Raw genomic sequence first — 72,089 nt, 5'->3', positions numbered from 1 at the left:
TGTTTGTTCTTGAGCTGGGTAGTAATCCAATTCTGCATAAATCAGATCATTTCTAGTTTGAGATGGTGTGAAGTTTTTAGGATAAGGAATTCCCATGTAGTCCTTCAAACTTCTTCTATACGATTGAAAGAGTTTTTCTATCTCAATCAATGTTAAATTTTGTAATTGTGCATCACTTAGATGAAGATTTGGAAAGCAGTCTTACTAGATTAATTATCAAAGCTAAAAGGAAACATGAATACAACATTTGTTTTGTAGTAGTGCCTATATTTCTTGTTATCCTTCTTTCATTGTACAAAATACCATCACAAAGCCATTGTCAAGTATTGTTCCAGATATTTTGAGGGTTGTTGACACTGTTGTTGATCACAATGGTTACAAACAATTTTCTTAAGTAGTGTCTAGAACCCCAGGCGTTGGCCCTCCTTAATAGCTTCTATGAATTCAGAATCATCAGCTAGAAATCTTGATGCAAAGTAGGCTTCCCTGAAAGTTGGATATACTATGTTCTGAATAGTTCTGATATCTGTAAATCATAATGGCCCTTTTTACTACTATTAACATTCTTCTTAAGTAGGAAAGTTCTCTTGTACTTGGTGATATCTACAAAAGTCTTCCAATAGTGTTTCCCTTTTTCCGTGGTTTCCAACACCTATCTTTTGTTACATAAACAAACTTAGATACAAATTGAATGTAGGTTAGTTGCCTTGCCTCTGGAAATTTCTTGTTACATTCCATCCAACTTGTGAAAATTGACTTAGTAATGCTTGGTTTCACAATGAGTTGGTCAATGATATCTCCATCTCTGAAATATATTTGATGTTCACCTGGTAAGTGAAAAAAATAGTCTTTCAACAACTGGATTTCTTCCATGGATTGGAAATGCAAAAATTCTCCAACATGTTTCACATGGAGAGACATACCTACAATCCACATATTGCTTTATCTATTCCACAGATTCAGTTGTTGACGGATCAATATGGTTAGCAACTATTGCAGTTGTTATCCTGTCATATCCTTTGTTAATATACTTGAATAAATACTTAATCAAAGTACTTCGATTACATCATTCCACATTGATATGAACTTGGTATCTAATACTATTACAATTGTGAACTAACAAATGGAAAGTTCTTCAATTTTTTAATATTTTTGGACCACTTGCATTCAAATTTTTTTTTCTACAACAGGAAATAATGGATACGTGTCAATCTCTCATAATTTTGAACATTAAAAATTAAATCAAAAACCAAACACTCTCTCACTATTCCATTCTGACCCTACGTTTCCCACACATAATTCCTCTTTCTCAGCCTCTTTCAAACCTCTTCAGCTTCTTCGCTTTCTTTCTCAAACCTCTTCAACTTCTTCTCTCTCCTTCTCAAACCTATTCATTTCCTTCTCTCTTTTTATCAAACCCCTTCAGCTTCTTGTCTCTTTTTTCTCAAACCTCTTCACCTTCACGAGATTTAAAAAAGGTAATCGTTTCTCATTTTATTGTTCTTCTACCTTAGATCTACTTTTCTTTTGGTACGAGATGTGTTGCATTTAGGTTTTTTCTCAAATCTATTTCTCTTTTAAATGGTTTCTTTGCTCTCAGATTTGTTTTTCGATGTATACTGTTCGATTTATTTTTTCTTCTCAAATCTACCTTTCTTTTGGTTGATGTTTTATTTCGAGAGCCTTGAGCGACTTGACGAAGAAAAAAGGTAACAAGAATTTTGTTTTCTTTTTCGTTCTTCATCCATCTTTTCAGATCTACTTTGTTTTCTATTATTTTTGTTTTTCATGGTAATTTTTCTCTAAGATCTACTTATGTTTGTTCAGTGTATTTTTTCAGATTTTGTTTTCTTTGTTGACGAAATGTGTTGGATCGAGGTTTTTTTCTCATGTCTACTTTTGTTTTGGTTGATTCTTTCCTCTGATATTCTTTAACACCTTCACGAGACTTAAAAAAGGTAATCACTTCTCATTTTGTTGTTCTTCTACCATCTTCTCAGATATACTTTTCTTTTGGTACGAAATGTGTTGGATTTAGGTTTTTTTTCTCAGATCTATTTCTCTTTTGAATGGTTTCTTTGCTCTCAGATTTGTTTTTCCATGTATACTATTCGATGGATATTTTCTTCTCAGATCTACCTTTCTTTTGGTTGATGTTTTGCTCTGAGAGCCTTGAGCAACTTGACGAATAGAAAAAGGTAACAAGAATTATGTTTTTTTTCGTTCTTCATCCATCTTCTCATATCTGCTTTGTTTTCTATTATTTTTGTTTTTCATGGTAATTTTTCTCTAAGATCTACTTATTTTTGTTCGGTGTATTTTTTTAGATTTTGTTTTCTTTGTTGACAAAATGTGTTGGATCGAGGTTTTTTTCTCAGATCTACTTTTGTTTTGGTTGATTTTTTCCTCTGATATTCTTCAACGCCTTCACGAGACTTAAAAGAAGGTAACCACTTCTCATTTTGTTGTTCTTCTACCATCTTCTCATATCTACTTTTCTTTTGGTACGAGATGTGTTGAATTTAGGTTTTTCTCTCATATCTATTTCTCTTTTGAATGGTTTCTTTGCTCTCAGATTTGCTCTTCCATGTATATTGTTCGATGGTATGTATTTTTTTTTCATTTTTTTTTTGTTTTCTTATCAAAGTTTCGATTTTTACTCTTAGTTGTTTCTCCTCTCTCACTGAACAAACTCATGTTATTTTTTTTTAATTTCATTTTTGTTTAGGTCTATGAAATGGTGGACAAATCAAAGATTTAAGAGGTCTTGAAGATCAAAGACAATAAGGTATTTTTTTTTATCATTTTTTTGATTCATTGGGTTAAAGTTTTGGTTTTTATTGATTTAGGTCAATAGTTCCTTCACTTAGCATTTGCAAGGACATTTTTTCTTCTTTTTTTTCATCTTCTTTCGGTTCTTTGATTTTTTTTTGATTCTTTTTTGTTTAACATCATCTTGGTGCAAAGTTCATTATTGAAGAGTAAAGTGCATAAGCTATGATTTCTTGCTCCACTCTCTCGCTCTCTAATGGTATATGGTGGTATATATTTTATTTTATTTTATTGTTTTCATCGTCTTCTGATGTTTTTTAATTTTGTATTTTTTTTATTTTGTTGTGTGTTTATGTCTCCTTAAAGCGTATTCTCATCTTTTGAATAAATTGAAAGGAAAGAAAGCATAAAGAGAGTAAAATGAACAATAATACATTGTGAATTTAAGGAGTTTTATTTGTTTTTCCTTTTCTTGAAACTCCAGGCTATTCACATTCAAACATAATTATAGCGAGATTTAACCATTGCCATCTTCTGCAATAATCAATTCAACACGCTGAATCACTCCAACTTGGTAAGCTTTAGTTTCTTTACATTCTCTTTCTTTTTAACTATAATTTCAGAAAAGGACCAACTATTAATATTGCTTTATTCTTACTTCATTTATATATATATATATATATATATATATATATATATATATATATATATATATATATATATATATATCCCAATTGCTATGATGAAGTGTTTTTTATATCCCAATTGTAATTTGATATGAGTGGATCTTAATCATTGTAGATGAATATGAGTGGAAATGCATATGGTGTCGTGATAAAGTAACTATGACTTAGGAATTGATACTGGCAGTCTAATGGTAAGTATGTGTAATGAGATCTTTAGTTTGATTACATTTTTGATACCCAAAGTGTAGTTTGCTAATTTGATCTTATTTATTGCATATAAGTTTGAGTGGCACTGCAGAACACAATCTTGATATTGAGTTATATTCCGTACCTTGAAAACAATTATCACCACACAATAGCTTTGAATGATATGGTTTCGAAGATATCCCTTAACATCAAAGACACAAAAAAAAATTAAAAAGAGAAGTTGTAAACTTTGTACATTTTATTTTTTTGGATACTTAATAATTGTCTTTTTTATATTTGAGTGTATTTTTTTTTTCAGTATCCCAAACTTGCAGACTTCAAGTTTGTTGATTTGTAAATATGATATGACATATATTGATTTATATATACACTTTACAGGATTCTTCTTTTTCTTTATTTATGAATTTCATTTATGTGGTGAACCCAAGATGTAGTGAAGATTATAATCTCAAAGTAATGATTTTCATGTAAATAATAAGGTTCTGATACCATAAATATTGATAAGTTAATTCTAAAAGTAATAGTGAATTCAAAAATGAACAATTTATTTAAGAAATTAATTAACATACACAATCCATAAATTAAAATTTACATATACGATTGATAACTTACAAATTAATCATGTTATTTATTCAACGATCACATATATTATACAATAAAGTAATAATTATCAGATATTGGGTTCAAATCTTTTTTATCCTTAAAACAGTTATCATAAAAAAAAAACTTTATACTTATTCACACAGTTTCCATCAATTATGTTGAATCAAATCCAAAGAAAAAAAGAAAGATGAAATATTTATTGCAAGTTATCAAAGTTTAACTAATTACCAAAAAAGTAGTTGATTCAAATTGTTTATTTAACTTATAAGGTTAAGCCATAGAAAAATAAACCCTTTAAATTATTAGTCATATTATTACACGTCACTAATAAATTATTATGTCAATTTTATAATTTAGCACAAATTAATTCATATCCAAATACTACTTTTTAACCTTAATAAAAAAATTTATTAAATTTTAATTCAATACTAATTGATTTGCCAATAAAAGTTATAGATGGAATTGCTAATAAGTTTTTTTATTAAATTATAATTGATTTGTTTCTTTCAACACGGCATCATCATTAATTATGAAAAGATTAATAATTTTCTTTTTGTGTGTCTCAATGCAATACCAAGTATGTACAAAACCTCTAATTTGATATTTTGAATATGTTATCTGAATATATCATAATTAATTTATTGTAGTAAAAATAATCAAAGAATAAAGACTTTGATAACAAAATAAATAATTAATAAAAATAAAGTTTGAAAGAAAAATATTTATAACAAAATAAATACTTAAAAAAATAAATATCGGAGGAATGTTTATCATAATAGATTCATATTTGTCGATATCCTTTACAAAATTTAAACTTGATGAGTAAAATTCATTGATTTTCGAAAGTTATAGAAATAAACTCAGTAAGGATATCATAATTATTTATCCATTTTGATTAGTCTTTTTCTATTTCATTTCTTCTTCATTTTAAGTTTTTTTTAAAGACTTTTTATGTTTACAATGTTTAATGTTTTCTATTTTATATTTTAAGACAAAATGGGTAAAGACTTTTAAAGAACTTTTTAAAATATTGTTCAACTTTTAAAGATATCACGTTAATATGAATTTTTGTATCACATTATATTCTTTATTAATATGAACTAAAAATCTCTATATGAAATTAATAGATAAAATTAATTATTATAAAATAAATAAATAAATTTAAATTAAATTGAATAAATATTACAATTTAAATTAAATTAAATTAATATTAGAAATTAATTGTTTTACCGTCATTAATACTTTTCATATTCTGAGATTATAATTACATTTGATGAAAACGTATTTCAAGATAATTTAAAGTTTTGCACTGCTCAAGAAATACTGTAAAATCTCTTTATATTACAAAATCTTTGCTAATTCCAATTTTTGAAAACACATCTTCCCATGAATAAGTTTTTTAATGTATTCCTAATTTATAATAATATATATTTTTTAAATAATAGTGTATAAATTCTTTAAAAGTATGTATCAATTGCTTTTACTAAATAGTATTATTATTTACTTAATAAAGAGAGTTTAAAATCCACAATTATGTACATCTTTCAACAAATATCTTTGGACTCTCTCACTCCTCTCATATCAACACTATTATACCACCAACTCATGTCCTTTTCCCCTCAATCTCATTGAAAGAATAAATTCAAAAAACGTATGAATAAAAAACTGAAAGAATCTTGAATTACAAAAACATCTTATGGAATACAAGACATTCAAAAATTTTAACTGATAATAGGTACACAAAGTTGTAACTCTCAACTTTTTAAAAAATAATGTTTTTAAATATATAAATTATATATATATATATATATATATATATATAATAATTCAATATATAATTAAATATTTCGTTGTACACTTTTGAAGTAAATATTTTAGAAAGGGTGTATCTTTTGTAGTATTTGATAGTTTACTATTTAACTTTTTTCATGTCTAATATTTTTAGTTTTTCAAAATCTATTATTTACATTTATTTCATATTTTTGTGTCATCTAACTTTTATATTTTTAAATAATCAACAATTTTTATATTGTTCATCTTTTTTATTATTTGGGAATCTACTATTTATATTTTTCTACATCGTCTAATAAATATTTTATTTAAAATTAAATTTTATTTCTTAGTTTTGATTAACTCAACCTTACTCTATTGTTTAAAATAATTATATATAACATATTTTATTAAAAAATATAAATAACATTATTACTTTTTTATAATAAAAATAATTAAGATATTATTACTTAATTTTATAAAATAAATTACTTATATTAAATTTAATTATAGTTTTATACAATACAAATACAAATAATTATATATAATACATTTTTGTTAAAAATATATATAAATAACTTAAATATATTTTTATTATAAAACAAATTAAAAGATTATTATTTACTTTTATAAAATATAATATTTAAATTTAATTTAATTATATTTAAAATTTAAAATTATTTTAATAAATATATCATAAATTTTAAAACATGTGTGTTGCACGGGTATAAATACTAGTTTTATTAACAATTTGGGATTGTATGTATCACAACCTAAATCGCGACGGGACGGCGAACTAAAACAAATTGTTTTGAAAATAGAGATTTAAAGTCATTACCATAATTTATTTTGAAAAACTATGGAAAACCATAAAAATAATATAAAGTTTGCGAAAATCAAATTTAGGGCCCGGGAGTCGGTTATGCATAGGGAATGTATTAGCACCCTACTGCTTCTGCCCAAAAGTGGTACCTTTAATTAAATTTGCAAAAAGATATGTGCTTATTTTATAATATTTATTTTTCCCAAAAAATAAGAAAATAAATTGAAATAATATATATTTTGAGTTGAAGGACCCGACAAGGGTTAAAACTTTGGCCCTACGTATTCTCATTGAAAATGAGAAATCAAGACTACGTAGTTCTTTATAAAAATTTAATTTTAATTTTTAAAGTTGTCTTTTGACATTTTTGAAAATAATTATCATGCAACGCGTGCGTTTGATTAGACACTAGAACTATTTTTATATTTTTTGTATTTTAAAAAAGAGTGTCATGCAACGCAAGCGGTCGATTAAACACCAAAATATTATTATAATTTTTATATTTTAAAAAGAAAGTGGCATGCGACGCAGACGGTCGATTAGACACTAAAAAATTATTATAATTTTTGTATTTTAAAAACAAAGTGTCATGCGACGCGAACGATCGATTAGACACAAAAAGATTATTATAAATTTTTGTATTTTAAAAATAAAGTGTCATGCGATGTGAACGGTCGATTAGACACTAAAAGATAAAATAAAAAAGTTTAAAATTTTTATTTATCCTGATTTTATCCTTTTTAATTTTTATTTCAATTTAAAATACTTTTATTATTTTAAAAAATTATGTGATTGAAATATGATATTTAATTAGAAAATGATAAAATTGGAAATAGAAAATGGGAGTGTATAACTGAATATGTGGGTGCAATGAGAAAAATTACACACATGGGAATGAGGGTGCATAAGAGAAACACATGGTGCATAAAGTGACATATGGCATTGCCACAACCGCATCACACTGTCTTTGCCATGTGGCACAATGTCAGATTGACACGTGGTACAATGTCAGATTGACACGTGACATAATGTCAGATTGACATGTGGCAATTTTTTTTTAATTTTTTTTTAAATTATAAAAATATTTAAAAACAATTTGAAAAAATAAAAAAAAAACCACGTGCTAACTCGTGACACATAGTTAACACAGTTAGTGTATTACTAACAGAAATGATCTAATGCAACGAATTTTCCAAAATAGAAACCCAATTGAGTCAAATAAAAGACTTACTTGAAATTTCGTTTAAAAAATGGAAACTTTTGAAATGATTTAACCAAAAATAAAAACTAAATAGTTAAATGACACCTAGCAATTTACTTATTTTTTTATATGGAATTTATAGTATATTTGAATTAGTATTTTCTACATTATGATATTTTAATTAATTGCATTTTTTCTATGAATCTTATTATTATTTAAATTAATATTAAATTTAGTTATATTATATTAGTATTATTAGTATAGTATTAATATTATTATTAGTAATAATAATAATATTATTATTAACATTTACATTAATAATTATAATAATAATAATAATAATATTATTATTATTATTATTAACCGATCATTCCTATATCATAAATCTATAAACAAATAAACAAATGAACAAGACCAATTAGACAAACTAACACATTTTATTTAATATAATATTTAATTAAAATGTCTAATAAGAAATTTTAGTCATATAACTACACATCACTAATAAATTATTATGTCAATTTTATAGTTTAGTACAAATAAATTCATATCTACATGTTATTTTTTTTTTATCTTAGTATTTATCATATAAAAGAAACACTAATACCTTTGATTCATCATATTTAGTTTTGTGTGATTGTTTATTTTCTTATATCGATATCTGCATATGTTTCTATTCATAAATTTTAACATCAACTTCACGTTTTTATCTTCTACGAGATCATTCATATTTTACGATATATCTACACTTTACTTTTATTTTGTAAATACATTTCACATTTATTTTTCACATTTCACCTCATACTTGTTGTTTAAATTAACATTAGCACTAATAGTAGTAATATTAGTTATAATAATAGAATTGATATTATTATTATTAGTAATGTTATTATTATTATTATTAACAAATAATTCTTATACCATATATTCACAAACAACACCAACAAAAGACAACTTAAAATATTTCATTTAATATAATATCTAATTATATATATATATATATATATCACTAATTATTTATTATGTCGATCTTATAATTTAGTTCAACTAAATTCATATCCAAGTGTTATTTTTTAATTTTAACATTTGTCATGTAAAAAAAAATCTTTGATTTCATATGTCATTATCTTTCGATATATCTTTATCTGTCTATATTTGCATGTACTTCTATTTACAAATTTTAACATTAGTTCATATTGTTTTTATTTTGTACGGGATCATTTATCTCTGAAAATATGTCTACACTTTACTTTTATTTTGTACAAACATTTCACTTTTATTTTCTATGAAATCATATTTCAATAACTTGCATATTTTCTAGGTGATCATATTATTATTTATAATAATATTAGCATTAGTATTAGTAATATTAGTATTAATAGTATGATTGATATGTGTGCTTAATTATTATCTACAACACCTTATATAGATTTTACATAATTAAAACTATTTCTAATTATTTACTTATGTCATATCAAACATGACCGATTACACATCATAATGAATTCAAAACTTCTTTGTGTTACATAAAATGAAAATTTCATATAAACTAATTAGATTTAGGTTAAAAATATTGTTATTTTATTATAAAACATATTGTTATTATAAGTAAATACAACTCCGTACTTTTTGAATACATGATGATAATAAATCAATTTTCCTTACTAATACACACGTTAAACTAACAAATGTAATAAAAAAAGAGAAAAATATAACGACACGTGCGTACGCACGGGTCTAAGACTAGTATATATATAAAAAATTTACTATTACTTATATAAAATTGTGAAAGAGTTGTAATACGACATAAGTGAAAGTAGACTTCATGTAGAATTCATTGGATCTATAATATCATATAAGTAAAAGTAGTCCATTAATATGAAAGAATTTAATTTAAGGAATTACTAAAGAAAGACTAATATAGAATTATTAAATATTTAAAAAAACATGTAATCTTTACTTATAATAAAACTGTGAAAGACTTTTAATATCATAAGAGAAGTAGACAAATTGGTTCGGTGTGACTTTACAGCACCATCTATTTTAGGAAATTATATAATATATATGCAGAAGTACCAAAAATATCAGCACAACTCAAAGCAAAAGGGCTGAAAACAAATCTTCTCATATCACAATTCAAATATGTATAAAACCATGTATTACTTAGCTTTCCATCTTTTTTGTAGAGTAATCTCAAAACAAATCTAGAAATCTAGTATTACTTCTTCTAATGTTGCGTATATAAAATAATAGCTGTCCATGTATTTACTGCTTCAAATGTTGTGAGTATAAAGCAATGATATATGGACATAAATAAAAGAACCATCTACAAACATTACAATAAATTGGCATTAGTATGTATCACAACTTATACAGAAAGGTCCACATAAGTACTGAACTATACATAAAGATTAACATTAAGGGTGACAAAACGGGTTGGGCCCAACGGGCCAGCCCGTTAGCCCGTGCTAAAAGGAACGGGCTGGGTTGAAGATTTCAACCCGTCAGCCCGTTCTGACCCGTCCCGTCCAATCCGTCAACTTGACGGGCCAAAGTACGGGCCAGCCCGTCCTGGCCCGTTGGCCCTTTTTAAAAAAATAAAATAAAAATAATTAAAAAGATTAATTTTTTAGATTATATATTTTAAATGTATAAATATATAATAGTATTGTAATTTAAATCATTAACACCTACAAATTAAGTTTGAATTATTAGTTATAATTGAATAATTTAATATGTAAATTTAATAATTATTTTAACTTGTCTAATTAAAAACATTAACTAATCAATTAAAAGTTAAAATAATATTTTATTTGATTAAATATGACTTTAATAATAATTTATATGTATATATAAACAAATTTAAAAAATAAAACAAATTAAAAAATTTGAAAACTAATTAAAAAAATTAAAAAAAATAGACGGGCCAGCCCGGCCCAACCCTTTAGCCCGTCCTATACGGGACAAATTGTGACTATTGACCCGTTTCTGTTTGACGGGCCAGCCCGGCTCAGCCCATTTTTTGACGGGCCACATACGGGCCGGGCCAAAACGGGCCGGGCTAGCCCGTTTGCCACCCCTAATTAACATTAGTACTTCACTACTTATATAATTTAAAGCTTCCAAAATGGAAAATCCTAGTACGCAAGTACTTATATACTAGAGTTGTCAAAGTGGGTCGCTCGGCCCAACTCGACCCGACCCACTACAGGTTGGTCACTTAGTGGGCCAACCCAACCCGGCTCACTTATAAGCGAGCTGAAAAAACTTCGAACCCGACCCGGCCACCACAGGTTGGTGGGTTAAACGGGTTGACTCACTAGCCCACTTAATTAAAATAAAATATAATTTTTTTTCTTAAGTCATAAATTAAAATTCGGATTAAAATTTAAATAAACTTCAATAATCTAAATACAATCCAAAATGATGTTAAACTCCAATACAAACCAAAAATAAAACATAAACAAATTACTATTTAATATCAAATCATTTTTGTCACTTATCTGACTATAATATTAGAGTCTTGAATGGATAAATCCACAACATTTTCATCTTTTGAAGCTTCTTCTTTATCCCCATCTATTTGGAGTTGAAGCTAGGTTTTCATTTGCCAACCCACTAATGTATTTGGTAAAAAAAAAATAGCCCAACATTGCAAAACCCAACATAATGTGTGTGACCATACGGGTTGGTGGGCCAACCCGGCTCACCACGGGGTTCAATGTAACACCCTGTCAGGATATTACGAATTTTAAATAATAAATAAAGAAATGATAAACATTTTCATTTAATTATACCCCATTTCCTAAAACGCGGGAAATTTAAAACTTTATTAAATATATGAATAGTCCAAATTTCCATAATTTGTAAAACTCAAAATAATATAAAACAGCCATAGCGTTTAAAACTGGAATAATGACCAAAATGTCTCATGAGAGTTTACAATTTATTTCCAAAACATAACAAATAAAAAGACTCCCATGCTATCCCCGCTCCGTGGCTAAGTCTCACCAACACCACCTGCATCAACATCCTCTGCTCACGTGTATCGCACACACGATCATCACCAAACACAAGCAGATAGGGTGAGCTTAACAGATAAAGCATATAACTACATATATATATATATATATATATATATATATATATATATATATATATATATATATATATATATATATATATATATATATATATAAATCATTTATATATACATACACCATGCCACCACTAAATGATTTTCCCCAATTGATTCTATATGTCATGGCCACAACCATGACTTTCGTGTTCTACTTCTTCTAGTGATAACCTCTAGGTGACTTGCTACCATACCTATCGGCCACAACCGATAGAGCACGTGCGGGAAACCATTGCTATGGATCAAACACCACAACGTCAGGTGGAGTTCCCAAATACAAACATAGTTCGCAACGTCCAAGACTACCAAACTCGTCAGTTAACTACTGAAGAGGGTAATCTCTGGACCCATCCGTACTGGCCACAACCAGCACACTCACATCGGCAACACTTGCCAACCCAAGCTCAACTCAAGGGTTCCTCGTGTTCATCCGCCATCCCGAGCTCAACTCGAGGGATGTCATTCCGAGCTTAACTCGAGGAATGACACGTGCTTAACCCCTATCCCGAGCTCAACTCAAGGGATACGTTTTGAGCTCAACTCAAGGAACACCAGCCATCCTACCTTTGAAGCACTACCAAAAGGCTTGTAGATCACACCATCAGGAAAACCAGAACTCAATGCTGTAGTAGCTAAATCGCCTGGCTGCAGTAGCTAAATCGCCTAGCAGGGGACACATACCGTCAGGCGTTGCCAGCTTCCAGACCGCCTGGCGGGTGACGCGTACCGCCAGGCGCTAAGTGCCCTATTGCTCGTTGTTTCATCATCACCGCCTGGTGCATCATCCATTGTCGCCAGGCGCCACACTTTCTGCTGCTCACGGGAACTACAGTTATCGCCTGACGGTCTAAACCAACCACTAGGCGCTGTATCAGTACCTACACAGTTCTAGTATCTGAGTACTTCCGCACAAATTTAATCATTCACTCTAAGCATCAATCCTCACTTTGCCTTTCATCAATTCAGTTGAATTGTTCTCCTAGTGGCTAACTTACTATCCAGTTTCCTACTTATATCTAAGGCAAACTATCCAAGTGCACAAAATTGGTTGCCTTAAGAAAACCTCATTCATCACTCCATAACACAATGTGCCCATAGTACTTATTACTTACTATCACCATTGCCTCAATGTCAGATTCACTCCTGTAATTATTCAAAATCCTGATTCTCAATGCACCATACATTAGCCTGGCTAAGTCTTAAATCTCTAATATCAAACAGTGTACTTATTAATCATTTGTATTCCATTTAAAATGCATTCTTTATTCTCTCGAACTATTTTCCACCTGGTTATGCCCTTCATTACTCTAGTCATCAAATTTCCAATATATCATGGTTAGGCTTTCGTAATAGTTATACTAGATACTCTCACTTACACACATCTCCTCATCCATCCCTCATTCTCAAGACTATACACTACCAACCCCGATCAATTTCCAATATCCACTACACATCAAAACCTCCAAAACAGAACTACACCTCATAGCCACGCAGAGATGCTATCCCTGCATTGGCGCCTGGCGACAAGCCCCGTGCCGTCAGGCGGTGCATCAGTCTTTTGGGCAAATTCCAAGTATTTCCACACCTGCAAACCTCCAACCTTTCCCAGTTTTCCATTCCAGATTAATCTCCATTACATCTTGCGCAAACCCACTTATAATTATAATACTTCACAGTCTACACACACATCCATTAACAATTTTCCAAAGCATTTCAATCGCTGGTAATCCTCACGACATCAAAACCCCAATTGTTCAACCCTAAGACACTTTGTCACTATTCCATTCATTCATGCCTGCTAACGCTTATAATTATACATAATACGATATCAAAATCATTCATTTATAACTCAAGTTAGCTTTTCCACCGATCAGAAACCTTCCAGAACACGAAAACATAAAAATCGAGTCAATTCAACTCGCTTCGCCGGGCGGTTGTTCATCACCGCCAGACAGCTCATCCAAAAACCCAGAATTTTAGTACGAAGTCATGCGTCGCCTGGCGGTCGGGAATGTGCCGCCAGGCGGTTCCTCTCTAGGAACCCCAAACCATATAAAAGCGCATGTGTCGCCTGGCGACTATGAGCAGCCCGCCAAGCGGTTCCTGGAGATTTTCCAAAATTATGAAAAAATACAATCAAAGCAAGAACATGCATATAGTTCATACCATCATTCATATGATTCATACTCAAACATAAAAATATCGTGTAAAACTCCCCTAACCTGGATTCCTTAGCTTGAACTTTGGCAATTGAATTCACCCTACACCAAAGACCTCCTTAATCTCCTCTCTATTCAGCCCCAAAATGCCTCACTCAAACCTCACCAAGTCTCAATTTCGTGCTCTGTTTCTGAGTATAACTCCAGCCTTGCAAAACCCTCTCTGTTAACCCAATGTTGCTTTTTAAAGGGTGCCTAAAAGCTAGGTTAATTACCTAAAACGAAAAATGAGGCTAAATTGGTTGTTAATGAAATTCATTATCTCCTGTTTTTCAGCCACCTCTAGGCTGCCATACAACTAGGGTTTCCATCAACTTTTCATATTCAAGCCAAAGCCAAAAATACCAAAAATAAGGTTTAATTTAGGTTCTCTAAGTTTTGAACCCATGACCATACTAATGCCAACTCAATACACAACCATTTAACCAATTCATGTTTCTTGGTAACTAATACAATTCAAGCATTATATCATAAGAAACATGACTAAACATATTATCAAAACAATAATAATTAAATAACACCCAAATGGCACACATAGGACTTGAACCCAAGTCCTCTCACATAAATAAGTACTCTCAACCATTTGAGCTAGTACTTTTCCACGTCACACCAATCAAAATTTAATGTCATAAATGCTCTTCCCACTCGCATTTTCTAATTAATTATTTATTTAATTAATTAAATTCTACGGGTCTTACATTCAACCCGGGTGAGTCGGGTTCTTGGTGGGCCGTGTCAAAAATTGACTTGTACTAAAATTTGTAAAAAAATTTCAACCCAACCCGACCCAAACCTATGGTGGGCCAGGTTGGTCCACGAGTTTTGACCCACTTTGACGACTCTATTATATACACAACTAAAGCTTCCAAAAGGGTAAACATCAACAATGAAGTCCTTGTTTAAGTTAAAGCTTCAAAAATAGTACACTACTTATATACACACCTGATTCACAAATTCACAAATTTTCATTTCTCCTTCTTGATCACTTTAGTCATCTTAGTAGTTGATAATTGTCCTAATTACTCCTCTTGTGACATCTCATCATCACTGCTAGATTGAGTAGACAATCTTTTTGCAACTGTCCTATAACCTTGTGAATCAAGATCATGGTCTATTGTACCCGAGAGATTATGTTGCATAAGCACAAATGCACATATGAATATAAATATGACTCCTATACAATCTATAACTAAACTATTTTATGGTATATATTGCTTAATGTATAACTTTAGCTATTTCTATTCCACAATGTATAAATATGGTTACTGTGAAAAAAACAAAAGTAGTACTATTGCTTAGTTAACCAAATTGATTTATGCTAAATACTTACAATAAAGCTATTGTATCGGCACTTAAATCACAAATGCTTTTCGAGCTAAATTATGCAATCTGTATGAAATAGATACAGTCAATCAACAAAAATGGAACCCATATGAATACTTACGATTTAGTTGTCACTGGCAGCTGGTATATCACAATCAATTTTCTGACTTCCATCTACAACCTATTCAAGAACTACATCAAAATAGTTTTCTGACTTACATCTACAACATGTTACAAACACATACACTACAAATCAGCAAACATACTATATAACTAAAGAGTCCATTATTAACCATTTCCAGCCATTACCAATTATTACCTCACTATTCTGGAATTGATCTTTAATTAGTGTAATGATATCAGGATTTGCATAAGCTTTTACTACTGATGCATTTCTACTTCGTGGTTGTACTCTAACTTTAAATCATAAAGTGCATCCTAATACCATATCTAAGTCATCAGGAAAACATCCTGGATCATCCTCACCTGCCTATTGTCAATTTTATTATTTAAACTAAATTATAATTCCTTATATATCCATAGACAAAGGATACATTAAAAAAAAGGAATTAAATCTCAATTTAATCTATTAAACCATGACATGTATCATAGCCTTCCTCAAATCAGCAGCTGTCTTTCCAATTATGTTAGTACATATTGTCCAACATAACAAAATTAGCAAAAGAGCCTTCATAGCAAACTTGAACTTCCAACTTGTACCTAAAATTGTGCCAAGTAATTATTACTAATTCTTTCCAAATAACAATAACATTTGAGATAATATAATGACTTATAATAAAGGAAGGTTAGTATACTAACTTGATTGCAGCATTCAGATTATATCCATCACATGTAGTGCATTTGAAAGCACTGACTTGTTTAGTTATTCTGTTATAGCAATTGCAAGCTAGATAGCTCCATCCATCCTTGCCCAAAACAAACTTCATCGTTGTTGCAACAATCACACAAAATGCTTCTTATATTAAATTGTTCTGGTTCAGAAAAATACTAGATAATTCTTCGCCAAAACAAAAAGAAAGTGTTTGAGACTTATTTAGGTCAAAAACCTTCCATCCCTTGACCATGGGAGTAATCTTCTTATTTATAGAATAATCAGTTACAAATACTAGATTCTACGAATAATACAAAATAAAATATAATTATCTCTTTCTCCTAAAATATCTCTAAATATAATAACAACTTTTATTAATCCCTAAAATCCTGCCAAACACGAAATTAAATTCAGTTACTATTCTCCCCCTTGGTGATGCTCCGATCTACTACCCCCGATCTGCTATATGCCCAAAATCTGACCAACTTAACTATCATCTCGGCCCCAAACCGAGCCACCTTCTTTGGACCAGTACACAGCTCTCCAACTTCTGCACTTTCTCGTCTCCAGAACGAGGAGAGCAAAAGTTGTCTTGTCAATAACTGCTCTTCACCACTTCCCGTAAAATCATAATTATTCCCTGCATTTGCGCAACCACGTGTAACTCATCCAACGGTCCTATTTTACTCTCCTTTTTTTTTAATATCAAACGTCACTCATCTCCCTCTTTAACCTACGCAACCCAACCATCCCTTCATCTTCTCACACATTGCACTCACGCTCCTTCGACTCCCACCTATCCTTTCTCAACCGCCATTTCCTTCTTCCAGGTATTTCTTCCTTCTCCTTCAAATTTCATGCTTGTCCCCTTGCTCCCTTTGCTTGCTTCTTATGCTTTATCTCTATTTTTGTACTGTGTTTTAGCTTTGCAATTCTATTTTCCTTCTTCCCTAATTATCCATATCTTACTCTGAAAAAACCCTTACCACGCCGCCACTGTAATCGCCCTCCATGAATACCCATTATAATGTCCTCTATTCCTGGGCCCCCTAGCCTTACGCAGGGAAACCTCATCCATGACTACCCTTACTAGGATTAGGGCTTTCAGACGCCACCAAACCTTGTGTAAAAGCAATGAGACTGATGTAACCGTTATTGCCTGCGATGGTGATGAACCTATTTGCAGAGATGGAAATTTATTCCCCATTTCCCCTCAAAAATTTACTTATATGTATGTTACTTTATTCGGGAAGTTAGGTTTACGACTTCCTTTCAATACCTTCGAAAAAGAACTCCTCACCATTTTGAACGTTTCCCCATGCCAACTACACCTTAACAGCTGGGCTTTTATTCGCGCCTTCCAAATTCTATGCACTCATTTCGGTATTACCCCCTCAAGCAACATGTTTCTTTACTTTTTTGAATTACGGGCTCCCCATAAACAACTGTTAGCCTCCCTTAGTGGAGTTAGTAGCCGAGCTCTCCTAACCTTATACAACTCTTCTTACAAGGGTTTAAAGGGTATTTTCATAAAAATAGTCGCCCCCGACCACAGCCCTTCCCTCCTAGAAGGCTTCCCTTTATATTGGTGCCAATCGCCCAACCTTCAATCCCCTCGGCAATTAGAAGACCTGGACCCTTCTGAGAAAAAAGACTGCTTGATGCTGGAACAACTGGATGTTATTTTTGATACTCGAAAATTATTAGAGCTGGAGTTCCGAGTGGTGGATCTAAAATTCCACATCGGTACTTACTTTACTAATGTCCTTTTATTATTTTGTACTTAATATCACCTCCCTTTTAACCAATTCTACTTATTTTTGCAGAGAGCCTAATGGCAATGTCTCATGAAGATATGTTAAAACGAGCTCGTCAACTCAAAAAGATAAAAACCACAACATCTGGTGCGAGTCCTTCTGCACCCCCTCCTCGTATTGAACTTCATGAAGAGACATCGGAACCCGATCTTGAGCCCTTGACCAGAAAATTCAAATCCCGAGGCAAAAAGGTAATTGAAGCCACCTCGCAACACTCAACCTCACAAATTCAGTTGGCTCCTCATCAAACAGTGGACGACACTGAGATGAGCTTTTGGCACCCCCAGTTCCTTCATTCTTAGCATGGTCGAAAGCACAACTACCTCCGTCACGATATCAACCTGCTAAGGACCCAAGACCTCAAAACTCTGCACGAAAGTATCCTGGCAAATCTCCATAAAGCCGAAGCATCCAGTTTCATGCTTATGGACCAATTCAACCTCCAATCCACTCAGAAATCCCTCGACTTAGAACAAAAGAATCAAGCTTTGGCGCTTTCCCAAACCGAAACCTCTCGTCTGACCAGTGAAGTTGCCGAGCTAACAACCCAAATAAAGGAAAAGGACGAATTGCTTGCTGATTTACATAATCAGCTAAAAACTCTAGAAGCCGAGAAGAAAAGCTAGATTCTCAAAGAGAAAGATCTTCTTAACAGCTCAGAACTTCTCAAAGACCAAATCGGTTCCTCCCTAAACATGGGATTCCAACTTGCCCTTGATCAAGTCCGTGTTCTCTACCCCGATGTAGATTTATCTCCAGCGGACATCTCTAAATCCGTGGTCAACGGACAACTGGTGGATGCCGATGACTGAAACTCCCTACTTCGTTCTTAGGCTTATTTTCTTTGTATCACCTTTTGTACATGGCTTTTATACTTTGCTACTTCTCACTAGACTATCTTTTTAATATTGCGAACAAATATTCTCAGTATTTAGCCTTACTTCTCCATATCTTACTATTAAATCTCTCGCTTATTTCTCTCCTTTGAACTTTCCACTTGATAATAAAAAATTACTTACTTCTAAATCGTACAACCAATCTTAATTTAACCAACTCTTAAATAATCTCAATTTCTAACTGTTCTACACTACACCCTTAACCGATTTCAATGCCCTATAATCTTGATTACAAACCAAGCTCTCAATCACACGGATTTAGTCAGTCCCTTCTAGCGTTAACCTCGGTTATAAACCGAACTCTTAGCCACTTTCTTTTAATCTTCTACTACCTCTGACCCCGGTTATGAACCGAGCTCTCAGTCACCACCATTTAGGTAATTCTCTCTTAGCCAATACTTACACTTCTATCACCTCTAACCTCGGTTATAAACCGAGCTCTCAGCCACACCAGTTTAGCTAATCTCTCTTAGCCAATACCTACACTTCTACTACTTCTGACCTCGGTTATAAACCGAGCTCTCAGTCACACCAATTTAGCTAATCTCTCTTAGCCAATACCTACACTTCTACTACCTCTGACCTCGGTTATAAACCGAGCTCTCAGTCACACCAGTTTAGCTAATCTCTCTTAGCCAATACCTACACTACTACCACCTCTGACCTCGGTTATAAACCGAGCTCTCAGTCACAACAATTTAGCTAATCTCTCTTTTAAATCTCAAACAACTCAACTTGGAATAGAACATAAAAGCTCTTTTAAACCTCAAGCAAATCGGCTTGGAATAGAACACAAAGACTCTTTTAGACCTCAAGCAAATCGGCTTGGAATAGAACACAAAGGCTCTTTTAAACCTCAAGCAAATCGGCTTGGAATAGAACACAAAGGCTCTTTTAAACCTCAAGCAAATCAGCTTGGAATAGAACACAAAGGCTCTTTTAAACCTCAAGCAAATCGGCTTGGAATAGAACACAAAGGCTCTTTTAAACCTCAAGCAAATCGGCTTGGAATAGAACACAAAGGCTCTTTTAAACCTCAAGCAAATCGGCTTGGAATAGAACACAAATGACCATCGATCAGTGTATATCGACTTGAGTTTTTCTTTATTTTTTGCGCCTCATTCACATCCTCAGGTAACTTGTTATCCCCAAGATAGCTTCTTAAAGGTGTCATCCAAGATTCTTCAGCCATCAAAATCTCCAAGACCTGATGTTTCTCCCGCGTATCTACCTGAGGAGCCACCAACGTTTCTCTTATCACCAATTTATGCTGCCCTGGTTTCGAACAACTAGCTAACTTGGATAATAAATTAGCTCGACAATTTTGCTCTCTCGGAACATGCACAAATTCAAAGAGAACAAAATTTTTTGCAATAGATTGAACCACCTCTAAATATTTAGCTAACTGCGGATCACGAGCCTGGAACTCTCCAGTCACTTGCCCTGCTACTAATGCGGAATCGCTTTTGACTAATAACCTAGTGATACCCATTTCTTTAGCTAAAATCATCCCTGCTATCAAAGCTTCATATTCTGCTTGATTGTTACTAGCCTTGAAAGCAAATCTCAAAGATTGTTCAATCAAAACTCCCTCTGGTCCTTCTAATACTATACCAGCACCACTTCCTCTCAAATTAGAAGCCCCGTCCACTGATAAAATCCATGATATCTCTTTTACGTGTCGATCAGCAACAGGTGGTTCAGATAACTCTACTAAAAAATTAGCTAAAAACTGAGCTTTGATCGGCCCACGCGATTCATATTGTATTCCATACTCCGAGAGCTTTATTGCCCATTTAACCAACCGGCCTGATATATCAGGTTTTTGCAGTATGTACTTGATCGGTAAATCCGTCATCACCTTGACACTATGATTTTGGAAATAATGTCTTAAACGCCGAGTCGATACCACTATAGCCAATGCAGCCTTCTCGATAGTCGGGTATCTTACCTCAGCACCATGAAGTACCTTGCTTACGAAATACACAGGCTTCTGATCCCCACCAGACTCTCGTACCAATATTGAGCTAACTGCATGCTCGGTTACCGAGATATATAACGCTAGATCAGCGCCCTTCTCGGGTTTGCATAATACTGGTGGTTTACTTAGATATTCTTTTAGCTTTTGAAAGGCTTCCTCACATTGATCGGTCCATTGAAACTTTTCATTTTTCTTCAAGCATTGGAAGTAGGGAAAACCCCGATCCCCACTTTTAGCAAGAAAACGGGACAAAGCTGCCATTCTTCCTGTCAACCTCTGTACCTTTTTAACATTGCTTGGACTTCTCATATTTATGATAGCTGCACATTTATCCGGATTAGCTTCTATTCCCCTTTCGGTGAGTAAGAAACCCAGGAACTTCCCGGCCTTAACCCTAAAAACACACTTCTCGGGGTTAAGTTTGAGCCTGTATTTGTTAATCGTGACAAATAATTCCTCCAGATCTCCCTGATGCCTTTTTTCCTCTACCGAGGTGACTACCATATCATCAACATACGCATGCACATTCCTCCCTAACATGGACACCAAAATTCGATCCATTAGTCTTTGGTATGTAGCTCCTGCATTTTTTTAACCCAAAAGGCATTACCCGATAACAATAATTAGTTGTTCCTCCCATGATTGTTGTCTTATCCTCATCTGATGAATGCATTTTTATCTGATTATAGCCTGAATAAGCATCCAAGAAGCTTAACAAAGCACATCCTGATGCACTATCAACCAACACATCTATATTAGGCAAAGGATACAAATCCTTCGGGCATGCATTGTTTAGGTCAGTGAAATCAACACACATTCTCCACTTTCCATTAAACTTTTTTACCATCACCACATTTGCTAACCAAGTCGGATATTGTATTTCCCGGATGTGAGCTGCTTCTAATAGCTTACATACCTCCTCGGCAGCTGCCTGAGCACGATCCTCACTACCTCCGTTGTGCTGACTGAATACGCAACCTTCCTTCTTTACCTTAGGCTATCTTCATAACATTTGTGAGCCACTTCCTGATTTACTGATAAAGTGAGCACTTTTCCATCATCGGTAGGAAACTTCATTTTCAAATGAACTGTCGATATCACAGCTCCCAATTTATTGATAGAAGGCCTTCCTAGCAGCAAGTTGTATGATGAAGGTGCATTGACAACTATACAACGTATAAATATAGTTTTAGCATCTTATTTGTCTCTAAAAGTCGTTCGAAGATCGACATACCCTTTAACTTCCACCTGATCTCCTGAAAAACCAACAAGTACTCCATCAAAAGGCCTTAATTGGTATGCCGGTATTTGCAGCCCTACATAGGTGTTTCAGAACATCACATCTGTCGAACTTCTTTGATCAACTAGCACTCTATGAACATTCCTTCCCATCATGATAACAGATAAGACTATAGGATCATCTTCATGTGGAATTACTCCTTTTAGATCTTCGCTTGAAAACACAATGTCCGAAACTTTCTTCAGCCTTTCGATTTTGGCTGTGGTCATGACACTCCTTACATATCTTTTCCTACCGAGCTGGTCTATCCTTCTCCCGCGAAGCCTCCTGCTATCGTGTTGAAATCCCTCAGGACAGGTGTTTCATGCAAATCGGGGACCGAACGAGTTCCAGAAGGTTCCACATCTGTATTAGCTTTTATATATTTCCCCATGAGTCCCCTATCTGCCAACATGGAGAGTTGGTTATTTAAAGCATAACACGAATTTGTGTCATGACCTCTGGCCTGATGAAACTTACACCAAGCGTTTGGTCTGCTTTCGAGTGTTCTCCCTGTATTATTAGGATAGCGCAAATGTTTAGATATTTCCGCATCTTCTAATATTTCGGCTGGAGTCGATCTGAAATCAGGGATTCTTTGAGTTCGACGATACTCGGTCCTTTGTTGTGCTACATAAGGGACGAACCAGCGATCCGTCCTAGTCCGAGGGGGGTCCTTTCTCTTCGAAAAGTTTTAGTATCTCGTTCAATCTTGGTATGGGTTAATGCTCTCTTGTCTCCTGCTTTTTTATGACGCATGGCCTCTTCAGTCTCTATCTCCACTGCTGCTCTTTGTCTAATCTCCACTAAGGTCTTTGGGGGGATCTGATACAAGGATTCACCGAAAGAACTGGCTCGGAGCCCCTTCACAAGGGCTTTTACAAGTAAGCCTTCGTTAGGATCAACTACTCTCATGCTAGTATTGGTGAAGCGATTGAGAAATTGTTTCAATGATTCTTCAGCATACTGTCGTATGTCAAACATGTCTGCCATCTCCACTGGTTTGGCCCTATTAGCCGAAAATCTTTCCAGGAAAACACGTTTGAATTTGGCGAACGAGTTGATTGAGGAGCTCAGAATAGTGTTGAACCATTCAAGAGCGATTTCAGCTAACGTGTCCACGAACATTTTACAACGTATTGCGTCATTCCCCCTGATATCAACATCCTTTCCTGAAACGCTTTTAAATGTAACTCTGGATCAGAGTTCCCTGTGAAGGGTGCGATCTTTGGGATCACAAAATTCTATGGAATCGGCTCCTCCATGATTGTATTTGCCAGAGGGTTGGCGTCGCTAACCTCGGGATTCAACCGATTGGCATATCGGTAAGCAATCCTGGTGGTCTCCAGTCTGTTTTGCATCTCCTCGTTCGCCTTCCGTAGCTGTTCCTGTTGTCGAAGTGCATTTTCTAGGCGTCGGTGTGTTTCCTCGGCCTCTTTGCGTAGTCTTTCTCTCTCCCCCAGAGCATCTTCCCGAAGAGCCTGTAGATCTTCCTCTGCTTTCTTACGGGCTTCCGCCCTCTCCTTTTCTAACTGAATTTGGTCAGCCTCCGCTTTCAGTTTGATCTCCTCATTTTGTCGTTGCAGCTCCAAAATACTCTGCATTATCTCTTACCTAGTTGGCCCTTCACGTGCCGCACCTCTGCCTCTGTTCATCCTCAGTTCTCTCTCTTTCTGCTCGTTCTTTGAGTGGGGTTAGGATCAAGTTTTACCGGAACCCCACGATGGGCGCCAATGTTCTGATTCAAAAAAATACTAGATAATTCTTCGCCAAAACAAAAAGAAAGTGTTTGAGACTTATTTAGGTCAAAAACCTTCCATCCCTTGACCATGGGAGTAATCTTCTTATTTATAGAATAATCAGTTACAAATACTAGATTCTATGAATAATACAAAATAAAATATAATTATCTCTTTCTCCTAAAATATCTCTAAATATAATAACAACTTTTATTAATCCCTAAAATCCCGCCAAACACGAAATTAAATTCAGTTACTATTCTCCCCCTCGGTGATGCTCCGATCTACTACCCCCGATCTGCTATATGCCCAAAATCTGACCAACTTAACTATCATCTCGGCCCCAAACCGAGCAACCTTTTCTGGACTAGTACATAAATAAACTGAAACTGAAACTGAAACTGAGCTTAACAATTAAAATTTCAAATATCATGTATGGGAAAAAATTACGCTGATAATTACCTACTTCATAGCAATAATTTTAGAAATCATCTTAACACTAGGCTTCAACATAAACTTTTCTTGTTCACTATTCTGGGAGCATCCAGTTAGTTGAGTTGCATGTTAAGATTGAGAGAAATCCATTGGAGGCATTCTACAAATGTCTAAATCATTAAAATAAGTTCAAACATGTTAGCAAATATGCATAAAAAAGATAAAAACATAAATAAAAGGAATTCCTGAGGCGTGTTGGAAACATTGCCCTTAAGGATTTATCCACAGTATATGCACAAACCCCCCAGGGTACAACAGGAACATCTCAGATATATCCCGAGGATAACAGAAACTACCAAGATAAACTTTTTAAAGAGTAAGTAACCCAGGATATAAGAGAAGAGAGAAAAAGAAGAAAAATAAGAAAAAATAGAGAGATCAAAAAATGGTTGTATGATGAAGGGATTTAAAAATCCATGCTCTGTAACTGAAGCCTAGTGTTGAAAATAATATCCCATAAAATGTGGATGTGGGATCAACATGTGGAGGAGATCTCGCTACAACAACATGCACAATCCTAAAAAGGAGGGAGGCTTGCTCACGTTGCAACAACTGCAACACTATTATTTTTGCAATATTATTATAAATATATAACAATCCCCCACATATTGCAAAAGATAAGAGATAGAAAGAAAGAAAGAAGATCATGGGTCTCAACTAAGATGTAATGCATTAGAGCTGGTATAGCTAGCTATATGAACCAGTCTTAGATTGAGAAACTTAACACACAATGTAGTTGGTATAGCAAGCTATATGAACCAAGGACACTTGATGTGTGTTAGCGGTTTATCAATCACAATACACCCCCACAATTCTTGTTGTTATCGTTGTGTTATGCTATTAGGCCATGCGCGTGCCCGGTATTCATGAGTGCTCTAGAAATCATGCCAAGATCTCAAACAAGCGGCCCCACTCGACACTCATATAGGTGATTTCATCAAGTGTATGCTGCAAATCATACACCACCCGTAAGGGATATGAAAATCATTAAAACTTTGTTTCCACTAAAATTCTTACACCACAGAAAATTTTAATTACAAAGTTTAACCTCTCAATAATGCAGTCTCTAGCACTTTCACACACACCATAGGAATAGACATAATTGATTAAAATCAATCAATTAATTTAGTGCTATCAGAACTAACAAGTGACTTGTTCTTACCCATATGAACCTTATTTGTAAGACCCAGAAAAATTAATTAATTAAATAATTAATTAATTAATAAATGCGGGTAGAAGACGCCTTTATGGCATTAATTGTTGTTTAATGTGACATGGAAAAGTGCTAGCTCAAGTGGTTGAGAGTACTTTGATTGTGTGAGAGGACTTAGGTTCGAGTCCTAAGTATGTCAATTATGTGTGATTATTTTGTTATTGATTTTAAGGGTATGTATGAGTATGTGATTAGTGTTGTAAGATATTGTTGATTTGTAAGTATCACCAAATGGGATTTGGTATGGTGGTTGTGATATGGCCTTATGAATGGAAGGTCATGGGTTCAAACCTTGGTGGGCAAAGAATAAGCTTTATTTTTGCTAACTAATAGTTGTGGTATGAAAGTGAAGGGGTAAAGAGAAGCCTAGCAGAATGGGGCAGCCAAGGGGAAAGGAAGGGTTTTGGCATTTGTGGTGGTTTTGGTGTTGTTATTTTTGGGTCATGGCCAATTCGTGTATTATGTGCAGTGATTGAGAGGTTTTGGTGTTGTTATTTTTGGGTCATGGCCAATATGCGGGTTCAGAAGATTCAAATGTGTTGCACTGCATATATAGGGCTTGGTTGATGATACAAGTTGTTTGAACATGTTTGGTTGCAATTTGGGATTTGTTTGTGTATGTTTCGAGTATTTGTGTACGTGTACAGAGGCAAAACCCTACAAGTCTCGCCCAAGCGAGTCCATCTTGCCTAAGCGAGAATTGCAGAGCTACTCTTCTGATTTAAGGGTCTTGTAGCTCGTCCAGGCGAGCTATGTTATTATTGAGCGAGTGACACTCTCGCTTAGGCAAGAATGGCTCGCCTAGGCGAGATGGCAAGGAGGTGTGCTCATGTTGAGCGCGATTTCTCGTCCATACGAGGTTTTATGGGTTTTGAGCGAACCAGAGTCTCGCTCAGGCGAGATGGCCTCGCCTAAGCGAGATGTCTTGGTCATGTTTGGTGCTTCGCGTGTATTTTAGCCCAGGCGAGGTGGGAATGGGTGTTTGGGCGAACGTGTGACTCGCCCAGGCGAGAGGATCTCGCCTAAGTGAGATGGCGTGTTTGGTTGTTGAGTTAAACTCGCCCAGGCGAGGTGGACTAGCCTAAGCAAGATTGAGGGTCTAGCTTGGGCGAGGGGTCCCTAGCCTAAGCGAGTTTATGCTATTTTGTATGTTTCTATGTGCTTGTGAGTGTGTTGGTTGTTATACCATACTTAGATTGTATATGCATGTGTTGTGATGGGTGGGATTGAAGGACTAAGTCCATTAGGGGTCTGGGATGTGCTCGGTGGTTGGACACATGATGGGCATGGAACTGGTTGAGTTCCCGTCGGCTACTAATGGGCGAGGAGTCCTTAGTATGGTGATTGCATGTGTCGGGCGCACGATGGGCAAGGAACTGTGATGTTCCCGTCAGCTACTATTGGGCGAGGAGTCCATAGTATGGTGATTGCGTGCGTGCCAGGGTCCAAGTGTGAGACTTGGATGTTTATACTACAGGCGAGGAGTCTATAGGGCAGGACTATGAGTGGGATAGGCTCATAGGGTTGGACCATGAATGAGTTCGTGGGAGCACAGGAAGTCCCAAGACCTAGTTGCATATGACTCATGAAGGATTGTGAGGTCATGGTTGGGGGATTATGAAATATGAAATTAGTTATGTTATTTTGGGTGGGGAAACATATTTATTCTCATATTTCTTTATATATATTTTTTGTGCATAGCTCACCCTTTTTGTGTGTGTGTGGCGATGATCGGGTAATTTGTTATCCGGGAGCAGATGATGTGACAGGTGGGCCAGGAGATGCTTAGACTCGGAGCGAGGCCTAGCATGGGATATTATGTAGATACATATGTATTTTGTTTATTATTTTATCCTTGTGAAGATTATGTAAACTTGGCAGGAGCCATTGACTTTTATTTCAGTTTTATGAATTATGGACTCCTGGTTTTATAATTTGTATATTTAAAGTTTTAAATTTCCCGTGTTTTTGGGAAATAATTTATATTAAATGTGGACTTTATTGTAATTTTGTTTTTATTTTATATATTATCAAGTAATATTCTTTAGGGATGTTACATTATTCATGGGATCTCCAATCACAAAGGTTGGCTTACCATCACTTGTTTGTTTCAAGTGGCTTAAGTCTCATTCTCCTCGATGTTTCTATAATCATATTTCATCCTAGGATTTTGTCAAAGGATCTGTTAGATTCCATTATGACTTCACATACTCACATACTCAATGTTGCACTCTTTAGTAGCTACTGCCCATTGACAATCACAATGTATTTTCATTCCTAGTGGAATGTTAGCTAAGAAGTTTGTCAACTACTCAGCTTCACTATCAGCCCTTCTCAAGAACAACATACTCATATTTCTTGTTGATCTAACAATAATTGTTTTTTCTGGCTTATCTCCATGAACTCACACCAACCCAAGTGTGAATCTATTACAACTAATAGATTTGTCTCGTCTGAATCAAAGATTCAGTTAGCATCACTGTACCTTCTAGTACAATGGGAAAAACCACTATATTCAATGACATATTCCACTGAATCTCTTAAACATCTCATGAGTCTCAATATTCCTAATTAGAATATTAAGTGTATCTTCTCAGTCTACTGACTACATAAACAACACCTGGTCTAGAAAAGACCATCACATGTAGTAAGCTCCCAATTATCTAGGCATACTGAGGTTGTTGAGAAAATAATTCTCCTCTATTTTCTTTAATTAGTATCATAAAGGATATTCACTCATTTATAATTTCTAAACTTCCTAAGAAGTTTCGCATGTATTGCATTGGGATAATAATATATTATCTCCCTTCCTTATGAATTGATTCTAACTTCTAATTTTTTCAGAAATTTACCAGCATTACCTGCACACTCACAGTCTTTTGGTTACATCTTTTTCTGCACCAAGCTCTCCTTGACATTGGCCATATGTCATGTGCAAGCATATGCTCCACTCACATCTTTTATTAACACTCACACAAGGATGTATATTGTAGTGGCAGCACCTACAACGCGAGTACCACGACTCGTTGACATTGCCTGCCAAAACCACAGCCAGCGCTAAAAGATCCATGCGTCTGTGTTATTGAACGTCGTTGCTGCCATCACAACCTTCTCCACGTGCATAGTGAGGAGCTTCAGCTTCGTCAGGATGTATGTCGACGTCGGGAATGCTATGATGGGAAGCACCACTCCCTTAAAGACAATGAATTGTACGAAGATGGGCTCATTTGCGTTTTAGACATGGAGAAGTTCACCAACATCAATTCGCTTGCATGCTAGAGCCGCTTGACCGTCGAACTCAGTCTCAGCTGCGAGGGCAACCTCTCTGCCAACAAAGAAAACAACCACATCCTCGTTGTCGTGGTGTCGCCCATGATCGAAGGCTGGAGGCGCCATCGGAAGCTCGTTGACGCCGCTGCAGACTGGGATGCTGTCGCGTGACTCATGCTGGCCTAAACCAACATTGGCAAAGGTGAATGTGTTCTTCTCTTCTTCTTCCTCGAACTGTGAAATGGGACAGCTTCTTCCTCCTACTCCAACGACCACCATGGGTGCACCTTTTCGCTGCACAACCCCGTCTAGCCACCGTTGTTCCTTGTGACACCTACAACCATTGGATAGTAGTCGACAAGGTTGAAGCACTCAAACACGTCGAGGCTGCGGTGCCGCTTGTTTACGACGCTGCAACCTCGTCCAGCCACCGCCAGACCGTGGGTTTCGCATCATCGCTTCCCTTTTCTCTCGTGGGAATATGCCTCCACAAACCACCGTCGTCGTTAGCGCGACCACCGATGCCAGCGACGCCAGAGCCATTGCAGACATTGACAGCGGCTCCATCCCCTCTAGTGCCTTCTTCTTGTCAACGAAAGGGTTTCCACTGTTGCACGATTGTGACTTTGCGAGAGCACCTTCGAAAGTTGCAAGCACCTAACCTAGCCATTGTCGTCGCCGCCAATGGTCACCATCGTTTTCTACACCATCATTTTCGTGCGCATCTCTTCTTCCCATTTAGCCAATCACGTGTTTCGTAATTTTATCTCGTCAGAAAAATAATCCATCTCTCTTCCGAAAATAATCCAGGATCAAAGTATCAAAAAATAAATAAATAGATAAATCCTTAAGATTGTTAGCAAATATGCATAAAAAAGATAAAAACATAAATAAAAGGAATTCCTGAGGCGTGTTGGAAACACTACCCTTAAGGATTTATCCGCAGTATATGCGCAAAGCCCCCAAGGTACAACAGGAACATCTCAGATATATCCCGCAGATAACATAAACTAGCAAGATAAACTCTTTAAAGAGTAAGTAACCCAGGATATAAGAGAAGAGAGAAAAAAGAAGAAAAAAAAGAAAAAAAGAGATATCAGAAAAGGGTTGTGTGATGAAGGGATTTAAAAATCCATGCTCTGTAAGTGAAGCCTAGTGTTGAAAATAATATCCCATAAAATGTGGATGTGGGATCAACATGTGGAGGAGATCTCGCTGCAACAACATGCACCATCCTAAAAAGGAGGGAGGCTTGTTCACATTGCAACAACTACAACGCTATTATTTTTGCAATATTATTATAAATATATAACAAAACATAACAAAAAAAATAAGATATTCCAAAATCACTTACTCCATCAACTTCTGCTTCATTTCTTTAATCTCAGGTATATTATCATCCATTAACAGCTTTGAACCATGCTATGAGTTTGATATCAAAATTGGCCATTGCCCTAAAAGAGGAATTATTTATTAAATTCATACATAATAAAACAATATATAGAAACATATATTTACTACCTGAAGCAACCTTAATCTTTGTTTGAGTCAAAATAATGACAAAGACGCCTTCATTTTTCATATCCTTCACATCTTCCCTAAACTTTGTGGCATATGTTAGCAAATATGCATAAAATAGATAAAAGTATAGATAAAAGGAATTTCTTGAGGTGTGTAAAAACACTATCCTTAAGGATTTAGCCGCAATATATGCGCAAATCCCCCAGGATACAACAGGAACATCTCGGATATATCCCGAGGAAACTAGCAAGATAAGTAACCCAGGATATAAGAGAAGAGAGAAGGAAGAAATAAGAAAAGGAGGGATGAGAAAAGTTATTTTGGAAGAGGATTTAAGCTCCTATTTATAGGTGATGAATGAATTTAAAAATCCATGCTCTGTAACTGAAGCTTAGTGTGGAAAATAATATCCCATAAAATGTGGATGTGGGATCAACATGTGGAGGAGATCTCACTGCAACAGCATGCACCATCCTAAAAAGGAGGGAGGCTTGCTCACGTTGCAACAACTGCAACGCTATTATTTTTGCAATATTATTATAAATATATAACAGCATATCCATCCCACAAAGTACAATTAATTATAGCACCACTGCATGATATCATTTGAACAAAATTAAAATTATTCAAAAAGTACAAAAAGAACCATGAAAATATATATTGGCAAGTACCTTAAATCTGAGACATAAAAAATAACATTTTTGGAGCATGGCTTGATTCTGACATTTTGAACCATCCTAATAATATCTGAATACAACAACAAAGTAATTAGTTCTAACCATTTATATAGATACCAAATAACAAAAAATGTAATATATACATACCAATCAAGATTGATGGACAACAATCTTCATCAATGATTTCCTTTATACTTTTGAACTTGTATACTTTTAGAAGTATATTCGGCATAGGTTGAGCTTTCACAACAGTTGCACCAATAAATAACAACTTATAATCATGTTCACATATACGATATTGACCCTGGCTTTTCAAAATTTTAAAGTTATGCATCACATATGATTCACCTTCTACCAATTTTTCCACCCAAACAACCAGGTCTTTCTTTTTCACCATAGTAGGAATCATGTCCCCCTACAACATATATATAACCATGACTAACTTTAAGTTAAACACAAAAGAAGTACGTAGTTAGAAATTGTAGTCACACTTACCTTATCATCCACCCAAACCATTTCAATATGTTTACCTCCATTCCTATTTTTGACCTCCCAAAGATCATTAATTCTAACTCCAAGTTTTAGGGTCTCCATATTTCCATTAATATCCTTAACCGTATCAAACTTCTTCGTCATACTTTAACAACAATTTTGGTACCCAAGTATGCCTACAAACACAAATAATTCAAGTTATTTGAGTTATAAAATAACTAAAAAATAACTCTCAAATTTACAGTAAAATTTTCAACCCAAACATAAAAACTTGTAACCTAAACACCACAAGAAAACAACCACAAATATCATACAAAAAGCTTATAAATAATGTAAATAAACAACTGCACAACAAAAATCAAGAAACAACAAAAATAGATTCCACAACCCACAACCCTCAAACCCAAACACGAAAACACAAATAATATCAAAAACATAACCACAAATTCTCGCAAAACCCACAATCAACGTACGAACACAACCCCAAGTGAAACAAAACGATCAAAACCCTAAACCCTTAAAAGATCAAACAAAACCTTAGACAACAAAAAATCTAGAACCAAAAACGGTCACACCTTCCACAGAAGCTCTGCACGACAACCACTGTCTCAAGAAAACGCCTTTACAAAAACCAAACCAACGAAACCCCACAACCAAAACCAGTCATCTTGGATAACAAATATAGTCGACAGAAGAATAAATGAAAGGAGAAAGGAGACGAAGCAGAACGAGAAAGAAAAGAAATCTAAACTTATTTTTTATTTCTAATCATGATTTACTTGTAATGTTTTTTTTTTTACATTTTTAAGTTAAATAAAAGTTATATTAATAAGTAGCAAGAAAATTGAGTTAACATAAAAACTTTTATAACTTAACAAAACTACTAATAAAAAAATTAATTAAATTCTTTCAAAATAAATTAAATCATTGTTATATCTTATACTAGACTTGCCAGCCAAATAAAACAATCCCACGACTAGCATGTCCAACCCCCTTTTCCAAACTCCTAAAAGGTAAAATGTTAACACATATTCAATTCATCCAGATTTAAAAAAATCACCATTTTTTGTACACGCACCACAAAAGCCACGTGTTATATTATCCTACACTACAACACAAGTAAGAATAGTGCAAAACGAACACGTGTTGTGCATGCACCATCGAAAACATTCCAATACTTGCATGCTTATATTTAGAACAAAATGCAATACCATCAGACATTCTAATCTCATCCCCAAAATGAGTCATCAACAGCTCAGGAAACCACAGGCAGATCATGAGATCTCCGATCACGGCGACCTCTCCGGTGTCTCCAGCGCGGTGAACGACCGCAGCAGCGTCTTGGAGAAGAGCGTCGAGCGTCTCGAGCCGGTGGTTCCCACAGGCATCGGTTCTGCTGCCATAGATGGCGACCCCATAACCATCGGAGAAGCTTTGGAAGCGGCGGCTATAGCGGCGGGGAATAAAGCGGTGGACCAAGACGACGCAGCTGCGATCAGCGCGGCAGAGATTAGGGCTTCCGGCGAGAAGAGCGTGAGGTCCGGCGGCATGGGTGAAACGGCGCAGGCGGCGGCCACTTTCAACAGTCACGTCACGCGACCACAAGACAAGACGAAACTTTCCGATATCTTAACGGTAAGAACATTGCCGCCGAAGCCATTTCTTTTGCTTCTTAGTTTTTTTCTTTCTAAATAAAAAATAAATAATAATGACAGGAAAAATGTTTGGTTAGAAAATTACATTAGAAGAGATTATCACTTAGATTTTACCATATAGATTAAGAAACCCATAGATACGTTGATTTTTAAAATTTTTAAAATTTTATATATTTTTCGGACCATATTTAATTAATTTTAATTCATTTTAAAAAAATTATTTCCTTTACAATAAACATGTATTTAGGTGATTTTTTCTTATGTCAAACAGAAGTTAAACATTAAAAATTATGATTTATTTATTTTAAATTTAAATGTAATTTTAGTTTAGCCTTTAGATCTACTATTTTAGAAAGTCATAAATTTTAGTTCGTATATAAAATTTTTAATTGATCAAACTTTATTAATATAAAAATAAATTAGTCAAACAGTTGAATTAAAATAAAATTTGAGGATTCTATTAAGTTTTAATTTTAAATTCTATCTTACTTTAGTATTTAAAATTTAATCTATAAAAATATTAATAATAGCTATTATGAAGACTAAAATTATATTTAAGCATTGGTTTCAAATTTTAATTAGTTATGAAGTTTTCTATAAATCATGTTTTAAAAATTATAATAAAATTTTATATTGTTTAACTATTTTCTTTATTTATAAAATTATTTTGACTATTAATATATGAAAGTTATTATAGAAAAAAAATTATTAATTATTACATAGTTAATTAATGTTCAATCTTGTTAAAAGTCTTTATAGAAGTGTTTTTTTGTATGAACTTAAATTAAAGTGTTTACTTATGAAAACAGTAAAGGTTAAGAACTAATTTAGAAAATCCAAATGTTCAATTTTCTTAATACTAAAATATGTTATTTAAATTGTCACGCATCGCTGTTGATCGATAATTTGTGGATAAATTTTTAGTTTTTCATAATTGTTTTGATTCTCAGTAAATGTGTTTTTAGATGATAGATTTTTTTTTTTTTGTAAATATTTTCATTTTACTCTTTTAAAAAAAATTGTTTATTTTTATACGAGATTAAATGAGTTTGCTATTTAAAGAAAAAAAAAAGTGTTTATTTGATGTGCTTAATCATTCTAATAATTTTGGATGGGATGACGATCGCATCTTAAAAGGATGCGACGGAGAAGCTCTCGGTGGACAAGGCAGTGACGAAAGAAGACGCTGAGGCTGTGCATGCGGCGGAGGTGCAGTCTACACGGCGAGGGGAGGCTGAAGAAGTGGCTGCTAAACCTGGCGGCGTGGCGGCATCCATGGCCACTGCAGCTAACCTAAATCAACAAAATTGAGCCTTGGAGTATAGTGTTTGCCCCTTTTTGAAAACGTGTTTTTGGGTAGAAACAGCTTAATTTGTAACTACTGAATCTTAATACTGATTTTTATTTCTGCTTTTGTTTTAACAATTAAATGTTTCTTTTATTGAAATTGATAATCACAGATTTACTATCAATTTATGCTTAAATTATAAGCATGTTTAAGTTACGGTAAATTAATTATGATTTTTTTGTTTCCAAATTTAGTTTTTAAGCAGAGCTCTACTTTGAGCTAAGATTTTTACAACACATTGTGTGAAAGAGAGATTTAGAGACACAACAAAATAGTTTGGGTTATTGAATATTTGGTACATTTTGTTATCATTTAGCTAATGAAGAAAAAAAAAGAAAATTTGAAAGAGTGGTAAATGATTATTCTGGTCTTAGAAAAAGTTAGCATCCATTTAATTTTTTGGAGAATAGAATATGTTGTATTTCGGGAGACCATTTTATGATTAATATTTTATATTTAATGATCAACTTGATATTAAATATATATTTTTAAGGACTGATTTTATTTTAAATTTTAAAATTTATACATCATTTATGATTTTTTACATACTTAAGAACTACATTACTTTTTTCAGCAATTAAATTACTACTAATTTACCTCAAAATACCATTTAAACTATATTTTGAAAACTGATAGTGACACCCTTGCATATCGATTCTTGGTTTCTATTTGCTTTTCATATTCTATAATAGATTTTTGTAAATATTTATTTTAATTTTGTACATTATATTGACATTGTCGCATGAAGCGACTTGTACCGTGCTTGTACTCTGCATAAATTTGAGGTCTTAGACTATAGCGTTTTTTTTTTCTATAATATTGATAGTAGATTATGTTATGAATTCATTTAGTAGAAATGAATTATCATTTTAAAGTTATCATTTTAAAATTTTTAAATCGAAAGTAGTATCTTAATATTTCTTATATAAATTTACAATTTGTTCTCTACTGATTAGAGTCCATTTTTTTCTTTCTAAGAACCGAAATAAGAAGTTTTAAACACTTATATCAAATATTTTTGATCGAGAAAGAAATAATTATAATTGCAGTAGTTTGAGACTTCAAATACTTAGAGCATGTTTTTTTTATCTTAAAAGAATAACAATTAGAATGAAATTTTGCGACTTGAATACTTATTTTACCTTAATAAATGACTGAGAAACATGTTTTTTTTTTATTCTAATATTATGTTATATTAAAAATATTATCTATTTTTACCGATTCAATTATAATTCATACACTGCCCTGAATCAATTCAGTCATTAATCCAATATTATAAACACAGAATAAATTGAAGTTACAAATATATCTGAATCATAAATATAACTTCTTTTAATTAATCACTATACAAAGTTGATTTATATTTGAAGATCCATGAGCTTCACCACGTCACTGAGATTTGGCTGCCAGAAGATTTTTGAACTTTGATTGAAATTTTATCAAAGATCTTATCCTGTCCCTAAGTGAGACATTGGAAGTGAAAAATCTCACCATCACAGACCTTCTTGATCCTTCTCTGGGAAATTCTAATTCCCTGTCAATAACCCTGTGCTTCACACTGTCTAGATCTTCAAGCAGTGGTAACGATACAGAACCCTGAGACTCTAGGTTTCTGATCCACCCACGAAGTAAGAAATTTATTATCTACAAAGAAACTTCTAGTATTAATTATTGAGATCATGATCATGACAATCATTCTAAAGAAGGAACAAACTTTAATAATCAATTTGAAGAACTTCGTAAAAGTTAAATATTAACATTCTTTTCTCAAGATTCCAGCCAAAGTTTAGTGACTCAACAAGTAATGGTTTTGTGTATAATGAAACCCAGTTACAGAGAAAGTGTTTCTTAACAATAAGGGAAAAGTGAAATTGGTGATTTTCAACTACTTTCAATCAATAGTGGATAATGGTTGTTAGCATTTATCAATGGGGAAAGGCAAGCACATGGAAGAAATGATTCCGATTCATTAAGAAATATAGCAGTAGTTCCATAATCCAATTTTGAGTGCATGTTCGTTATCATATAAAATTGATAAACTTTTATATCTTCGTGGTCTCAGATTGCAATTGAAAAGTGCAGAGAGGAAATTTTCAATCAGATATGAGAGGATTTTCATACCTCAGGAACTTCATCATGAGGACAGTGACCAGCAGGACTGATTTGATAATATGGAGCATTAGGCACCTGCCTTTGAACCTGGAATCCCCAAAGTGGCCCCACCCAGGGATCTTCTTTTCCATACATGAGGCAGATTGGCACATTGTTTCCTCGACATCTAAAATGCAGAAACCATGAAAATCCTATGTGAATTCATGAACATCTAGTACCAGTTTGATTGAAGGATAGTGTTTCACTACAGAGAGCTTGTAATTTCTACCTGGATAATGTTTCACTGAAGGATAGTTCTCCCTGAGGAGCAAACATTATTGAGGCAAATGATGCAGCTGCAGCTGGATGCCTTGTGGTTTCAACTATGCGTGAAAAAACGTTATCTACGTTTGTTGAATGATCTGCATAAACCTGACCAAGTACCTCAGCAATGCTTTTAGGATCAGAAATTTTCTCCCACCTAGAAGATAAAAGATTATAAAATGTTAAGTTAATGGAAAACATACAATTGAGTAAACCTGGAGTTGCACTCTCACTCTCACCAATTATGAACACAATGAAATGACAGACACTCATCCAGAACACATCAACGAAAAAACAAATGAATCATCCAGAACAATCTTATTCATTGTGATGTAAACCTCAGTGACTTTGTCTGCATGAGAGTTTCTTCAGGGTTAATGGAGTGATGTTTTGTTAATAGTGTTGTAAAGTTTCTTCTTCAAGATAGAACACCAGGTTCATTAAGCAGAGTTTCTTATTTATCACTCACATATTAATGGATAAGTACTTAACATGCATGAACTGTACTTGTATTCAAGTTCTTAACTAAAATATTGAAACAATGTCAGCAAAAGAGATAGAAACGAAGCAATAAATAAAAATAAATCCATACTTACAACAACTCTGTAAATTTCTTTATACTTGAAGGTAGAGGGAAAGTTCCAGCCCATGGAAATATTTTGGCTAGTCTTGGATTTTTTATTGGATTTGGAAGAAACCCCCAAAAAGGTGTTGCATTAAGCAACGTGACACCTTTCACTAAATGAGGATTGCAAGCTGCAAAATACAATGCAACCAATCCTCCTAGTGAGTTGCCCACGATGTAGACTGGTTCACCAATGACCTGTTGTAACAAATAGTTAATTTGGATAATTTCTTCAATGATTAATTTCCAAAAGCAAATTAGTTTCATATTAAAACTAATCCTCCTGAGCCTTCAAATTATAGAATATCAAAACCCTTTGCATCAACTATATTTCAGATTACCTAAAATACAGATCTATCATGTAGCTAAAAAGCTGAACTCAGATAGCTAATAAAGGAATATTAACAAACAGCTCATGTGCCTTACCTCTTCTACAAAGCAACGAACTTGATCTTGCCACAGATCAACTGAGTAAACAAGCTTAGCCGCCCATGGTTCAGTTTCATCTCCAAAACCCCATGAAGAAACACCTTCATTCGATGCAACCTCTTCCTTGGAAAGAGGGGCAGGGTCTTCAAAAGGCAAAGACATCCCTTGGCCAAGAAAATCCAGAGCCCAAACTCTGTAGTCACGCCCCAAATCCTTAAGTTGCTTCTCATAATGGAAAGAGCCAACACCAAAACCTGGCAGAAAGAGAACACCAGGAGAATCCACGTTTTCGCACCCTGCTTTCTCATAGTGCACGTTGAGTTTAGGCTTCCATCTCCAAAAGCAACTACTTATTTCTGCACCAGATTCACCATTTGAACCATCAGGTAGACCTGGAATTAGAACCTTTGTTGCAAGCTCCCCTACCCCTGAAATATCCCTTGCTCCCTCTTCAATCACATAACCATCATAACTTCCACTACAAACTTTGAAATTGAATCTTTTAGAGCCTCTTAGCTGCACCCGACCCATATCACAAAATCTCAAAGACCCACATGTAGAAGTAGTGTTGGTGTAACAAACTCCAAGTTTTCCTACTGAAGAAACTATTGATTGACGTGAATTCAAACTGTTTTCAACCAATTTCCACTTTGAGTTCACAACTTGACAGCATGGTGCTGACCCATAAGAAAGAGTTTCCATACCCAGAAACTGTGTTCAACTCTAACAGAGAGAAAAACAAAACGGTTCACTGCAAACTTCACTCGATTTCCTGTGATAATAGACAAGAGAAAGAGCCAAATTAAAAATTCTCGTAGTTCTTAACAACAAATGGATCATTTTTTATCACCGACATCATGAACTGCGTTTACAATAAAAGTGTAAAATGATTTTTTAGCCATTACCCAGAACAGAACAGGAAAATTAGCAATTCGAGCTTAAAAACAATCATAACGATTAAACCTTGAATTGTTTAGGGAAAAATTACCTTTAATTTAGTGAAAAAGGAACATGAAAATCTGCTCCTTCTCCGGGTTTTCAGAGTTTGGAACAAGAGTTATGGACCGAGACATGTTCCACGATCCTAGATATGTTTCGTCTTGCTTGAAAGATTCTCTTTCCTTTTTATCACATCACATTGGTATGATTTGTATGATTTTTTTTTATTAGATCACGTTGATATAACTTACATAACTATCACTCATTTGTCAATTTCCTTAAAAAAATTTGTCAAAATTTATAATCTGACATATTATATATATTTTTAAAATTTACTTAATACCTCATTTATATAAATTAAAATTATCATATATTTTTAAAATATTAAAATATAAAGAATTCCGCCATTTCTTATTCTTTTTTTTATAAACTTTAACACATAATTCAAAATATATACCTAAATAGTGATAATATATATATATATATATATATATATATATATATTATTTGAAGTATTTTTTTCTTATTAATATAAACTTTATAAACATGTTTTCTATAAATAAATAAATTTGATTCCTTTTTAGATAAATATTTGCGTCAAAAAATATTCAAGGATTAATATTTGGTTCAAATTTAAGATTTAATTATATTTTTAGTTTTAAAATTGATGACAAGTTTACTTTTAATCCCTTAACTTAAAGTAATTTATTTGAGTCTCTTAAAATTAGTAAAATATAATTTAATTTCTTTTTGTATTATACCTAGTCGGCCCAACAAAGTACGTCAACATTTATCATCCTTTGTCGCTATAGATGCACCGACAGAGATTGGGGGACTGGTGTACTACACTTAGACGGCCTAACTTGACTACAACCATGACATCCGCCTACATAGCCCCCTAAGAACGCAGACCATAATAACATATGTCAACAATCAAGAGTAAGCGGCCTAAGCCGCTAACTTAAGAAAATTGAACGAGAACTTGGTAAACCTAAAACACCACCAACCATGATCCTGGGACCCTCAATAACCAGACTATGGGACCTGGGCTTAGCCCAGGCCCAGCTGTGGCCCAATCAAAAGCCCAACCCATGACGTGGCCAAGCATAATTAATAATCTATTAATACACATGGACCCCACGAATTAAAGGTATGTATTCATTAATTCCTTAATCACGATATTTGACTTTTTGAGAATTCTTAGCTGACTTGAGCATCGGATCTCTTCCGCAGGTAACCCCTCCCGGGTCCAAATCGGTCCAAACCGAGACACCAGCATATAACACATACATGCCGGAAGAAAACTTACTAGGAAGATTGCGAATTGAGGTAAGATGATACTTGTGTTTGACATCTCTTATTTGTTTTCCGCTGGAACACTTTTAAACACCAAATTTGAAAAATTAAAAATAGTTTAAAAAAGTCATTGTAGTTCCAAAATTTAGTATTTAAATTTTAAAGTCTTATTTTTTAATTTTAAATAATATATATATATATATTATATATTCTAATTTTATGTATACTCAATATATTTTGAATTTTTTAAATAATTTATAAATTTATCATATTTAATTTGTTTGTGTGAATGGAACAGTGACATAACGGGCTTCTTTGTTGGAGTTGCTTTTTCTTTATTTGAACTCGTGTTAGTCCGTTATTTTATGTTTTAAAATTTGTTAGTTTTAATTCTAAGTTTAATATACATATTAAAAATTCACTTAACGTATTTTTTTCATTAGTTAATTTTAAAAGAATAGTTTGAACTTTACAAGTATCATGTTAAAATTACAATATTATATATTTGTATCTCGTAAATAATATAATAAAAAAATAAAAAATTTAAACAATATTCTTATTTTTAAAAGAATCGAGTTAGCAAACCATTCCATCTTATTTCTGATTCAGGGATCGACACGTTAAACCGAACATCCCAAATTAGATTGAATACTAAAATTACCAAAACCCGTTTGAATAGATTGGCGGGTCACGCTTACCCGACCCATTTTGACATTTCGTCCAGAATGTTCTGGCTACCTAATGAAACCACCCACCAGCCACGTGTTCAAATAGTACAATTTCACACTAATTTTGGTTTAAGTACATAAAAATGGTTTGTGAGTTGATTAATTATAATTTGGCATGGCTTAAAAAGTTTTTTTTTTTGTTTAAAAACTAAATCCCACGACTCTTTTCATATTTTAATGCAGAACTAATTTTGTTAAGAGAATACAAACCAAACTATTGATGTTAGTTTGGAAAAACTAAAAGGTGTTAAATAAAATGTAGTATGAGCATTTTTATTTTAATGTTATCAGGTAAAGAAATAAAATAAAGTTTACATTTTTAATATTTTTCATATTTTTGTAGAGTATTTTGTAATATTTATGGATGAGATAATTTGATGTGAATGATAGATTTTGCACATGTTAATTAATAATAAATTTGTTTAATAGTGTGAAGAAGTAAGGAAAGTGTGAGTGTGTGGAGGAGAAAGATTGAGAGGTGTAGAAAAAAACAAAGATAACTTACCGTAAAGGGATTCTCTTTAGGTTGCGTGGAGATAAGGCGTATTAAGATTTGGGTTACTGTCTTTTTAGCAAACTCATAAGTCTAAAAGACAAATGCCAAAGTGAACCGATTTAAATTTTATATACAGAGGTTTAGGTTGTATTTTGTCTGTTACAATCTGATTTTTTTTAATAATTTAAATATATATATAAAGCTTTGAACTATTTAACATGTAATTTTCGTATTTAATTAAAAACATTTTGTATAACATGGTATTGTGTTTATAATGATATTTTTAAAATTTTAAACATCTATCTATAAATGTAACTTAATTTGAAATTTCATTTTTCTTTTATTCTATGTATGTATATATAATGATAAAATCAATATATTGTATTGCATATAGTTGACTTGATTTTACTCCACTTGTTGAATTTTAATTGAATCGTATTTTAGCTTAAATTAAATACATCAATCAAAGTTTCAGAAGGTTTCAAAATAATAAAAATCTTACCCATCAAAATGTCAAAATTTAAGGTTGATCGTGTTAGAAAATATACTCAAGAATTATTTTATTAATAGACTAATAAAATAAACACACATAGATCAGGGCAGAGCATCATAGGAGCATGGAGGTGCATAGCCCCAATATTTTTGATTTTTTTTTAAAATTATATATCCATTTTCTTATTTTTAAAAACTTTTAAAATTTTAAATAGTATATTTTAGTGATAATTAAATTGTGTTTCTTTATTTTTTTATAAAATACAACATTTAATGTTAATAAATAATAAAACATAAAATCCAAAATAAAAAAATAAAAAAAAAATAGGTTTAATTAGTCTTTTAGTATTTATTTTCGTTTAAAAATATCAAATTGCCACTAAATTGGAACTAAAAGAACGGAAAAATCAACTTACATTTTTGGAAACAATAACCAAAAGAGTAATTAAACCAAACATTTATTAAAATATTTTTTATTTTCTTCTTTTATTGCCTTTTTAAATTTTGACAAAATTGTACTCATCTCTCACTATCACATGTTTTTTTTTTTGAAGAAAAATAAAGTTAGACACATACTCATTATGTTTGCTCTCATTTCTCATCTGTTTCCTTCATTTCTCGAAGAAAAAAAAATGTAACTCTCTCTTGTCTTACTTGATGATGAAATATTACTTTAATAGTTATTAAAATTATTTTTTATCTCATGAGCCTTTTGTATACTTACTTTTTATGATTATAGAAGAAAAAAAATGTATGTGTTTTTTTTATAACCGATTTTTAATTGTGACTTGATTATAATATATTTTTCTTCTAATACTTATGTCTCTCAATATTTATTAGATTATGATAAATTATTTTTTAATATATTTAAAAAAAAACATATCGATGAAGAATAGAGTAATGAATTTATTTGGTAGAAGTAGTAAAAGGGAAGAAGCTACACGTGAAGATGAAAACAAGTTAAATTATATTTCTTCACATCTTTTAAAGTATTTAAAGCATTATACTAATAATCCAATCTAACGATCCAATTGTTTTATAAAAGAGTCATTTTTTAGAATGTTATACTAGTGGTCCAATCAAATAATCAAAAAATTATATTATTCTGGCCCTTCCAAAACTTTTGGTCAAGATTCGCCACTGACATAGATAATATATCCATGCCTTTTGACCCCGAGTATATTCATACTCTCCAAAGCAATAATTTAACCCAACCTTTACAAAGTTTTTATTACAAGAGTATAAGAAATAAGAAGAGTCAAATACAAGCTTGAAGTGTTTTGACTTGGGGCAAGGAACATCATGGACAGGGGCGGAGCTCTTAAAGAGCAGGCGGGGGCCACGGCCCCCCAAAACTTTTCCAATTTTTTTTCAAATTTTTCAAATTATATGTGTTTAATATTTTTTAAATTATGTATATTTTAAAATTATTTAAATTAAATGTATCTTTTTAAATTAGATAATATTATATTAAAAAATTAATGAAAATTAAATTAAATATTTTTTTATTTCTTTTATAAAGTATAATATTTAATGTTAATAAATAGAAGAATATAAAATCAAATATAATAAATCAAAAAATTATTAAGATAATTTTCATTTTTTTTCTTATTGTCTTTTGAGGTTTTTATATATTGTACTCATCTCTCGCCTTTACCTAATTTCTTTTGTTATCAAAGAAAAAAGAGAAGAGTTAAACAGAAATTCATTATTTTTGTTCTCATTTTTACATCTTTTCTTCCATTTTTAAAGAAAAAAACTTGTCTCTCTTGATAGTGAAATAGTTGTTTAATATTTAGCATAATTTTTTATCTCATGATATTTTGTATATTATTTTTTATGAATATAGAAGAGTAAGTAATGTATTATGTGATTTTTTATAGACAATTTTTAAGTGGACTTGATTATCATAATTTTTTTGTCTCTTAATTTTTTATTAGATTATGATAAATTATTTTTTAATCTTAAACTTATTTTTTAAATAGGTATATTGATGGAAAAAAAAAGAATAAATCCATTTTTTAAAATTCATAAAAGAGAAGTGAAGATCAAAATAGGTTAATATCGTTGGTCATCCCATAACAATGAAATAAAATGTTTGTGATGACTTTTGAATCGATATATGCACATTAGTAAAATGAAACATGAATATTTATAGATAATATGGTTATTTATATTAAAAAAAAATAGTTGAAAAATTTAGTTATGATTGAATAATTTGATAAGTTCAAGAATATGAAAAAATAATAAACAAACCTTCGTATATATGTAGTTTTTTTTATAGTTATAACTATAGTAAATTATCTTTTTATTTTTATTGAATTAGTAAAAGTTATTGTTAAATATATAAATTTTAAGTATATTATTTTGACTCCCCCAATAATTTTGGTCAAGATCCGCCACTGATCATGGACTTAAAGTGTTGAAAGGGGAAGCCTTTCATCCATAAATGAAGAACAATTTTGATGATGTCTACTGATCTAGGATAAAACATAGCTTGGTCAAGTTAGGATATGCATTAGGCAATTAGCTTCTCTTTATCAAATGTATTTTAGGCCTGCTGTGTAATTCTGCATATGATTAGTTCTTTAACTAATGGATTAGCTGTGAGTATTGTACAAAGTAAGTGAAAATATACTCACGATAATCGATTAGGTAAATTGCTAATCGAATTAGTGATAGCAAAAACCTTTGTATAAAAGCTGTTTTGGAATCTGTTTTGGGTCTGGAAAAATCAGAAAGATCACGCAGTTTTCATCTGAGATAGAGCCATCTGAGAGACACAAAGTTTCAGAAGATTCTGCAAGATAACTCAAGTACAGATCCAAGAAGAATTGATGGTTGATTCTACCATGATGGATCTTGCTTGATTCAAGGAGCATCAAGTCAAATCTGCACAGCTTAGGTGTATTTGTTTCTTGTTTTGTTTTCTGTATTTTTGATTACAGTTGCTTCAGTGTTTGAAGTGTGGACCTAGGTGCAATTGTGTGGATGCATTGCTCCTAGGGGGAGTTCTTGATTGTTGAATCAAGTTCTTGGGTTTTGGGGTTAGAATTACATAGGTGTGCTTGTAATTCTTGGAACCTTTCTGTTTAGTGGAATCCTCCTAAGTGTGTTACTTAGGAGAAGACTAGATGTAGATGCTTTTTGAATCGAACCAGTATAAATTGTGTGTCTTGCTTCTTTCTTCTCTCTCATAATCTTTCTTGATTGATTTAAATAGTCCATTAACCCAAAACTGCGAAATTGATTAATTGAGCTTTAAAACCTAAAGATTTATTCAAGATTCATCTTAAACCATATAAAAGCTTGTTAATCAATTCAGACCCCTTTGTGGTTAAGATAATTAAACAAATCTATTTTTAACAATTGGTATCAGAGCTGGCTAATCGCACGATAATCGATTAGAAAGATCCTGTTATGTCTAATACATCTCAAACCTTTGCTGAAGGGGCATCCATTAACAGGCCCCCTCTGTTTGCTGGGGAAAACTATCCCTTCTGGAAAATTCGAATGAAAATCTTTCTTGAATCAGTAGACAAAGGGGTATGGGATGCAGTGGTAAATGGACCTTTTAAACCAATTAAAATAGTGGATGGAGAGACTTTTCCTAAAGAATTCTCACAATGGACCCCTGATGAGAATAAGAGGGCACATTATGATGTTAGAGCCAAAAATATTATATCTTCTGCACTAACTTTGGATGAATTTTACAGGGTATCTGTGTGTGAATCAGCCAAAGAAATGTGGGATGTCTTGGAAGTAACCCATGAGGGCACGAATGAAGTCAAAAGGGCAAGGAAGAATACTCTCATTCAAGAGTATGAGATGTTCAGAATGAAGGCTGGAGAAAGCATTTGTGATGTGCAGAAAAGATTTACACATATAGTAAATCACCTCCTAGCTCTTGGCAAGACCTTTGACAAAGAGGAACTCAATATCAAAATCTTGAAGAGCTTAAATAGGACATGGCAGCCCAAAGTGACAGCAATTTCTGAATCTAGAGACCTCACTAGCATGAGCATAGCCACTCTCTTTGGAAAATTGAGGGAACATGAATTAGAGCTTGGAAGACTCAAGGAAGAAGAGGATGGAGAAAAGAGGCACACTATAGCCTTGAAGAGTGTAGTGAAATCTGCAGTAAAACAGAAAAAGGCAGATTCTGCAGATGACTCCAATGATGGAAACTCTAACAGTGAAGCTTTGAGCTTAATGGTGAAAAAGTTCTCAAAATTTTTGAAGTGTAAGAACAAGACTAACAACAGTTGTGCAGGAAACAAGAGGCAGACCAGATCTGGAACTCAAACCTGCTATGAGTGTGGTAAGACAGGACACATCAAAGCTGATTGTCCAATGTTGAAGATGAAGCAGAAACTGGATGAGAAAAATGAGGCAAAGAAGCACATGAAGAAAAAGAGAGCCTACATTGCATGGGAGGAAAATGACTCCAGCACATCCAATGATTCAGATGACAGCACTGAAGAGGAGAATAATCTGTGTCTGATGGCTAAAGTTGAAATATCCATTAAAGCAGAATCATCCAAAAATAGTGTAAGTAGTTTCACATCTGACCATGAGGAAAATGACTACTATGAACTGCTTGATGCCTTTAATGAACTGCATAAGGAAGCTACAAAACTACAAAAGTCAAATAGCAAACGTAAAGGAGAGATTAAGTGGCTGGAGGGTAGAATAAAGCAGTTAGAAGAGGAAAATGAGAATCTAACAACTTGCTTGGAAAGATTAGAAAAATCTGAAAAACACTCCAGGTCTAGATGTGAGCACTGCCCAGGACAGCTAGAAAAGATAGAGTATTTGATGAAAACTCTCTCAAAATTTACCCTAGGAAGATCCAACCTAGATGTTGTACTAGGATCTCAAAGGAGTGTACTGAATAAAGAGGGAATTGGTTACAGTGGCAACTCTAATCGATTATCGTGTAGAAATTTCCTCAACATCAGCAAACCATCCTCTATTATCTGCACTTACTGTTCTGAACCTGGCCATTTTTCTAATTCCTGCTACTTTAAAAATTGTGGGGCTCCTAAAGGAGAGTACAGATGGGTACCTAAAGGAACACCTCAAACCACTAACATGAAAGGACCCAAGTTCAATTGGGTACCTGCATCTTCTCTTTAATCTTTGTTTCAGGTGTGTCTTGATGCAAGGAAAACAATGTAGCTTTTATATAATGGATGCTCAAGACACATGAAAGGAGAGGTGAAGAACTTCTGCAGGATATCTTACAAAGCCAATTATTGGTCATGTTACAAGAGGTGATAATAACAAAGGTCAAATTTTAGGTATTGCTAAGGTGAAAAGTTCCTCTTCTATTTTATGGTTGTCTGCACTCTGATGTTAACCTGTGCTACTGATTTCACCTGCTGCGTTGTTAGTATTGTCATACTTTGTATGCCTACTGTGTTCAAACTGTGTAGCTGCTTGCCTAACCTTGGCCTTAATCCATTATCGTGTTCTGTCTGAAGCTTAGTCTGTGTTAAGTTCTGCATCACATAGTTGCTACTTAATTTCTCAAAAGGAGCCCGCTAATCCATTATGCGAAATTGTTATGCATTCTGGTTGTTATCCTGGTTGTTATGCATTATCTCCTGCTACATCTCTTACATTGCTGCGCTGTTTAGATACAATTTTCCTGCTGTCCTGTATTGCATCCTAAATCTGTCTGATTTTTTTGCTAATGTCCAAAAAGGGGGAGAATTTGATATATTGATGGTTTATTGGTAGGGGGAGTATGTAATGAAAATGATATTTGTTATATGCCTATGTTGTTGTTTGCTTTGTGTGCTTGTACTGTTGTTGTTGTTTGCTTAATGTGCTGCAGGCAGGCTTATCACAATCCATGTTTTGGACATCATCAAAAAGGGGGAGATTGTTGAAAGGGGAAGCCTTTCATCCATAAATGAAGAACAGTTTTGATGATGTCTACTGATCTAGGATAAAACATAGCTTGGTCAAGTTAGGATATGCATTAGGCAATTAGCTTCTCTTTATCAAATGTATTTTAGGCCTGCTGTGTAATTCTGCATATGATTAGTTCTTTAACTAATGGATTAGCTGTGAGTATTGTACAAAGTAAGTGAAAATATACTCACGATAATCGATTAGGTAAATTGCTAATCGAATTAGTGACAGCAAAAACCTTTGTATAAAAGCTGTTTTGGAATCTGTTTTGGGTCTGGAAAAATCAGAAAGATCACGCAGTTTTCATCTGAGATAGAGCCATCTGAGAGACACAAAGTTTCAGAAGATTCTGCAAGATAACTCAAGTACAGATCCAAGAAGAATTGATGGTTGATTCTACCATGATGGATCTTGCTTGATTCAAGGAGCATCAAGTCAAATCTGCACAGCTTAGGTGTATTTGTTTCTTGTTTTGTTTTCTGTATTTTTGATTACAGTTGCTTCAGTGTTTGAAGTGTGGACCTAGGTGCAATTGTGTGGATGCATTGCTCCTAGGGGGAGTTCTTGATTGTTGAATCAAGTTCTTGGGTTTTAGGGTTAGAATTACATAGGTGTGCTTGTAATTCTTGGAACCTTTCTGTTTAGTGGAATCCTCCTAAGTGTGCTACTTAGGAGAAGACTGGATGTAGATTCTTTTTGAATCGAACCAGTATAAATTGTGTGTCTTGCTTCTTTCTTCTCTCTCATAATCTTTCTTGATTGATTTAAATAGTCCATTAACCCAAAACTGCGAAATTGATTAATTGAGCTTTAAAACCTAAAGATTTATTCAAGATTCATCTTAAACCATATAAAAGCTTGTTAATCAATTCAGATCCCTTTGTGGTTAAGATAATTAGACATATCTGTTTTTAACATAAAGCTCATTATATAGTCATTAACACTCACTTCCTTGGTTGTCCTAGGTGATGCGTGACTTTTCAAGACATATTATTTTCATCAGTCCAACAGATTAAAATAATAAAAATCTTACACAATACCAATTCTAGAAATAGTAAAACGAAAAATGTCCAAACTCCAAAGCCCAATTTATAAGAAATACCTCAAATTTGGGGTTAGACATTTCAACTCCACTGGAATTGTTAGATATGAAGGAGCACTTATAGTTTTCTTACTACAAATAAATTCTTGCACCAATATCAGTAATTGTTAAGTTGTAAAATGATTAGGACAAAGACTCACTAAGAGTTTTATTCCACTATTTAACACAAACTTGATATATAACTTGCTTATGTTGTGGATCAAAATTACAATTATTTTTAAGCCACTTAATTATCTTTTAATATGTATTTCTATCAATAATTCATGCATTTCTCTCCAACAGTAATTTTTTTTGTTAATTGTGTTTTTAGTCCCTTAACTTTCATTAGTCAATTTTGAAACTTTGGATCAATTTAGTCCTTTATCTTTCGAAATACGTGGATTTAGTTCTTTTAATCAAATTTTGTTAAGTTTATTTGATATTTCAAGCACGTTTCATAATAGTATTTGACTTAACATTAAAGCAAAAATATATCAAACAGTATAAAGAACTCAAATACAATCTTGAAATGTGTACAAAACATCAAATAAACCTAACAAAATTTAATTAAAAGGACTAAATCCACATATTTTGAAAGATGAAAGACTAAATTGGTTCAAAGTTTCGAAATGAGCTAATTCCCAAATTCACTGAAAGTTAAGGGACCAAAAATATATTTAACTTTTTTTTTGTGTTTTTGTATTTAGAGATGGAATGGTGAAAAAAGATATTAAAATGGAAAAGAAAGTAGATGGAGATGAAGGATTGCAAGAAGGTGAATTGCAATAAAATAAATTACCAAGGATAAAATAAGAACTGATAAAAAATATTTACGAAAGCGGTGACCCAAATTGCAACAATCATAATTAGATTTCTAATTTTTCTATTCACGACGTTCTTAATGTGTTTGAATTGTAGCCACAATTTGTTATCTTTGTTTTACATTTGAATGACCTATTTATATTTTTCCCTTTTTGATAGCTAAACTAAGATAAATTAAAGAAGAAAAAAAATTAATTTATAATACATGTCTTAAAACCGCCCATATTATTTTTGTTTTGCCCATTCTTCCAATGTTCCAATGTTGTGTAACTGTTATTATAAATAACTTCTCTTTCAATCCGACTTTAATCATGGGCTTTGTCACGCTTCTCTCAATATTATTCTATCTGATTTGATCACATTTTTCTCAATGTTGTCTTTCATTATACATTTTTCGATGAGCTAGCTATAATCCTTCTTTGGATCTTCATTTTTAATCTATTGTGCTTCAATACATTCCTCTTTTGCTTACATCATATCACTCTCTTTAATTTCATTACCTTATTCATCTTCTCTTATTCTTCCACCTCTCGGTTCTTGATGCCCTCAGTACATATATTAATTTTTCTTAAACAAAACACATTTTGAAAATTAAATTGTGATATTATTTTCATAAAGAAATTTAGAATTTTCTTCTCTAATTAAGATGTATGTTTACTTTTAAATATAAACATACACGTTTAATATAATTATTCAAATACCAATCTTAACAAAATAAATAAAAAATATTTTAATAAAAGATTAAATTAAACATTTAATTATTATTATTTTTCACTAATATTAATTGCAATGTCTTTTTAACTATTTTTCTTATATTTAAACAATTTTATTTTAAATAGTTAGGGAGAATGTAAAATCCTAGAAAATAGTGTTTTAGAAGTAGTAGTGGTTTAAAAACAGTAAGACTAAATTATTTTAACATTAAAAAGTTTTAGTATAAATAGAATTTTTATAAACAAATTTCATTATTTTAAAACACATTATCTCTCTAGAAACTACTTTTCTAGAGTTATTTGACTTCTCTCTAAGGATTCTCTTTCTTTGTTTGCTTGATTGAAGATCTGAGAACATATGAATGATCCTCGCGACGAGCTCTTCAATTTAAAACGATCAGTTTTTGCATTCCCGTAAGTTAAGTGTCAACCGTTTTTCTTGGCCTTCTTTTTGTTTCTGTTGATGTGAGACTTTTTTCTGCTTGCATGTGAGGTTTTCATCTACTATATGAGTCTTTGTTGATCAGTGATCATACCAGTATGTCCTAATCGTTATTGTGATGATTCTATGTGTAGATAGAACATCCTGTGAAGTTAGAAGTGTTTTGGTGTTCTTAGAGTTGATTGGGTCTGAGGAGCTGCTTTGTCAGGTAAGGGAAGCTAGTTTTTTGTTGAATTGATCATCTTGATAGTTAATTATGATGTGATTTGTTGAATTGATGAGTTGTATGTTGAATTTTTCGATATTTGATCTGTGTTTGGTATTGATTTGGGAAAGGTTTGAATCTATGTTTAAGTGATTGGGTATCAGTTTTGAACTCTCTAAAACCATTTGGAGTAAAAAACACTAAAAGGAAAGGTGCCCAATTAGTCAAATACACATGACCAATTTCCCCCAAATTATTCTTTCTGATACACTATTGGGTGTCGTTACAGTGCCGTCGGGCACTAGACCACTAACTTGGTGTCGTCGGGCACCATTTTTGGATCGTCAAGCGCTATAAATTAGTGGGTTCCAAGGGTTAGGCGTTGGTGCCACCCTTTTTTTTCTATTATGTGTTCTCTTGGTAAAAATGAAGTTTTCCACTTCATTAACGTCAGATCGAGATGAAATTTTAATTACGGGCCCTTAACACATACATCTTCACTTTGACTGATCATATCTCGAATCAAAGATCTATAGTGAGAAAAGTGTTTCTCATAAGGTTCACGTAGATTAGATTGTTGATAGTTTTGGCATTTGTTGCTTGTCTTACATAATGAATGATTGAGGCACCATGTTTTTGTATGTTTTGGTGTGATGAGATGAGTCGTATAGAATAATTGGTGAAAATGAATATGATAAGGTATGTTGATGTATGATTGTGGGTTTGAGGATCTTGTGAAGATTTTGTTACGATAATTGTAATTGGTTGGGATTGAAGGATTGGTGAGGGAATACCATTGAATGCTTAAATCTTTAGGGTGTGCACTAAGGATAAAATTGTTACATTTTGGGAAGCTAATCCTACTAGTCATTCTTTATACTCATGTAGAGGATGATGATTAGGTAGTACGAGTGAGTGGCAGAAGGTCCTGTCATGAGAACGACCACATGGTTCTATGACAATAAAAAGCATTTACCTTGTGTGTGGTAGCTTGGGTAGGTGAGTTATTCCACCACCATAAGTGTATAATGTCCCTAGTTCCACTCTAGTTGCATTTATTTGGATAAATCGAGTTCTAGAAGTATGATAAAATAGATGAGTATGATCTTGATCGCTTATGATAATTGTTATGAAATTGGTTGTTTGTGAGGTATGATTGATCTCGTATAGTTAGCTTACCCTTGCACTTTATGATCTTGTGTTGTTTTCTTCTTTTGCAATGATCACCATTTTGGTGGGAACAGATGAAGTTGTGTGTTTAGAGATAGCTTTGTAAGATGAGGAACTATTAGTTAGAGTAAGTAAGGGTTTCGAGGAACTTTAGTAGTGATTAATTTATGTTTAAAGCTTGCTATTTTAGATGGTTTGTATAAATGATACATTTTTATAGTCCTATTTTGTTGTAAGATGATATTAATATATTTTATACACTAAATTACATATTTTGAATATTATAATAAAATATCATATTTTATTAATTTTAAACCGTTAAGATGAGATATTACATTTTCTCGAAGTTATTTCTAACAATTGAAAAACAACAATTTATTATACATAAAAAAGTGAACTGAAAATACTGAAATCGAAACAAAATAATCACAAAATACGAGAAAATAACATATTTAAAATCTTTCAATTATAAACACAATTGTAATTTTTACATTTCCAACAAAATCACCCAGTTCACCATAATACAAAAAAAAAAAGATGACACTAAACTCAATTATTTGGATTGTGTAAGCGACATTGGACCTCTTGGTGGCTTGCACTGGTGATGATTCCCATGCGAAATTCAAGAAAACAATTAGCTTCCCTTACCTCTAAACAACACTGGCTTGTAGGAAAGAAAACTCAATAGAAAGGGTACCCAAACTGTCCGAAACCTAAGGAACTGGAATGCAGAACCAAACAATAAGAATGAGATCCTAAATTCAACTTAGAAAGGGATGAATTTCCAAAAATGAGGAATTAAGGGAGAATTGGGAACTGAAATTGACTTACACGAAAGGAATGGATGCTCAGCTTGAATGAGGAATTATGTATTGGCCCTAAGTTTGCCTGATGAAACAAGAAGGGGAGAAAATTTTAGATGGTGAATTAGGACAGAGATGTTAGAGAGTAATAAGGAAACTAAGAGTTTTAGAAGGCAAGAGTGTTTTGTGGTGAAACTAATTTCGTGCATTTAAGATAAAAGGGATGAAAGAGAAAAAATGTCTCACATTAATAATTATATTTATTTCTAATTTATATTTTAAAACATTATCTTTTAGATCAAATTATTTTCAAAATTTAATTTTATTAAGTTTTTTAAATATATAAATTAAATAATTTATTTTATTACATCATTCAACTTAACCAAAATCATTTTAATTCTTTTCTTTTAGTTTCTACCCTCATCTCGTAATATAACTAACCTCAATTTCTATTTCCTTTTTCTTTTTCAAAGTGTAGTGTTTTAGGGAAGGCCCACGTGCTTTGTGGCTGACACCCCAATTCGTAAACAGAACGCGATATAAAAATGTGTCAACTATGACAAAAAAAAAACACGTAAAAGCACTTCTTATGTTATTGGAGTTACAAACAAACGAAAGATTAACAGTTTCCAAAGAAAAAAAATTGTTCATTTATTATTGAGGAACAAAGAATGATACGCAAACATTTACTTTCTAATTCTACACTTTCCTTGCATGTCTGATAAAATATTTGCGTTTTACGAACCCATTTCCACGTGCTGTGTTTCCTTCTGACACGTGACGGCGGCGTAGCTCCACGCGCTGTTGTGGCATGTTTGCAGTTCGCAACTCGTGGGTCCAACATAAAAGATACTTTCTTAGAAGGCAAAGACACGGTAAAAAAAGAAAAATTCCAAATGAAAATAAAATATAACAGTTGAAGACAGTAACGTCATCTCTCTACCAACATTCGTTTCTCAACTCAGCTGACACACCGCAACGCCGCCGCCGTCGCCGCCGCCAATGGGTGCCGGAGAGCCTGTAAGTTGATGGTTTCAGCTTTATGTGTTTATGGGGGTTGCTATTCTGTGCCAAGTTTTAATCTTTCTTTTGTTTTTGGCGAGGTAGGTGGTGGTTGAGAAAGAGAATGAAACCGTGGTTGGAGCAAAGAAGGAGGAAGACTTGGAGAAAGGGGAAGTGGGTGTTGAAGAAGAGAGAAAGGTTCAGAACAATGATGTTGTGGATGATCATGAAGAATCTCATCTTGCGGGTTTCCACAGGTTGAACCCCACTAACCCTTTGAGAATTGTGATCAATAGTTCCACCAGAGTTGCAACTCCTTCTGCTGCTCAGTCTCAACGTCCTCACACTCAAACGCGCTCCACTCCAACCCCACTACAAGTACTTTTCTTTCTCTCTGCAGAGGAATGAAATGCATTGTTCAGCTCAATTTTTTTAAGGAAATTTGCAATTTTTTTGCTGAAGATTGTAATTGGTTCCTTGAGTTTGCAGTAATTCTGTATGTGTTGTGTTTGTTGTTATTTCTGTGAATTTTTGAACGTTACGATCTTAATGGGTATTATTCTATTTCCCTTTTTTAACAGCAACCGGAAGTGGCGAATCTGAATTCGAGAAAGTATACCAACAAAATATCCTTGATTCTCTTTGTTCTCCACATGTTTATAGCTGTTGCGTTGGTGTGCTTTCTTGTGTTCAAGGGAGTTCAAGGGCTTATCCAAGATTCGGAATCTACCAAGAGGAAAGAGAAAGACGTGTTAAAGTATTTTCTTCCACAAGTGGAGGCTTCATCTTTTATGAGCATAATCCTTGCGTTTATTTGGCAAGGGGCGATCAGAAAATGGCCCACTTTGATGCTTCATTTCATACTTTGGTTTACTTTTGTGATGTCTCTGGCTGCTGGGATTCTCCTTATTTGCTTCCAAAAGCCTGCCACTGATGGTGTTGGAGTGTGTTTCATTGCTTTTGCAATTGGGAATGGCTTATACGGTTGTTGGGTTAGTCACAGAATTAAGTTTTGTTGTAAGGTCTTGAGTCTGTCTCTTCAACCTGTGTCCACATTCCCTGATCTCAACAAACCCACATATCATGTGCTTGGGGCTGGATTCTTGTGGATATCTCTGTGGATTTTAGCTGTGATTGGAGCATTAAACTTCTATTTTCCTCCTTTAACCATCATTTTGCTGGTGCTGAGTTTGCAATGGACCACTGAGGTCATGAGGAATGTGGTTAACATCACTGTTAGTAGGGCTATTGCCTTGTATTACCTCAGAGGAATGCAATCTAGCACCCAGTTTTGTTTTCTGAGAGCTCTCACGCGGAATCTTGGAAGTGCTTGTTTGGGCTCTCTCTTTGTGCCTGCAATTGAGGCCCTGAGGATTGTTGCACGGGGACTCAATTTGCTTGAGGGAGAAGATGAATTCATGTTCTGCTGTGCTCGTTGTTGCTTAAGAGTCATGGATTCCGTTTTCAGAAATGGCAATGGCTGGGCATATGTTCAGGTAGCTCTCTGCAAATTAACACAGTAATCGCTATGCATAACATAACATAACTGCATTTTCTGCAATTCAATCAATGTGTGATTCTCATTTGTTAATCTTTCAGTTTCGATACCTTTATTACATTTTATTGGTTAGTTTTCTCAAAGTAAGATTTATCTGCAAGCTTGATAGTTTTGTGTGTTTGTCTGATACCCTTTGGATTCTTTCACCACATGGTCCCTACCAAGTTTCAAATTTTTATTGAGCCATCTTTCTTGTTCTGAAGTTATGACTGAGCAATCACCATCTGTGGTCCTGGCTCCAACTTTATTTGACTGAACATTCACCACCATTAGTGCATAGTTCAAGACCAGATATTTAACTAAACCAAGTGGTTTTGTTTTAACTCATTTGAATTCATCTTAACAGATAGCAGCATATGGAAAAGGGTTCGTGAAAGCATCTCGAGACACTTGGGCCCTCTTTGAGAAGGAGGACATGGTGTCAATTGTAGACTCTGATATAACCAGCTCAATTTGCTTCCTCACAGGAGTTTGCAGCGGCTCTATTTGTGTCATTGTTGTAGCTGCTTGGACCCATAAAGTACACCAATCTTTCACAGCTACCTTATCCCTTCTCACATTCCTCATTGGATACCTTTTGGTTGGTGCCCTTTATCTCACAACTTTTCTATTATTATTATGATTATTGGTAGTAGCAGCTCACAAATGAATGATTAACATGTGGGCAAGTGGTGTTAATTAATTAACATTTCCAACTTTTTGACTCTGCAGACCAGAATTGCCATGGCAGTGCCTCATGCCTGTGTGAGCTGTTACTATGTTTGCTATGCTGAGAAACCAGACAATAGATTGTTTGATAAAACAATTAAGGATCGCCAAGCCTTGTTAAAAACTGGGCGTGATGTGGTTCCAACACCAAGGGGATTCAGGAGGTATACGAGGAACTGATCTAACTTCAAAGTGTTCTTAACTTGCTTCTCCTATTTGCATTGATTTTGCAGATGAGACCATTTTGTGCAAAAGGGTTGAAAATTTGGAGTGAAAAACCAATTCTTGGTGATGGTTTTGTTGAGAATGATCTGGTTGGCACAAAGAGTCATTATTGGAATGGGAGAAACGTGGAGGGTTATCAAGATGGCCACTGCAGAAAGTGATTTGTGGCCCCCTCTTTGTACTCATATGTATAGTTTTTGTTTTTGCATATATACTTTTAGGATATTCGTTAGGTGAAGTTATTTTATTGTATGATGCGTAGAAGCCACTAACTTTTTGTTTATTTATTCTTGCAAGTGTTCCACGACACAAATTTAAACCAAGTTATTGCATGTTGTTTCATGCTCCGTATAAAAGGTTGTTTTTTAATTCAAACCAATAGTATGAGATTTTATTATGGAAAATGTTTTTTTCACCATTTACACTTGACAACCTACTTTTTTTAAGGGGTATTTTAGTAATTATAAAAGTTAATATTTGTATTTGTAAAGAAAAAAAGAGATTAGAAAATAAAATAATTGATATAAAGTGTGTAAAAATTTGTTGGGTGTGAAAATAATAATACTTTTTGTTATACATCTCTTAATGTTAGAAAATTTTAAATTTTAAATTTTAAATTTATTGAAAGGCAATAAAGTGTATTTTGAAAAACTAAAATAAGACAAGAAATTAGTATTTACCTCATCTATGTCCTTCATATATTTTTTTTTCTCAGTCTAATAGCTTTTTTGAAGTTCTATTTTCAACTAAGATTGAATAATAAGAATGAAGATGAATGTATTTTGTTTTCAACTGTTCTGATTTTATAGGAAGTATATTTTGTTACTTATCTCTTGTGTTTTATTTAATGATTTAAATATATTAAGTTAATTTAAAATAAATGATTTCTTTTTGTGGTTTTTTTTTTTAGATTTCAATTTAAATGCATCAAACCTACCTAATAATGAACACCAAAAAACATTAAAGTTGTAATACAAATTGAATTTATCATAAATGTTTTTATTGTTATTTTAATACGTAGCAATTTGCTCATATAAAGAGGTATCATGTTTTAATTCATGCAATGCGTGTATGCAATCAACTCTATTATTAATCTAAATATTTAAATGTTATCGTTCAAACCAATTGATGATACTAGTTAAAGATTTTGATGCTTAAGGTAGTTAGATCCAAATACAAAAGGGTATTAAAGGTGCAATTAATAAGTTACCTACCATTCTACTTGGACTTCTATTTATAGATTTTGTAATGGGTTTTTATTAAGGTTGGTACAATTACGAACTAATTTTTTTAATCATGATTAAGATATCTAACTTGTAGGTTTCCTATTTCTGATCGCTCGGTCCATATTGATTGAACAACTATAATACAAAAGAAGTTCACTTGTTAACCCGTCCGTCCGGTCTTAGTTGCAAGACTGTGCGGTTTATACCGTACAATTATATTTTCTTTCGTTCACTTGTTCATAATTTTTTAATATATATTTTCAAATTTAATTTGTTTAATTCTTCTAGCTTGATTCGATTTTCGAGTAAAATCACTTAAGGGTAGATTCATATATTTCTTCTGTAAGCCCCATTTTTCTGCTCTAAGGAGGTTTGGGCCTGGCCTTTTCGTGGGCCTAAAGCCAGCCCATTAGGGGACCTCCAGAACCCCCACTCAGTCCCATTGTTTCTCATTTTGCTTTTCCTTTCAGAGAACTGTTCTCCTCCCCCTCACTACTGGAACTAGAGAGCTCTATTAGGGCACGAAAATCCTTCAATCTTCGAGCTAGCTAAGTTCATCCTACCTCCAAGTAAGTTAAACCTTAGGACTTTCTTGTATGTTCTTCCCTTTTTTACCGTTTGGGTACGTTGGTTTGGTTAGGGTTTAACCTCATACCCTTGTTTTGTTCTGGTTTCCACGTTTCAGCTCACTATTCTAGTTCTTGGAGTTGTGGTGCTCCTTGGTTAAGAACCTGTTTGCGTTTGCTAGCGTTTTTTGCTTTTTGAAGTATGTTGCTTTTTTCACTTCTGTTTTATGCATAAAATGATTGGAAAATGCTTGTGCTTGTGTGAGACTGAACTATAATGTTTTGTGGAACTGTTTCTGGCTTTGCATGCGTGGAACAATGGTGAGAACTGATATCCTCGCCCAAGCGAGCTCGTCTCGCCTAGGCAAGAGTAGTAGGAGCTCGCCCTGGTTTTCTGCTCGAGCTCGAGCTCAGGCGGATGGCTCTCGATTTGAACGATGAACCATCTCGCTTAGGCGAGAGGGTCCCGCCTAAGCGAGAAATTGTGGAAAACCTGTATGTTTCTGTTGGATCGTAGCTTAGGCGAGGGACTTAGTTTTGGGCGAAGAGCGATCTCACCCAGGCGAGAAGGCCCCGCTTAGGCGAGAATTCGTAGAGTGCTCACTGTGCCACTATTGCAGGTCTCGCTCAGGCGAGAATTCCTAGCTTAAGCGAGACAGTCGTTGTCACTTGGGCGAAGGCTCCTAGCCTAAGCAAGAATGGTGCAGGTTTGATTTGTACTTCTTTGATTTATCTATGATAGGCTGTATATCTTAAAAATGCATGAAGTATGGGGTTATGCTTGTCTTATGAGCTTGTGTGAACTGGGATTGATGAACTTGGTATGAATTAAATCATGAGTCATGGGTGGTTGGTTGAATATCGGCATGCTATTTGGATGTTATAGTGTAACATGTGGTTTTGGTGTGAGAAACAAGGATGTGGAATGACATAGACGTAATTCCATGAATCTCTTGGTGAGATTTCATGGTGGTGTGTAGTGTATATAATTAAGGTAAAGATTCAAGTAAGGATCACATCCCGAAGCTCTAAAGGACCAGTTAGTCTCACGTAGAGTAAACTGATCCAAGTGGTGAGAGTAGCGGGAGGCCTTAGTCTTTGCCAGGATAATGACCTTAGATGCTTGAAGGCTACAACCATAGCTCTGTTCACACCGAGTTATGTTCACACCGAGAAAGAAACCACCAGTTCAATCCACAAGTACTATCATAACACCTGGACATCTACTTAAAACACATAACGAAGACTAAGCAAGCTCACACTCACAAACCCTAAAGGAACTACTGCTCTGATACCAAAATGTAACATCTCATTTAATAGCTTCTAAACTACTAAATAAAGCATTATATAGTGATAACCCAAAGCAGATAGCATGGAAGTTAAGTATAATCTTATACAATCATCCAAAACTAAGTAATGACAATACTATATGTACAAGACCTCTAGAAGAAAGGGAAGGTAAATTCTAACCACTTACTACAAAACACACCTATCTACAGGACCTCTGGAAACTACTGCTCAGTCCTACTATCAACACCATGCGAAAACTCTCCACCTATAGCCTCCTCTGCTCACACATTTAAGTGATCATTGCAAAGAATAAAACAAAGGGTAGACAAACATAAAACACGTAGGGTAAGCTAATAATGATTTAAAGAAGGTTACATTAGAGTGAGAGCATAATAACAATCAATTATCACAAATTCACATAGGAACATTTCAATACTCACACGTCATTCAACTCTAGACTCAATTATCTGGATATATGCAATTAACATCGAACCTCTTGGTGGCTTGCACCAGTGCATGATTCCCAAACTCTGCAGAGTTTGGCCTCAAAGGGTTATCACCCAATCATAAAACCAGGTAAGTCTCCTTCACGCCAAAGACTTGATCGAGTCCAATGGCTAAGACCTCCTACTACTCCTCACAACATAACTCAATATACTCTATATGAGCCTTCATGGTTATTGGAGCGTCAGGATACCAACCAAAACCGAGTCCTTATGTCTTTGCATACCCTACCTCATCCACACTTAGAATTTCTCCACTTAGAATTTCTCCACGAAATTCCTCCATAATTCACATACAACAGGTCCATATTCACCCAATGTCACTCAAAGCATACCAAGACAGTCAAAATAATCCATTTCAGATCAGTTAATGCAATGAAACACATCAAAACAACAAACACATGAAATCTGGCAGCTTAACGCTCAGCCTCAAAATTAAAATTTCGTTCCAGACCTAAAGGGTCCTAATACTAGGGCACCACTCGGTTGGCGCTTAACCTCATTCTTCTCGCATTTTTCAACACTAGGCACTGTTTGGCTGGCGTTCAATGCTAATCCTCTCGCATTTTTCAAGGCTCAGCCTTGAATTTTGAGGCTTAACCTCACACCAGAAAACAACATAGATTATGGTTTTCGTTGGGAGATGTTTCACTTGATTTCATGACCCAAATTGACACCATGGCAGTGTTGTCTAGTTTTCAAAATGGTTTTCAAGCAAAGTGAGATGATACCAATTAGAGCCATGATTCAAGTGTTCATTTTTCAATTCAACCTCAAGTCACACAATGCAATCACAATTTCACTTATACCAAACATCAAACAATTCACATTGCATCACACTTCAAACAATCAATTCTAATTACACACAATTACATTCATTGTATCCTATAATTAAATTCAATTATCAGTTTCCCTTACTTGATTGATTCGTGCGACTACAACAAAAACCTGAAACCCCTTTCCCATTGCCGATGCTCACAAATCAACCTAAAATTATCAAAAACACGATCAGAGAACATCATTAGAGCCACTGATCGACATGGAATTTTTTACAAGATACGCAAACCTCACATGCGATACAGATTACATCACATGTAGGGTTTTCAATAAAAGACCAAGAAAAGAGCAGAATTATAACTTATTCAATTCAAGGTTCTGATCGAACAGACTTGGAGATCTCGCCGCAGTGATCACTCTAGCGGTCTCTGATTTAAAAAAGGATGAGAGAATGGTGAGATATTTTAGAGAGAAGTCAGAGAGAATTTAGAGAACGAAGTTTTAGAAAGATAATGTTTTCTAAATAATGAAATCCTTTTATGAAATTTCTATTCATATATAAGCGATTTATTATTAAAATAATAATAATAATAAAAGGATCTCATTATTTTAAACACAGTCATTCTTTTAATGTGATTTTCTAGGTTCTCACATTCTCCCAAACATAAAAAGTTTTCGACCTCGAAAATTGACTTACCAGAAAATAGATGTGGATAAGATTGTCTCATATCCTCTTCTAATTTCCAGGTAGAGTCACCTGTTCTCCTATTCCACATAACCTTGACTAAACTGATGGTTCTCCCCTTAAGTTGTTTCATTTGGTGATCCTTTATTCCAACAGGTTGAACATCCACGGTGAGATCCTCTCTGATTTGCAATTCTTCCATCTCTAATACATGTGATGCATCAGGTACGTACTTTCTCAATTGAGAAACATGGAATACTAGATGAAGATTTGCTAGTTGAGGGGGTAAGGCGATCTCATACGCTACTGGTCCAATTCTCTTCAATACTTGATATGAGCCAATAAACTTAGGAGAGAGTTTTCTTGAACGAATAGCCCTTCCTACACTAGTGGTGGGAGTTACTTTCAAGAAAACATGGTCCCCTACTGAAAACTCTAAAGGTCTTCTTCTTTGATTCACATACGACTTTTGTCTGCTCAAGGAGGCTTTCATCATGTCTCTTATTTTGGATACTTTTTTTGAGGTTTGCTTCAACAATTCCGGTCCTAACAACACTAACTCACCTTCCTGATACCAACATAACAAAGTTCTGCATCTCTTACCATAGAGAGCCTTATAAGGTGCCATACCGATACTTGCATGGTAGTTATTGTTGTACGTGAATTCTACTAGAGGCAATACTTCATCCCATCCTCCTAGATGGTCTAACACACAAGTCCTCAGTAGATCCTCTAGTGATCGAATTGTCCTCTCAGACTGTCCATCAGTCTGAGGATAGTAAGCAGAACTCATGGCCAATCTGCTGCCCAAAGCATTTTGTAAAGTCTGTCAAAATCTAGAAGTAAATCTAGGGTCTCTATTTGACATTATACTCGAAGGTATACCATGAAACCTTACTAATTCTCTGATATACAACTGTGCCAGTTTATCCATTGGCATCCTCAAGTTAACTGCTAGAAAATGGGCACTTTTAGTTAGTTGATCTACTATCACCCAAATAGCATCGTGATTCCGAACGGATCATGGTAAGTGGGTGATAAAATCCATAGCAATGTTGTCCCACTTCCAAACTGGTATTACCAATTGATGCAACATCCCCTCCGATTTTTGGTGTTCCACCTTTGCTTTCAGACAAGTCAAGCAGGAAGATATGAACTGAGCTACATCATGCTTCATTCTTGACCACCAAAAGGACTATTTCAAGTCGTGGTACATCTTAGTCATACCAGGATGCATGCTATGGTGGCTCTTGTGCCCTTCTTCAAGAATGATATGCTTCAACTATGGGTTCTCTGGTATGCAATCTCGGTTCTTAAATCTCAGTACCCCATCTACTCCCATCACAAAGTCTTTAGCTTTTTCAGACACGAGCAAATTCACTATTTTCTGTATCTTAGAATCTGACAACTGCTTTTATTTTACTAACTCAAGAAAATCACTAGTTATAGTCAAGTGACTACATCTAATGACTTCCTTCCCCAATAATACATGTAACTACATGTCTCTAAATTTCTCCATCAACTTGCCCTCATTTATCATCAAAGCATAAACATGCATTCTTTTCTTGCTTAACGCATTAACCACCACATTGGCTTTCCTTGGATGATAAAATAATTCAAAGTCATAGTCTTTTAAGAATTCCATCCATCGTCGTTGCCGCATATTCAACTCTTTCTGATCGAATAAATATTTCAAACTCTTGTGGTCACTGAAGACTTGGAATTGTGCACCGTACAGGTAGTGTCGCCAAGTCTTTAGAGCAAACACCACTATTGCTAACTCTAAGTCATGAGTAAGATAGTTTTTCTCATGAACCTTCAACTGCCTAGAAGCATAGGCCACTACTTTCTTCTCTTGCATTAACACGCATCCCAATGCTTGAAGAGAAGCATCATAGAATACTTCAAAGAATTTACTGGTGTCTGGAATTATTAGCACTAGGGTGCTTGTCAACTTTTGCTTCGACGTTTGAAAACTCTCCTAACAGCGATCTGTCCAAGCAAACGGCTGATCCTTGCGGGTTAGCTGTGTTAATGGGGCTACTATTTTAGAGAATCCTTTAATAAATCTCTTGTAGTAACCTGCCAACCCCACAAAGCTTCTTATCTCCATGACGGATTTTGGGCATTCCCACTGTAACACGGCTTCTACTTTAAAAGGGTCCACAACAATACCAAGCGCCGATATTACATGCCTTAAGACTTGAACCTCTTTCATCCAAAACTCACATTTAGACAATTTGATATATCACTTCTTTTCTCTTAAAATACTTAGAACTATCCTCAGATGTTCTATATGATCTTCTTGGGTCTTAGAATAGATCAAGATATCATCAACGAAGACTACCACAAACTTGTCAAGAAAAGGCCTGAAAATTCTTTTTATGAAATCCATAAACAGAGCAGGGGTTTGTCACGCCAAAAGGCATAACTACATATTCATAATGCCCGTATCTAGATCTGAAGGTCGTCTTGCACATCATCAGACTTGACCAGAATTTGGTGATAACCCAATCTCATATCTATTTTAGAGAAAACAACAGCCCCGTGCAACTGATCTATTAAGTCATTTATCCTTGGCAACAAATATTTATTCTTGATGGTTAATTTGTTCAATTGCCTATAGTTCACGCATAGCCGGGAATTGCCGTCCTTCTTCTTCACTAGCAGCACTGGTGCTCCCCAAGGTGATACACTCAGTCTGATGAACTGCTTTTCTATCAATTCCTCTATTTGTTTCTTTAATTATGCTAACTCTGCTAGAGCCATAAGATAGGAAGATATTGATATTGGTCATGCTCCAAGCACCAAATCAATAGAAAACTCTACTTCCCTCTTCGGAGGCAATCCCGGTACATCCTCAGGAAAAACATCAGCAAACTCCTCTACAATCGGTATCTTGGCATACACATCTCCTTCCTCAACTGATAGTTGAGACAACAACTTTTCATCCTCTGGATTAGGAAACAAAAACTTTCTCTCATTGCAGTCTATAAGAATGTGGTTGGCAGATAACCAATCCATTCCTAAGATTACATCCAAGTCTTTCAAGGGTAAACACACCAGATTTACCTTGAATCGACGTCCCTCAATCACAATGGAGCATCTAGCACATAATGTAGATGTCTTGACTAAACCCGACGCTGAAGTGGATATAGTCAGATCATACTGTTGCTCCTTAACTGGCAAACTCAACTCTTGAACTCTAGATTCTGACACAAAGGAATGTGTTGCTCCAGAATCGTATAGAACACACAAACTCATACCGCCAATCACACATGAGCCAACAACAAGATTACTTGAACTTGTGGCTTCTGCCCCCGTTAAAGCATATACTCTACCCGCAACCTGGGGTCTCTCATTCCCTCGCCTCTGAGGAGTTTGTGACTGGACTGTAGGCCTTGAGATTGGGCCTCTGCCTGATGGACAATCCCTGACAAAGTGTCCCTCTTTGCCGTAACCATGGCACGTTCTCCCTCTAGCAAGTTGTGGGCAAGCACTTCTTAGGTGCGGTCCCTCACATTGAAAACATTGTGATTTGAACGATTGAGGTGGTGGCTGTGTTGAGAATCTCCTAGGCCCTTGATGTGGTGGCCTAGAGTATGGCTTCTTCCTTTCTCAAATTTTCTACATTGCCATTCTTCATCCATGCACAAAGTGTGAAACTGGCCCAGATGTTTAAACTTCTCCCATACTCTGACACAGACATGTTTCCTTGCAAGAGTTGCAAGAATTCTACCTCCTTTGCATATCTCACATTGTTAGGGAAATATTCAACAAAAAACTTCTTGAATAAATCTCATGTGATGTCCTTTCTACTGTCTTCTAACATCATCTTCATACTGGACCACCAATGCACTACCTCTCCAGCCAAAAGATACTCTGCATAGGCCAGTCTATTTTCTGCAAGGCACCTCTTTGCATAAAAAATTCTCTCTAAGTCTTTTAGCCATTGATCTGCCTCATTTGGACTAACTTTGCCACTGAATTTGGGGGGGGGGGGGTGATGCTGGAGAAAATCTTCTAAACTTCACTCCTGAGATCTAGGAGGAGGGACTCGTGAAGAACTAGTTGGGAATCGAGACTCTCCCAGTTTCTGTAAGGCTTATAGATGCCTTTGTTGAGTGGCTTCAGCTGCCAATCTTGCAGATTCCATTTGTTGCATAGCTAGATTACATTGTTTCACCATGTTTGCATTCTATTGTTGCATAGCTACAACCATAGCTTTGTTCACACCGAGCTATGTTCACACCGAGAAAGAAACCATCAGTTCAATCCACAAGTACTATCATAACACCTGGACATCTACTTAAAACACATAACGGAGACTAAGCAAGCTCACACTCATAAACCCTAAAGGAACTACTGCTCTGATACCAAAATGTAACATCTCATTTAATAGCTTTTAAACTACTAAATAAAGCATTATATAGTGATAAACCAAAGTAGATAGCATGGAAGTTAAGTATAATCTTATACAATCATCCAAAACTAAGTAATGACAATACTATATGTACAAGACCTCTAGAAGAAAGGGAAGGTAAATTCTAACCACTTACTATAAAACACACCTATTTACAGGACCTCTGGAAACTACTGCTCAGTCCTACTATCAACACCACACGAAAACTCTCCACCTACAGCCTCCTCTGCTCACACATTTAAGTGATCATTACAAAGAATAAAACAAAGGGTAGACAAACATAAAACACGTATGGTAAGCTAATAATGATTTAAAGAATGTTACATTAGAGTGAGAGCATAATAACAATCAATTATCACAAATTCACACAGGAACATTCCAATACTCACACGTCATTCAACTCTTGACTCAATTATCCAGATATATGCAATTAACATCGAACCTCTTGGTGGCTTGCACCGGTGTATGATTCCCAAAATCTGCAGAGTTTGGCCTCAAGGGGTTATCACCCAATCATCACACCAGGTAAATCTCCTTCGCGCCAAAGACTTGATCGAGTCCAATGGCTAAGACATCTTACTACTCCTCATGACATAACTCATTATACTCTATATGAGCCTTAATGGTTATTGGAGCGTCAGGATACCAACCAAAACTGAGTCCTTATGTCTTTGCATACCCTACCTCATCCACACTTAGAATTTCTCCACGAAATTCCTCCATAATTCACATACAACAGGTCCATATTCACCCAATCTCACTCAAAGCATACCAAGACAGTCAAAATAATCCATTTCAAATCAGTTAATGCAATGAAACACATCAAAACAACAAACACATGAAATCTGGCAGCTCAGCGCTCAACCTCAGATCCAATGCTCAGCCTCAACATTAAAATTTTGTTCCAAACTTGTAGGGGTCCCAACGTTGGGGCACCGCTCGGCTAGCGCTTAGCCTCATTCTTCTCGCATTTTTCAACGTTAGGCACTGCTGGGCTAACACTCACTGATGATCCTCTTGCAGTTTTCAAGGCTCAACCTTGAATTCTGAAGCTCAGCCTCACACCAGAAAATAACACAAATTCTGGTTTTCGTTGGGAGATGTTTCACTTGATTTCATGACCCAAATTGGCAGCTCCATGACAATGTTGTCTAGTTTTCAAAATGGTTTTTAAGCAAAGTGAGATGATACCAATTAGAGCCATGATTCAAGTGTTCATTTTCCAATTCAACCGCAATTCACGCAATGCAATCACAATTTCACTTATACCAAACATCAAACAATTCACATTGCATCACACTTCAAACAATCAATTTTGATTACACACAATTACATTCATTGTATCCTTTAATTAAATTCAATTATTAGCTTCCCTTACCTGATTAATTCGCGCGACTACAGTTATAACCTAAAAACCCCTTCCCATTGTCGATGCTCACAAATCAACCTAAAATTATCAGAAACACGATCAGAGAACATCATTGGAGCCACTGATCGACAAGGAAGTTTTTACAAGATACACAAACCTCACATGCGATGCAAATTACATCACATGCAGGATTTTCAAGAAAAGACCGAGAAAAGAGCAGAATTATAACTTACTTAATACAAGGTTCTGATCAAACAGACTTGGAGATCTCGTCGTAGTGATCACTCTAGCGATCTCTGATTTCAAAAAGGATGAGAGAATGGTGAGATATTTTAGAGAGAAGTCAAAGAGAATTTAGAGAATGGAGTTTGAGAAATAGTATTTTCTAAATAATGAAATCCTTTTATGAAATTTCTATTATTTATATATAAGCGATTTATTATTAAATAATAATAATAATAGGATCTCATTACTTTAAACACAGCCATTCTTTTAATGTGATTTTCTAGGTTTTCACAGGAAAAATAGAACATATTTTTAAATAAGAAATTTACAAAATTTAAATATCACAAAAACATAAAAGAAATTATGATACGAGAAATTCATAAATTGTAAATGAGACTTGACAATAAAGAATGAGAATGAGTAAATAAATTATTAAGGACAAAAAATAAATTTGAAAAAAAAAATATCCGAAATTGGTAAGCAAGAACATAAATATTCGTATTTTGCTTCCTTAAAATTTAGTAAACAAGAACATAAATGTGGAAATTGGTAAACAAGAACATAAACATAGTCTTTTGTTTTGATGCATTTTCACAGGAAACTTCCTTCTCAATCCTTAACCCATTTCATATACTTTGATAAATATAGTAGAAGCAACTTCTCTAATTTTTAAGAGATAACCTTTTTTCTAATGAACTATGATCACCTTAATGAACCGTCTTTACATTAATTTATATCATTAGCTTTCAGCAATATATTAATAAAACTTTATTCCCAACACTTATGTTTCTAACACAAATCAATATATATATATATATATATATATATATATATGTATATATATATATATCTGAATTACAATTTATCAATTATCCATTCACTTATAAATGTATTGATTAGTTTTATTTAAACTTTCCCCTCTTTTAATGAAAATATTATTTTGAACATATTAAAAAAATAATGAGACTATTTTCCTAATGTGATCTTCTCCGAAGAATTGTTATTTGATAATCTATTTTAATATTTATGTAATCATAACTTTTTTCTAAAATTTAAAATTAAAAAAAATATGTGTACTATTTTGAAATTAAATATTTAATATTTTTTTTTTGTGACTTTTATTTTTGTAAAATTTATTTAATTGATAGTTGGAATAATATGAAATATCCCCTTTACTTGAGATTAACGAAAATGAGAAACAAATTTCATTCTTTAACAAGAATGAAGACAAATGTATTGAAATAAGACACAAATTTCATTCTTAATACTAAAAAAAGGGGTTATGATATAAATTTTTATTTCGTTTCTCTATTTTAAAAAAAAATCAAATTCACCATAGCAAACACACATGCACACTAATCTTGACTCTACGTTGTCCTTCTCATTTCGCACTAACGCATTTTTGCACTTCTACAGTTTGAAAGTTTGAATTTAATTATTAATTTTGGTAATATAACTTCTATCATCTAATACTATATACAATTGGGAACTAACAAAAGACAACATTTTCAATTGAATAATATATCTGATCTACTTCACAATTCAAATTTTTATCTATAAAAGGTAAAAATGCTGATGTGTCACTCTCTCAGCATTTTGAAGTATTAAAAAAAATGGAAAAGAAATTAAAATCGAAAGTTTTAATTAAAACTTCTTTCTCTCTCTTCCTCAGTCTTCTCAGCTTCCTCCGTCTCAATTATTTCTCTCTCTTTCTCATTCTCTCTGCGACCGCCTTCTTTCTTCTTTCTCTCTCTTTCTCATTTTCTCTGCGACCGCCTTCTTTCTTCTTTCTCTCTCTTTCTCATTCTCTCTGGCACCCCTTCTCACTTCTTTCTCTTTCTTTCTCTGTCCCTGTTTCTCCGCATCGATCATGGTTTCATCTTCTCCACATCTCGCAAAAAAAAAAAGACTATGGAGATGGTTTCTATTTTTTCTGAGCTTTGTTGTGATCATCTTTTTCTGTTCATCATTATCATTTTTTTTTCTTTACAGGCTTCAACTGACGCTTACAAAGACATGCATCTGAGATTTGCCGTTCATCTATCCATTTTTGTTGTGGGTATCTTTTTTTTTTGTTTCACAAGCTAACTGGTATTTTTCTTTATGTTTTTTCCAAAGATCTAATGGTTTCTTTGGTTGATCTTATTTTTCAGGTGTTTAAATGCTTGAAATGAAGAGTACAACCACAAACATCTTTTTTAAGCAGCAAAAAACCGAGTATGGAGATGCTTTTTCTATTTTTCTTACATTTCATCTGTTCATCTTCTTCTGTTCATCATGTTTGTTTTGTTTACAAGCTTCAACTGACGCTTAAAAAGACATGCATATGAGATTTGTCGTTCATCTGTCCATTTTTGTTGTGGATATCTTTTTTTTTTGGTTTCTCAAGCTAACTGGTATTTTTCTTTATGTTTTTTACAAAGATGTAATGGTTTTTTTGCTTGATCTTATTATTCAGTGTGTAAATGCTTGAAATGAAGAGTACAACCACAAACCTCTTTTTTAAGTAGCAAAAAACCGAGTCTGGAGATGCTTTTTCTATTTTTCTTACATTTTATCTGTTCATCTACTTCTGTTCATCATGTTTGTTTTGTTTACAGGCTTCAACTGACGCTTAAAAAGACATGCATCTGAGATTTGTCGTTCATCTGTCCATTTTTGTTGTGGATATCTTTTTTTTTTTTGGTTTCTCAAGCTAACTGGTATTTTTCTTTATGTTTTTTACAAAGATCTAATGGTTTCTTTGCTTGATCTTATTTTTCAGTGTGTAAATGCTTGAAATCAAGAGTACAACCACAAACCTCTTTTTTAAGCACCAAAAAACCGAGTCTGGAGATGCTTTTTCTATTTTTCTTACATTTCATCTGTTCATCTTCTTTTGTTCATCATCTTTCTTTTGTTTACAGTCTTCAAATGAAGAGTACAAACACATTCATGTGATATTTTCCTTTGATTTTCTTTTTCTTTTGTCGAAACCTTTTTTTTTTGGTTTCTCAACCAAACTGGTATGGTTCTGTATGTTTTTTACTGAGATCTAATGGTTTCTTGGCTTCATCTTATGTTTCAGGTTTTTAAATGCTAGAAATGAAGACTACAACCACACACATCTTTTTTAACCAGCAAAAAACTGAGTCTGGCGATGCTTTATATATTTTTCTGAGCTTTCTGCTGTTCATCTTCTTCTGTTCATCATGTTTTTTTTTGTTTACAGGCTTCAACTTAAGAGTACAAACACATGCATTTGAGATTTTCCGTTCATCTTATGTTTCTTTTCTCGATATCTTTTTTTTGTTTGCTTTCTCAAGCCAACATGTATGTTTCTTTATTTTTTGTTCTTAGTTGTATTTGATTTTTGGCTTCATCTTAAGTTTCAGTTTTTTTAATTCTTCAAATGAAGATTACAGCCACAAACATCTTTTTTAAACCGCAATAAATCGAGTCTGTAGATGCTTTCTATTTTTTTCTGAACTTTCTTCTGTTCATGTTCTTTTGTTCATCATTTTTCTTTTGTTTAAATGCTTTAACTGACGAGTACAAACACATGCATATGAGATTTTCCGTTCATGTTATGGTTCTTTATGTTTTATTATTAATTGTAATTGATTCTTTGCTTCATCTTAATATTCAGTTTTTTTAATTCTTCAGATCAAGAGTACAACCACAAACATCTTATTTTAACCGCAAAATACCGATTCTTGAGATGCTTTATATTTTTTTCTAAGCTTTTTTCTTTTCATCTTCTTATGTTCATCATTTTTCTTTTGTTTTAAGGTTTGATCTCCAGACTACCAACACATGCATGTCAGCTTTGTTCATGTCGTAATTTGTTATTATTTTTAATTTTTTTCGACTATTTCTTTAAATTTTTCACAACTCTGTGTATTCTGTTCTGATTGCCACTTTCCATTTTTCACGACATTTCAAATATTTTTAGATATTTTAATTTATGTCCAAAAAACAGTTCACAAATCTTAAATTTGTAATTTTAATTATTTAT

The 72,089-nt window shown here is 33.8% G+C and overlaps 4 protein-coding genes and 1 long non-coding RNA gene across 5 annotated transcripts; 3 read left to right on the top strand and 2 right to left on the bottom strand.

The window, feature by feature from the left end:
• The first annotated feature begins 1,458 nt into the window (after positions 1–1,458).
• On the top strand, positions 1,459–3,926 carry LOC146888650 (uncharacterized). The gene is made up of 7 exons (XR_014993287.1): positions 1,459–1,958; positions 2,089–2,198; positions 2,379–2,446; positions 2,576–2,604; positions 2,729–2,788; positions 3,257–3,346; positions 3,574–3,926. It is a non-coding gene; the product is annotated as an uncharacterized LOC146888650 (long non-coding RNA).
• A 29,246-nt stretch (positions 3,927–33,172) lies between these two features.
• LOC114162108 (late embryogenesis abundant protein 3-like) lies at positions 33,173–35,093 on the top strand. Its single transcript, XM_028045888.2, has 2 exons — positions 33,173–33,589; positions 34,747–35,093. Exons 1-2 carry the CDS (start codon positions 33,194–33,196, stop codon positions 34,918–34,920), a joined length of 570 nt encoding a protein of 189 aa, XP_027901689.1. The 5' UTR covers positions 33,173–33,193; the 3' UTR covers positions 34,921–35,093.
• Positions 35,094–36,211: 1,118 nt separating this feature from the next.
• Positions 36,212–39,603, bottom strand: PPH (pheophytinase). Its single transcript, XM_028082639.2, has 6 exons — positions 39,415–39,603; positions 38,424–39,198; positions 37,969–38,195; positions 37,338–37,529; positions 37,079–37,235; positions 36,212–36,601 (listed from the first exon to the last, which is right to left on the bottom strand). Exons 2-6 carry the CDS (start codon positions 39,126–39,128, stop codon positions 36,347–36,349), a joined length of 1,536 nt encoding a protein of 511 aa, XP_027938440.1. The 5' UTR covers positions 39,129–39,198; positions 39,415–39,603; the 3' UTR covers positions 36,212–36,346.
• A 14,659-nt stretch (positions 39,604–54,262) lies between these two features.
• LOC114191950 (Plasma-membrane choline transporter family protein) lies at positions 54,263–57,403 on the top strand. Its single transcript, XM_028081427.2, has 5 exons — positions 54,263–54,555; positions 54,643–54,915; positions 55,119–56,033; positions 56,442–56,675; positions 56,807–57,403. Exons 1-5 carry the CDS (start codon positions 54,538–54,540, stop codon positions 56,981–56,983), a joined length of 1,617 nt encoding a protein of 538 aa, XP_027937228.1. The 5' UTR covers positions 54,263–54,537; the 3' UTR covers positions 56,984–57,403.
• A 7,465-nt stretch (positions 57,404–64,868) lies between these two features.
• LOC114187470 (uncharacterized) lies at positions 64,869–65,339 on the bottom strand. The gene has a single exon (XM_028075734.1). It carries the CDS (start codon positions 65,337–65,339, stop codon positions 64,869–64,871), a length of 471 nt encoding a protein of 156 aa, XP_027931535.1.
• Between the last annotated feature and the right edge of the window lie 6,750 nt (positions 65,340–72,089).

Source organism: Vigna unguiculata, chromosome 1 (assembly GCF_037176805.1).
Source record: "Vigna unguiculata cultivar grain cowpea cultivar isolate G323 ecotype 2 chromosome 1, ASM3717680v1, whole genome shotgun sequence".
Taxonomy (NCBI): domain Eukaryota; kingdom Viridiplantae; phylum Streptophyta; class Magnoliopsida; order Fabales; family Fabaceae; genus Vigna; species Vigna unguiculata.
Note: the sequence above shows the minus strand (reverse complement) of the source record. Positions and strands in the feature narration are given on the sequence as shown.

Bases quoted from the DNA above. Each gene is read 5' to 3' on its own strand.
- LOC114191950 (XM_028081427.2), top strand. The intron at 54,916-55,118 runs GTACTTTTCTTT...CTTTTTTAACAG, and splicing joins CCACTCCAACCCCACTACAA to CAACCGGAAGTGGCGAATCT. The intron at 56,034-56,441 runs GTAGCTCTCTGC...TCATCTTAACAG, and splicing joins ATGGCTGGGCATATGTTCAG to ATAGCAGCATATGGAAAAGG.
- LOC114162108 (XM_028045888.2), top strand. From the start codon at position 33,194: ATGAGTCATCAACAGCTCAGGAAACCACAGGCAGATCATGAGATCTCC. The intron at 33,590-34,746 runs GTAAGAACATTG...GCATCTTAAAAG, and splicing joins AACTTTCCGATATCTTAACG to GATGCGACGGAGAAGCTCTC.
- PPH (XM_028082639.2), bottom strand. From the start codon at position 39,128: ATGGAAACTCTTTCTTATGGGTCAGCACCATGCTGTCAAGTTGTGAAC. The intron at 37,530-37,968 runs GTAAGTATGGAT...TTTATCTTCTAG, and splicing joins AAGAAATTTACAGAGTTGTT to GTGGGAGAAAATTTCTGATC. The intron at 36,602-37,078 runs GTATGAAAATCC...GTTTCTTTGTAG, and splicing joins CTCATGATGAAGTTCCTGAG to ATAATAAATTTCTTACTTCG.
- LOC114187470 (XM_028075734.1), bottom strand. From the start codon at position 65,339: ATGAGTTTGTGTGTTCTATACGATTCTGGAGCAACACATTCCTTTGTG.